We start from the raw sequence: 72,089 nt of genomic DNA on the forward strand, positions 1-72,089 counted from the left end.
GGTATGTCATTCTGGCTGCGCCTCTACACGGCTTCCAACAAGCTGTCTACGCAAGTATAAGTGAATAAAAGGAATGTGTTGTTCCGGATGAAATAATACTCGTCAGCACAGTGGTGGATTCTTAGATTTACTTCTGGAGGAGGAGGCAGATTGGACGCTACAATACACATAAAATATCACTTTATTATAAAACTACGATAAATCGAAAAGTCATCATACTTTTATAAACTTATAACTCAAATGTGGCATTTTGTAATATAACAATGCCATCTTTTCACGCCCAGAATTAAACGAAATGCAAAGCTGATGTAGGCTTTCAAAGCACCTGAAGATGAGCCCCCAGGGCTCGAAGTGCATTGTGCATTTTAATACACTACTGGCCATTAAAATTGCTACAGAAGATGACGTGCTACAGACGCGAAATTTAACTGACAGGAAGAAGATGCTGTGATATGCAAATGATTAGCTTTTCAGACCATTCACAAGGAACGCCGCATTCATACGGAACGCCGTGATAGATCCCAACGGCCTCGTATCACTAGCAGTCGAGATGACAGGCATCTTATCCACATGGCTGTAACGGATCGTGCAGCCACGTCTCGAGCCCTGAGTCAACTGATGGGGACGTCTGCAAGACAACAACCATCTGCACGAACAGTTCGACGACGTTTGCAGCAGAATCGACTATCAGCTCGGAGACCATGGCTGCGGTTATCCTTGACGCTGCATCACTGACAGGAGCGCCTGCGATGGTGTACTCAACGACGAACCTGGGTACACGAATGGAAAAACGTCATTTTTTAGGATGAATCCAGGTTCTGTTTACAGCACATGATGGTCCCATCCGTGTTTGGCGACATCGCGGTGAACGCACATTGGAAGCGTGTATTCGTCATCGCCATACTGGCGTATCAAATGGCTCTGAGCACTGTGGGACTTAATATCTATTGTCATCAGTCCCCTAGAACTTAGAACTACTTAAACCTAAATAACCTAAGGACATCAAAAACATCCATGCCCGAGGCAGGATTCGAACCTGCGACCGTAACGTTCACGCTGTTCCAGACTGAAGCGCCTAGAACCGCACGGCCACAGCGGCCGGCTACTGGCGTATCACCATGCGTGATGGTACGGGGTGCCATTGGTTACACGTCTCGGTCACCTCTTATTTGCATTAACGGCACTTTGAACAGTGGACGTTACATTTCAGATGTGTTACGACCCGTGGCTCTACCCTTCATTCGATCCCTGCGAAACCCTGCATTTCAGCAGGATAATGCAGGACCACATGTTGCAGGTCCTGTACGGGCCTTTCTGGATACAGAAAATGTTCGACTGCTGTCCTGGCCAGCACATTCTCCAGATGCCTCACCCACTGAAAACGTCTGGTCAGTGGTGGCCGAGCAGCAGGCTCATCACAATACGCCAGCCGCTACTCTTGATGAACTGTGGCAGTGTGTTGAAGCTGCATGGGCAGCTGTACCTGTACACGCCATCCAAGCTCTGTTTGACTCAATGCCCAGATGTATCAAGGCCGTTATTAAGGCCAGAGGTGGTTGTTCTGGGTACTGACATCTCAGGATCTATGCGCCCAAATTGCGTGAATATGTGATCACATGTCAGTTGTAATATAATATATTTGTTGAATGAATACCCGTTTGTCATCTGCATTTCTTCTTGGTGTAGCAATTTTAATGGCCAGTAGAGTAAAATCACTATTTGTGACGGACGGTGGTTTTTCTTTATTATTACGGAACTACTTTCTTATATGAAACGGTGCCCTTTTCTTAACATCGTCAGAAAGTTCCTGGGAAGAGGACTGCATTGATACAGCACTCGTAAATTCTACAGTGAAACTGATACAAGAGATTGGGAAATGCAATGAGTGTGGAAGGCACGGTTTGTACCGCAACCAAGTCGCGCCTCAATTGCCACATTAAGAACGTCTAATACCGGTCGGACTTATGTCTTCGCCATCATATACAGGAGTTTCCATGCTTTTTTGTTAGAACAGTCGGTAAACAGTAGCGGATGTTATATCACTGTAGTCCTCTTTTTTAAGATGTCTCGAAGCGACGTTTTACTATCGCAGATAACTATCGTTGTTAGAACATGTCTGTGAATCACAGAGTCACGAGCCATTACTATATAGAAAATATATTCATCTCTTTGCGTATTGCAAAAGATACAATGGCTACAATGATGCCATCGTCATTCTACCACATGGTATATAAATCATCATTGGCCATTTGGTAGCCACTGCCGGATCATGACTATTTTCTGCTGTACGCATGGACATTGGTCCCACATGTTTTAATGCCATTTACCATCCTTCCACTAGATTGTCGTCTCGGACTCAGTATCTCTTGAAATCCAGCAAAGAACTTCCTTGAGCTATCGAATAACAAGCCACCGTCCCTCTGGGTGCATGTCCACAATCATTTCAGCCGTGATTACATGCTGTTCGCTGTTGTTATTTTTCTTACCCCTTCAATAATTACCAGCATGGATCTTTGAGTTTCTCGCTGATCCGACGTTTGATTTTCAGTATCTTTCTCACTAAACGTCCATATCTCTTTGTTAGAAGACAAAACTGGCAACACTCACTGTGAATTCTTTATTACAGAAACACCAGACTATTAGTTTTAAAATCTCTGTTTAAATTACCGAAATTCCTACACATTGTTTGAACTTACATGTTTATTCTTTTCCCGTTTGTCGAATCGCATTCTTCAACACAATGTACACAGCAGTTTACTTATAATTTATCTTTTCAGTTAGAGTTAATACTGGATTTGGGAATGTACCATAAAGCAGTCACTGTTTATCCTTACTAACTTAAGTCACTATTGCTTTTTTGAAACACAAACGGAGCGTAAATTTTCCTCCTACAATGATTTATATATACAACAACATTTGTTCGTTTTTCCCCACACTGATGACAGAGACCGACGAAAACTATTCAAGAAATTGCTGAACGAGAGTTTTTTAATCGGTCTCTTTTTGTGGATGAACCATTCTTAGGAAAATTCGGATAAATTTCCATCCGACATATGCGGCCGCATTTGTGTAGAGAGTTTTGCAATGTTTATGTAAACGACTTCCTTTGTGGGTAAACAGTAATTCCTTAATATTCATCACATAAAATTTACTACGGCAGCTGTCAACGTCACAGTCAAAGTAATCTGGTCGTTTCACATTAAGTACACTCCTGGAAATGGAAAAAAGAACACATTGACACCGGTGTGTCAGACCCACCATACTTGCTCCGGACACTGCGAGAGGGCTGTACAAGCAATGATCACACGCACGGCACAGCGGACACACCAGGAACCGCGGTGTTGGCCGTCGAATGGCGCTAGCTGCGCAGCATTTGTGCACCGCCGCCGTCAGTGTCAGCCAGTTTGCCGTGGCATACGGAGCTCCATCGGAGTCTTTAACACTGGTAGCATGCCGCGACAGCGTGGACGTGGGGCGTGAGGTCTCCACAGTACATCGATGTTGTCGCCAGTGGTCGGCGGAAGGTTCACGTGCCCGTCGACCTGGGACCGGACCGCAGCGACGCACGGATGCACAGACCGTAGGATCCTACGCAGTGCCGTAGGGGACCGCACCGCCACTTCCCAGCAAATTAGGGACACTGTTGCTCCTGGGGTATCGGCGAGGACCATTCGCAACCGTCTCCATGAAGCTGGGCTACGGTCCCGCACACCGTTAGGCCGTCTTCCGCTCACGCCCCAACATCGTGCAGCCCGCCTCCAGTGGTGTCGCGACAGGCGTGAATGGAGGGACGAATGGAGACGTGTCGTCTTCAGCGATGAGAGTCGCTTCTGCCTTGGTGCCAATGATGGTCGTATGCGTGTTTGGCGCCGTGCAGGTGAGCGCCACAATCAGGACTGCATACGACCGAGGCACACAGGGCCAACACCCGGCATCATGGTGTGGGGAGCGATCTCCTACACTGGCCGTACACCACTGGTGATCGTCGAGGGGACACTGAATAGTGCTCGGTACATCCAAACCGTCATCGAACCCATCGTTCTACCATTCCTAGACCGGCAAGGGAACTTGCTGTTCCAACAGGACAATGCACGTCCGCATGTATCCCGTGCCACCCAACGTGCTCTAGAAGGTGTAAGTCAACTACCCTGACCAGCAAGATCTCCGGATCTGTCCCCCATTGAGCATGTTTGGGACTGGATGAAGCGTCGTCTCACGCGGTCTGCACGTCCAGCACGAACGCTTGTCCAACTGAGGCGCCAGGTGGAAATGGCATGGCAAGCCGTTCCACAGGACTACATCCAGCATCTCTACGATCGTCTCCATGGGAGAATAGCAGCCTGCATTGCTGCGAAAGGTGGATATACACTGTACTAGTGCCGACATTGTGCATGCTCTGTTGCCTGTGTCTATGTGCCTGTGGTTCTGTCAGTGTGATCATGTGATGTATCTGACCCCAGGAATGTGTCAATAAAGTTTCCCCTTCCTGGGACAATGAATTCACGGTGTTCTTATTTCAATTTCCAGGAGTGTAATTCTGCACATGCAGTCATGGACTGTGCTGCTGATCCCGGTGGAGGTTCGAGTCCTCCCTCGGGCATGGGTGTGTGTGTTTGTCCTGATGATAATTTAGGTTAAGTAGTTTGTAAGCTTAGGGACTGATGACCTTAGCAGATAAGTCCCATAATATTTCACACACATTTAAACATTTCTTTTAATTCCGCACAAGTCGTCATAAGTATCTGACTCTTGTGACTGAGTTCAGTGACTATTCTCTAGTCGCTAGTCAAACGAGATCACATCTTTTCATCTCCTTACTCAAATTACATTGCACTTATTTATGGTGACGATTAAATGCCTTCTTCGCAGCAAGAGCTGGACACCTAAATTCCGTAACAGTATTCCAACACCGTGACCTATTCGTATACAGTTAAATCGCCCGTGAGAAGGTTCAAAGAGCTATAAAGTCTGCCTGCTAAATTATTCGTACACAGCATAAAAGGTAATGGTCCTATGACATTTCCTTTAGATGGATGTGATGCTACTTTCGCTACTGGCGATGTCTCGACGTTAAGAAATTAAGATGTAAGAAATGCGAAGGCCATTTAACAACTGATGTTCATTCAGCGTACAGTGGACAAATGCTTGTTGGCAATTACTACGACAAAGAAGAAACATGGAAATGGATCAGGGATGAAAGTAGAGCGGACGTTGTGGTTATGAAAGCAATGAAAATGAAAGGAATGTGGACACAACATTTATCCAGGCTAGTGGATGATAGAAGGACCAACGAAGTTAAGACCAAGACGACGACTGACGACCCAATAAATGTCGTGCAGACGAAATGCAGTAGCAACATGAATACATAAAAATTTTATAGGACGCCAGCAGTGAATGTCAAACGGTTGAGCATAGTTATATAATAACATACATCCATCTGTAGTTTCTGTGTTTCATTGACAGGCTTATCTCACAACAATTCGGACTCTGAAACTTTCAAATCAGTCCTACTGGACTAAGGTTCTTTGTATATACATAAATACATGTTGGTCTTTCCTGTTGTCTCTGGAAATCTGCATCATGCAACCAGTGCATATATTCTAAATAAACGTTTGTGCTACACAAAGAATTCACGGTATTTTGCATGTCAATTTCGGCTTCACATATGTGCTTTACATTCGATGTTTTGATTTCCGTTGCACTAAAAATTCCAAACATATGTACGTACATTTTATTTGATGGCACATTTTAACGTACGATGTCTTAAGGTTACTATTAATTGTACTCGTCTGTACGAGCTGCTATTGTCTGATTTTATTTCCATAGTCTCCACGGCATGTAAAGTAGGGGACTATTATAGTTTCTGCAGTGAAATGTGGTTCTTCAAGTTCCCGTAACAGCTTCTCGACAGATGTATGGCGAATATTTCAGTTATCTGCCAGTTAAGATGTTTCGTCATTTCTGGTACACCCCACCAATCCGAATCAAACAAGTCTGTGTCAGTGCTAGCCACTTTTCTTTGTGTCCCTGGTTAGTCCGCTCTGATTTGAGCCCACAGACCTCAGTAGGACTTGAGCATGGATCATACAAGTGTTTGCATAAATCTCTTTTGTAGACAGGCTAAAGGTTCCCAATATCCTACCATTGAATTTTAGGTTACCAATTGCTTTAATGCGGCTGAGGCTATGTGATCCACTTGATACCTGTGCACGTTGTTATTCTCAAATATTTTTATGCTGTGATCAATTCTAGTTGTCACTCATTAATCCTACAGTCAAAATAATGTCACTCATTTACGTCTTGTGAAGTGTGGGGCTTTGCAGTTCTCTACATTAAGAGTTAATTGTTAGTATTTACGTCCCGTTGATATTACGTCGAGATCAACGTTGACATAACTGTGATTTTTCCAACTTCTATTGCCTGTCTGAAATTTTGTACGTCTCTGTTTCAGTGAAATTTCTAAATAGCCTTCCAATGTAATATTTCAGCAGAATATCCATTGTAATATCGGTTTCGTTGCTCATTTATTTTGGAATAAGCAGTGAATCGTTTAGAGCTTCAATTACTCTGTGGTAAGTGAAATTGCTTTAGTTTCCGACTTGTAAACGGTTTCCCAATGGGATATGGGATTGCAGCGGCCAGCTAAAGGCTCGGTAACTCCAGTACTGAATGGACGATCGCTGTTACAAGCAAAATTATGACCTTAGCAGCCACTGGCTACTGTTGAAAACCTACCCAAAACAAGTGGTTTATATTGTGTTCTTTCTCATAGCCGCACATCGGTAAGGGCTACGTGAAATCAGTTAAACATCTAACGGTGTCAGAAGGTAGTTTTCCATGTTACTCCATAACAGCAGGATGCTAGCGTGAAAAACTTTCGCACCCGCTTGTAGTAAATTAGAGACAGTAAGAGAAATACATCCTGCTTTAGAGGAATGCTAGCAATTAGAGGAAAGCTGTGGGGTCTACTGAGAGGCAGTGGCGCTAGACCCGTCACTTTTGCTGCACTGAATGTAGTAATCACTTTGACACCAGGTATCAGTGCTGAAACATCGTTTTCTGTTCACATCATTCACTGTGCATTGAATAAATCCATCTCTGAAGAGAAAGAAAGTTACATTACCCTACGTCCTTCCAACTTTTACCGACCATAATATTCTTCATTATCTACAGTATCCTCTTGCACACTATAAAATCATAATGAATCGTGATCGCACAATTCCCTTCGCATACTATTTCATTTTATTATAGTAAGTATATAAAGCATCTCATTAGGTGGGTTTTTAATTTATGGAACCCAATTCGATCCGTCAGGCCCGACTACAAGAAATATCCGCAAATATAACCAACAAACACTTAAGCACACATCACATTGTTGTCATTTGCTTGTTCTTTCTGTTTCTGCTCGTAGGAAATGACATTGATGTATTTCTCTATTTTTCAGTTCTAAAATTTTAATTTGCCTCTTGAGTCTCCGTTTACTAGTTACACACAATATAATTGCTTATTTAAAAGGATGTATTGCCATAAATCGTTTGCAAGATACATTGATTTTTCAGTGTTGCATGCACTGTAGTAAGAGGAGCAGACCTAATTCATGAAGCACTCGCAATTTGAGAATGTGATGAAACAAACGTGCAACTCGGTTGCTAAATAAAACAATGTGGCTGGTTACCTGAAACAGAGATCTGCGTGAAGTAAAGCATTATTATGTCACATCCCGTAACCTCTTCACGTGTGCTTAAGCCGACAAATTTTTATAGGTTATCGTAGTAAAATTTACGTCTGTCGCTAATACGATCATCATGTTTTAGGTTATGTATTTATTACAAAAAAGAGTCCTACCGATCACTTATTTTCGTGAATAAAATTTTTGCTTGCCGTCCCAACTGGATGATAGGAAGCGAGTGTGCTGGAGAACGTTAGAATGGTTTGCAAGCTGAACGACAGAGAATGGAAAGAGAGAGTTACACGTGAACGAAGTTACACACCATCCTTACGCGAAAACCTCCAAAAGCAATCAATAGAATGAAAATGGTGATTGTTCTTTTCTCCTGTTTCCACAGTTATTATAAAATCGTTGTAGACAGACATTCTCCAAAAATGGCTCTAAGCACTATGGGACTTAACTTCTAAGGTCATCAGTCCCCTAGAACTTAGAACTACTTAAACCTAACTAACCTAAGGACATCACACACATCCATGCCCGAGGCAGGATTCGAACCTGCGACCGTAGCGGTCACGCGGTTCCAGACTGTAGCGCCTTTAACCGCTTGGCCACACCGGCCGGCAGACACTCTCCCTTTCATACTGATGTCAGTGTTCGCTTTTGCATACCAAGTCAGTCCGTTGGTCCCTAGTTTTACTGCCGTAAGAGGTAAGCAAATATACGCTGCATTTCCTAAGTTTTGGCAGTATACAGTCTGCTCCACAAGAAATAGTACGCCATAATTTTAAGTGTAACGTCTGCAGCGACATCTCTGGTAGTGGTCTCGAATGTTTAACCACTGCGCTTTTGCAAAATGTATACATAAACAGATTGAGAGCTGAATGTTTTGTTTTGTCTGTTGTGTTCCTTGCAAATCAAAATAAATGGCTCTGAGCACTATGGGACTTAACTTCTGATGTCATCAGTCCCCTAGAACTTAGAACTACTTAAATCTAACTAAACTAAGGACGTCACACACATCCACGCCCGAGGCAGGATTCGAACCTGCGACCGTAGCAGTCGCCCGGTTCCAGACTGTAGCGACTAGAACCGCTCGGTCACCCCGGCCGGTTCCTTGTAAATCATCTTATCATCTTTTGGAGCCTGGTCTCCTCTTTGAAAAGCCTGTGTACGAAGCGTCAAAGGTTGTTTCAAGGGACTGTCAAACACCCGGTAAAGGCGCACGTTTGGGGATGTTTGTCTAAACGCGGTTTTGGCTGTTTGCACTTATTTACAGCCAATTTAAAAGCTGAAAAAATGCACAGTATTTTCAAAAATTCCTTCTGAGGTCCATTAAGAAGCTATTTGGTTCGAAAGAGGCAGACTGGGTGCTTCAAGAGGATAATGATCCGAAATATTGCAATCGTCTCTGTACAGTGTGGAAACAAAACAATGGCGTGTCGACGATGGACTGGCCTGCAATGTCTCTGGATGCAAATCCGACAGCAAAAGTTTGGTGGTATATTAAGATAAAGCTTAAAGGAAAGTTGTTATATAAAATCAGGACGATATGAAGATCGTTACCGAGAGCACATGCAGAAAACCTCGTGAAAAGGATGCCAAAATGGTGCCAAGCTATAATCGAAATGGCTGCGATTGGATTAACTATTAGGTAAGTTTGCAATTAGTAATAACATTTATTTTCATGTAAACATATGGTTATAATATTTTCTTTTATTTCATACAGATAACGGCGTACATTTTCTTGTGTAACTGACTGTACATTACACAGGGTGAGTCACTAACTATTGCCACCAATAATAACGCCGAAAGTATGATAGGAGCTGAAAAGTTTGTGGGACAAAAGTTGCATGGGACAACGGGGGCCATAATATGACGTTGGTTTTTTGTTGCTAGAGATATGAAGGTCCACTTTGTTAAAATGGGATGCTGTATTTTGGTACTTATTTTCTGATAGCGGCTATCGAGACGAATCCAGTGAAGTGTAACTGTAAGTGATGACCATTGGTATCAAAGCAGTGCTGCAATCTTCTTATCATGGATTGAGTGGTATTCCTTATCAATTTATCTGGAACCGCGCTACTGCTACGGTCTCAGGTTCGAATCCTGCCTCGGGCATCCATGTGTGTGATGTCCTTAGGTTACTTATGTTTAAGAAGTTCTAAGTTCTATTGGACTGATGACCTCAGATGTTAAGTGCCATAATGCTCAGAGCCATTTGAACCATTTGGACTTTATCACTTTGGCACTTATCGAAGCACAAGCTCTGACAATTCTCTCTCGCATATCTTCAGATGTAGTTGGAACGTCTTTATAAACAATGTATTTTACGAATCACCACACGAAAAGAAACAGAGGACTCAAGTACGGCGAACGAGCCGGCCACGACACATCTCCTCTGCATGCAATAATACGATTTGGGAATTGTCTCTGCAAACTCATTTCTGGCCATCAGCGAAAAACGTGCCGGACACTCATCGTGTTGATACCACATTCCGTTCTTTGTTACTAATGGTATTTCTTCCAATAACAGACCTAATGTTTCTTGCAGGAATGTGGTGTACTTTCTACCATTAAGATTTCCTTCGATGAAATAGGAACCTATAATACTGTCCTTCAGAATCCCACACCATACTTTCACCGAGCACTGTTTCTGGTGTAACTTGCCGCAGCCAACATGGGTATTCAGTTGTCCAGTAATGGATGTTATGCAAATTAACATTTCAACGGTTCGTTAATGTAGCCTCGTCAGTAAATAACATCAAATTAATAAATGTGCCATCCCTTTGAATCTGAAGTTGAGCCCATCGGCAGAATTCAATGCGAGGAACACAATCCGTACGAGTTAATTCTTGGTGGAGACTGATATGGTAAGGACGATATTTATCCGATGCAGTACACAAACAACACTACTCTGGCTCATGCCAGATTCCCATGCGATTTGACGCCAACTAACACAAGGAACTCGAACCACACTGGCAAGAGTACTAACTTCCGTTTCCTCGTTAGTAACTTTCCTTTGCCGGATATGTTTCCTATGCTTAAAGATCCAGTTGTTCTCAATTTATGATAGACATATTTAAATGTACGACGTGCAGGGTGAGTATGTTGAGGATATCTTTCAGCGTATAAGTCTCTTGCTCTCACTCCGTAAATGAGAAGCTTATCCACTTCTTCTTCGTAGGAATACATCATTCTCATTAGCTTGATTCGACGATACTAGTCTTACCGTTCCTGTTAGTGTTGTATTGTCAAATGGTGTTTACATGTCAATGGCACGTTAGATGGATACGCCATATTAGGCGAATATTTACTTTTTGCGCGGCATACGAGAGAGAATTGTCAGAGCATGTGCTTTGATAAGTGCGGAAGTTATAAGGAATATCACTCAATCCATGATAAGAACATTGTAGCACTGCGTTGGTACCTTTTTGACCTTCGTTGACCTTCAAAGACCTTACTGTTACACATCACTGGATTCGTCTCGACATTCGCTATCAGAAATTAAATACCAAACTATAGCGTCCCATTTAACAAGACAAAGTTGACCTTCATATCTCTGGAGTGACCCCACCTAGTAACAAAAAACCGACGTCATATTATGGTCCCGTTGTCCCATGCAACTTTTGTCCCACAAACATTTCAGCTGCTATCGTACTTTCGGAGCTATTCTAGGTGGCAATAGTTAGTGACTCATCCTGCATTTCTCTTTTATTACTGTAACACACATTTGGTTCAAATTTTAACAAAGTCTGTAGTTCCCGAAATACTGGAAGTATTACCTTCTCATGTCCTGAAATAATACATGAAAATTTTCTTCCAAAGTCACCATCCAGAGACAACACAAAAACGGAACACGTCACTGAAGCTCCGCGTGAGGGTTATTTTACGATGTGACTCTTTTACACAGATTTTTGTTATTGCTCAGTCACGTCTATACTCCACAGTCCATCGTACGATGTGTAGTTAACGTCTCAGGGCTACGTGTTTTAGCCTGGGAACGGTTCACTATCGGAACACTTTAATTCTGGTAACTACGGCACATTATTCTCTATGGGAAATAATTTTATGAAGAGAATATTCGGTTTATATTCGAAGATATATCTTCTGAAAATACCTGACAAACTTTGCGTATGACGTGACATTTTGAAAGACACTTTGGTAACCTCTTGTACTAAGGAGTTTGGTACCCAAGTTCAAAAATGGTTCAGATGGCTCTGAGCACAATGGGACTTAACTTCTAAGGTCATCAGTCCCCGAGAACTTAGAACTACTTAAACCTAACTAACCTAAGGACATCACACACATCCATGCCCGAGGCAGGATTCGAACCTGCGACCGTAGCGGTCACACGGTTCCAGACTGTAGCTCCTTTAACGGCTTGGCCACACCGACCGGCTGGTACCCAAGTGTCTTGATTTAACATTCTTCAGTATGTTTCCTTTCTGTTGACGCATTATGGTTGTTATTATCTAGAGGCATAATGAACGGTTTTAATATATCAGCAAAATTAATTTCGAACTTCCTCTGCGTAACCGTTTATCAAATTATATGTTGATTTGAGGGTGAATTAGGTTCCATACGCTCAGTGGATTTCTGAATTAGTAAGTAATGTAGCACTCACCTGATGGTCTGTAGTATGTAATTAATTTCTTAAAATTACACCCTTGTTTTTAATTTCAATTACGTCGCTTAATTTATTTATTTTTTGTCCCGTCTGTGAAGTGCCAAGTCTGTTCGAGTCGCCTCATTACTGCCATTACACTCCGGCAGAATTTCAATCGCATTTCTTTCCGTATTCTGAAATCACCGTCGCTTTACCACTATGTTAATAAAATTACTTTCAAACGTATTTTCGTTCCTCTGGTTCCACGGATACGACAGTGTGTTCATACCCACCAGTGTCATTAAGAATATGGATTGCGTACAAACAATTCTGTCTTCTACGTCAGCAAAGGGATCGTGACGCAACAGTTGTCCAAATATGTGACTTACTTTCCTTAAAAACATAACATTAAGGAAAAGTATTACTAAGGGGACAACATAGGCAGATATTCATTACGTGTATATTACTACGGAAAGTGATGCAAAATAATGATTCTATTTTCCCTGTTTACAGAACTTGATAATAGGATCATCTCTTTGCCAAACATGTTGAGTTTCTAAATTAAATAAATGACACATTTGGACAATTAGAACCTCATTATCTGCTACTCATATCGTGGTACAGTTACACGGCTTCGCAACAGGTAATTCTGTCTTTTGTGAAATTTTATGTCTACTATTCCTCGTATTTCCAAAGTAATGCGTCGAGTCACCGACCCCTCGTACACAAAGGTTTCTTCCAAGACTTCTTCTGTCGTTCTGCTTATCCAGGTTCGTTCTTTTGTATCATATGACGCCATGTAGTTTTAACATCGCTCTCTTTTACGTCAGCAACGCCTTGTTCATCTCGTAAACCTTGCAATCTTTCTTACTAATGTTATGGCGGATCAGATTTGAAACTATGGAACAAAAGATGAAAGCTATAGAACCTTCTTGTGTCTGTTTTTCTAATCCACTTTCCAGGCGCCAGCTATAAGATAAGAAAAATCCTTATTTTGAAGCTAACAAAACAAAATTCTGAAATTTATTATTTCCCTGTGCCATCTACTATTTTATGCGGAGAAGATTTACTCCTGTTTCTGTTTCACCGGATAACTTCGGCATCGGTTGTGTTTAACTTTTATATCTATGCCCTATTCCGTAGAACAGTGGAGTGTTATAATACTACGTATAACCGTCTCAGTTAAAATGTAAATAAATCGAATAACTGCCGGCCGGAGTGGCCGAGCGGTTCTAGGCGCTACAGTCTGGAACCACGCGACCGCTACGGTTGCAGGTTCGAATCCTGCCCCAGGCATGGATGTGTGTGATGTCCTTAGGTTAGTTAGGTTTAAGTAGTTCTAAGTTCTAGGGGACTGATGACCTCAGAAGTTAAGTCCTATAGTGCTCAGAGCCATTTGAACCGTTTTTGAACCGAATAACTCTCGCATTTGTTGTGCTTAACTTTTACCTGACTGCCGTATGCGTTAGCACAACGAGTTATAATACTATGTATAAGCTTCTCAGCTGGAATATGAATGCTCTCCACAACGTTAACAGCCTTCATTCTTCTTGGCACATCCACTTTAGCTTTAAGCTTTTTCAGATTTTTTCACCGCAACTATTTTGCTTTCGTTTGTAAAAAGCATGTTGCTTACCTAAAATTTCACATTTTAACACTTGTTCGTCTAGCAGTTGGTCGGCGCTTTTCTTCATTTTTTTTCACTTAAAAACTTTCATCAGCTTGATACTGGGCTGACAGAATGACATTTCTGAAATTTCTTCTTTCTTGTTGTGTTAGTAATATTATATTTGAAGATCATTGTTAGCGTGACATTGAGTTTTTTTGTTTTCTAGGAACTTTTGAAAAGTACTTTCTCCCCTTTAGTTCTGTTACCTGGGAGTACCAGTTACTTAATGGTCACTTTTGCCACTTTTTCCGCTGCAATTTGTTTACAAGTTCCTAAATTTAACACACATTGCTCCCCTTTTGAAGAGGATGTTGAATGAGAATGTTAAAGAGATTCTTTAGCCTTTTATTGTTTCTTTGTGACCGATTTCAGTTTTTCCATTATCAGGTTATTTAGTTGTTAAAAATGCAGAATGTGTCACAAGAAAAAAGAACGTTTTTAAAATATTACAAACAAGAAAATAAAATGTGTATAAGATTTTTTTTCCTCGTATTTACAGTATTTGAAAACTCTTTTCATATTGTTATGGTACACTGTATAATTTAAGAAACTAAATTGTTTGATGATAGTGTAAAATGGTCAGTGGTAATGGTCAAGTAACGACGTGTGACTGGAATGCCAAAATCATCATTTTATCTCAGTTGTTCCTTTAGACACTATATATAAATTTATAAAGTTGATTCCATTATTTCATAATATACACTCCTGGAAATGGAAAAAAGAACACATTGACACCGGTGTGTCAGACCCACCATACTTGCTCCGGACACTGCGAGAGGGCTGTACAAGCAATGATCACACGCACGGCACTGCGGACACACCAGGAACCGCGATGTTGGCCGTCGAATGGCGCTAGCTGCGCAGCATTTGTGCACCGCCGCCGTCAGTGTCAGCCAGTTTGCCGTGGCATACGGAGCTCCATCGGAGTCTTTAACACTGGTAGCATGCCGCGACAGCGTGGACGTGAACCGTATGTGCAGTTGACGGACTTTGAGCGAGGGCGTATAGTGGGCATGCGGGAGGCCGGGTGGACGTACCGCCGAATTGCTCAACACGTGGGGCGTGAGGTCTCCACAGTACATCGATGTTGTCGCCAGTGGTCGGCGGAAGGTGCACGTGCCCGTCGACCTGGGACCGGACCGCAGCGACGCACGGATGCACGCCAAGACCGTAGGATCCTACGCAGTGCCGTAGGGGACCGCACCGCCACTTTCCAGCAAATTAGGGACACTGTTGCTCCTGGGGTATCGGAGAGGACCATTCGCAACCGTCTCCATGAAGCTGGGCTACGGTCCCGCAAACCGTTAGGCCGTCTTCCGCTCACGCCCCAACATCGTGCAGCCCGCCTCCAGTGGTGTCGCGACAGGCGTGAATGGAAGGACGAATGGAGACGTGTCGTCTTCAGCGATGAGAGTCGCTTCTGCCTTGGTGCCAATGATGGTCGTATGCGTGTTTGGCGCCGTGCAGGTGAGCGCCACAATCAGGACTGCATACGACCGAGGCACACAGCGCCAACACCCGGCATCATGGTGTGGGGAGCGATCTCCTACACTGGCCGTACACCACTGGTGATCGTCGAGGGGACACTGAATAGTGCACGGTACATCCAAACCGTCATCGAACCCATCGTTCTACCATTCCTAGACCGGCAAGGGAACTTGCTGTTCCAACAGGACAATGCACGTCCGCATGTATCCCGTGCCACCCAACGTGCTCTAGAAGGTGTAAGTCAACTACCCTGGTCAGCAAGATCTCCGGATCTGTCCCCCATTGAGCATGTTTGGGACTGGATGAAGCGTCGTCTCACGCGGTCTGCACGTCCAGCACGAACGCTGGTCCAACTGAGGCGCCAGGTGGAAATGGCATGGCAAGCCGTTCCACAGGACTACATCCAGCATCTCTACGATCGTCTCTATGGGAGAATAGCAGCCTGCATTGCTGCGAAAGGTGGATATACACTGTACTAGTGCCGACATTGTGCATGCTCTGTTGCCTGTGTCTATGTGCCTGTGGTTCTGTCAGTGTGATCATGTGATGTATCTGACCCCAGGAATGTGTCAATAAAGTTTCCCCTTCCTGGGACAATGAATTCACGGTGTTCTTATTTCAATTTCCAGGAGTGTATTTCCGATGCTTCTTCATTATCTGCTTCTGGATTGCGTGTTCATAGATAGTTTTTATCATCGCGGAAATACCCGATTGATCATTACTAACTCGATGTTGTTCCTTTTCTGTTAACTGTAGACTAACCAATCTTGAGAGAACTGAGGCACACAACTCATGAATTATGTCCAGGGGAATGCTATCTTCTTTGTCTGCACGTAATTCAGTATAGAATGAGGTGACACCGTGGTTAGGACACTGGACATAGACTCAAGTGGGAAAAGGTTCAGTTGAAATGCCATATAATTTAGGGTTTCCGTGATTTCCCTGATATTGGGAAATTGGAAGGTTGTTTCTTCGAGAAGTAAACTGACGGTTTTCTTAACTAAACATAGTACCGTCCAAACTTGTTCTCGGTCCCTGATAAACTCGTCGTACACAGAACATTAAACTGCAGTCGCTCTTCTTCCATTTCATAGTGCCGTCAGAAATTGTAAGAGAAACTAAGTCTCTGCTCTAAAGCTGACCATAGGTACTCGATCATATCGAAGCTGGATCACTGACCATCCCAGTGGTGGGACTGAATCTCTGTTGTCTTATTCACAGAATCATGCCTAATCAAAATTACTATAGTGAATTAGGCTGTAGTTATTTTGATGTCATCTTCCTTTTATTGCAACAATAATTTCGTCTTGGATCAGTTGGAATGCGCATATCTCCATTTAACTGTAGAACAGCAACGAGACCACTTTGAGACCACGAAACTGCCGATTCCTGTGTTAAACGGTAGGATATAAGCGTTAAACACTTTTCTGATAATTCTCTTGCGCTATAACATTCATGCAAATATGCAGTCACCCAATACTAGTAAGCAAGCAATGTAGAACAGTATTGGTCTCGAAGAAAACCGGGAGTGTTCCATGATACGAAAGATAAGTCACAGCTTACTAACAGAATTTGATTAATGCCGTTCGAGAGGCTAAAATATTGTAATTTCACGACGAGAATCGGAATCTTGCAGAACAAAACTAAAACTAAATAAAATCTTCTTGGTTTTCGAGACGCGTCATTTCAAATAAACACCGGACCTTTTGACAGCTGTCTCCGCCATCTTCATAAGGAGTATTCGCGATGAATTCTTCCTCGAGACACTGTGTCTAAATTTATCAAGGTAATGGCATTATTCTACCATGCGTTTGTTACCGTTCGTCCTTATTTGCTTCCCAAATGTGTGTTTATAGACAGCTCTCATCGTTAGTACTCCTAATGACAATAGCGGGGACCGCCGTCGAAAGCTCGAGTGTTTTACTTTAAGTGAAGCAGCTTGCAGACTAAGATGATTTTGTTCACGCGTGCCACCGCAAAAGATTCTGATGACATAACATTAAGAGTAACTGGTTAATTGTGAAAGAAGTAACAAGGTGGATTCCAATATTTTACACCTCTACTGTGGAAACATGGAACTCTTACTGGTAATCAGAGAACTATTTAAGTAACACCTTGTATCAGTATTTTGACAGTTACGTTAGTAGTTTATTGGTTCAGGCAAAAAATTAGTGAGAAAATTTCCGGGAAGAGAATTGACAGATCACACTGTACTTACGTGAGCCAAATATTTGTCATGATATTTATTGTGTTGAGTTTGGCTATTATCTTCACTTGTAATTCCATTCTTTACAATTTTAAATGTCTTTTTTTGTCAAGGGAATCATGGCACTCAATACCTTCCTACATATGATCAGTAATTTGTCTGATCTGAAAGTGAAGATTTGTTCGAAACCGGCAGCGTTCAGAAACAAAATATTCTTTAAACGTCACAAATTTAGTGGTTGTCGTTGTTTCACTGATATCTAGCAGACAATTCCCTTTCTCGTCGTTGTCCAACTCAGGAATTTCTCTGATGTAAAGAGTTTGATCTTGACAAGACATCAAGCTTTAATCATTCTTTTCATGCTTGTAACGGGTTGTTAACAAGGCGTTGGCAGTTTTAGGGACTCTTCTCATTCCTGGAGGCTCTCAGTCGTCAGAGTCTGCTCTGTGAAAGAAGGAAACTGAGGGTGGCATTTGGTTGCAAAGGTCTCTCTGGAAGGCACGCATTCTCATATAGAACACAAATTTGAAGCGCATTGTTATTATTGTTGTTATTATTTGTGAATAAGTGCATTAGTACTACAAAAAGTAGTGAGAGGTGAGTATTTGCTTTCCTTTGTGCCCACATTTGACTCATTCTCTTCTTGTGGGCTTCCTTTCTCTCTTCAGACCATGTTTTCCCGAACATCATCTTTGGTTTTTCCTCTTGGTCGTCTTGGCGTTTGTGAATTGTTGATCCGCAAATCTTGTGGTACTGCTGTAATTCCTACCAATTTGAGATCAGATTTAATCCCGCCAATCCGTTTCAATGTGTCAGTTTTGGTTGTATTCCTGTTATCAAACAATTCTACTATTTATTCTATAAGTATGTCTGAGTTTAGTCTTCTAATGTGTCAATACGATCTTAACCCGAGTTTTCAAATGTCATTATGGATATGTGTCTGTTGTTTGATTTCCTGTTTACGTCTGAGGTAGTATTGTGCGCCTAGTTTTTGTTTACGGTTTTCGTTCTTTTTAACACGTTTTTATTAGGTCCTCTCGTGTCTGTTTGTCTGTTCGGTACGAAGTTTGCAGTTGGTTTTAAACTAACTTCTCCATGAGGTAGACACTTGAAACTTTCAACATAGTTCACAACTGAATGAAAATACAATATTAAGTCGCTTATATGTGTTGGTGCCAACGGCCTTGCCGCAGTAGTAGCACCGGTTCCCGTCAGATCACCGAACTTAAGTGCTGTCGGGCTGGGCTAGCACTTGGATGGATGACCATACGGTCTGTCGAGCACTGTTGGCACGCGGTGAGAAGTCAGCTCTTGTGAGACAAACTGACGAGTTACTTGATTGACAAGTAGTGGCTCCGGTTTCGTAAACTGACATACGGCCCGGAGAGCGGTGTGCTGACCATATGCCTCTATGTATTGGCATCCGGTGACGCCTGTGGTCTGGGGATGACAGGGCGGCCGGTCGGTACCGCTGGGTCCACCAGGGCCTGTGGAGGGAGTTTACGTTTTTACTTGTGTGGGTGTGGTGGAGGGCACTTTACTCATCACTGTCGTTTCCCGATGAGCTGGGGACTTTAAACGTTCAACATGGCTCAGAACTGGATGAGATGCAATGCTAGTTCGTTTTCTCGTCTGCTGTGTGACGAAAAACACTTTGTGAACCACTGCGACTTCCCCCGTTTTCTGTTGATAAGCCTCCGTGCTAGCTCCATCCTCCCCAGTTTTTATCTTCACGGTCTTTTCGTGCGACGTACGTAGGCGGAAACAATATACCAGCCGACTCATTTGAAAAAAAGTGAATTAAATCTGAAGTGTACCACATATCTCTGTTGCAATCACATCGAAATGTTCGATGTAGATTGGAAAAGATCCTCACAGAAGACTAAGAAACAGGAAATAGTTATTTAAAATAAAAGCATTTTAAAATAAAACATCTTTTTAAAACGGACTTCAAAGTATAAAATAATCACTCCTATCCCCACAGAGATTACTAGCTCCATTGGGATAGTCCCGAAAATTTGTGCTTCTGAATTTTTAATAGTTATGACAATACTTGTAAAATTTAAAACAAAAAAATTGGAGCGCATGCAGTAGATCACTGATGCATGAAAACTTCACTCAAGTCACTAATAATTTAATTGCACTGCAAATGATATGAACTGTTGTGTTATTTTTCTTAAGGACTTACTAATACCTACTGCATCCGTTCCATATATTTCATTTCAAAATTTACAAGTAGTTTCACAGCGATCAAAAATTCACAAAACACAGTTTTTAGCACTATCTGTGTGGGGTTAGAAATCTGTATACGGCTAGTAGAAATTATTTTATACTATTTAGCCCATTTTAAGAACGTGTTATTTTAAAACTTTTTAATTTAAATAATTATTTTTACAAGGAGGACGTAGCCAAACGGGGAGAGGGGTCAGGGGGTCCAGACCCTCCCCCCCCCCCCCCCCCCGCTCTGTCACCTAGATGAAATTACACACGACGTAGTTGCTGTGTAGTGAAACTGAAAGATATTTTGATTTTCAATCATACGGTGAAACACTGATACGCACTATCGATAGTCATTAGGTCATCGATAGAATTAACTTATCATCTTTGGGTTCATGATTTATTCTGAATAGGAACGACCTGTTGTGAATCCTGCCTGATATTCTCCAATTGTAGACTGGAAATCAATAATGGGCCAAGTACCACAAAAGTGATTCCGAGTTATTCAGTTTTCTTCTATTTTGACATCGACTGTATACATCCTGTTGAGATTGGACTGCCTGCTCACATTCCTCATTCTACCGAGAGTACCTTTTTATTTTCTGCAGAGGGACTGGTATCTGCGATGTTTCTATTAATTTGCTTTTGAATCGTTACCAGTTGATTATCTGCTTTTTCTCTAACTCTTCCGTGAAATACGATTTGATCGTGCTAGTGTCAAATTTGGAGATTCGTGTCTTCTTTTTTTGTGAACTTACGAGGTCTTAAGCTTTCTTTCAGGTAATGATGATGATGATGATGAGCGTTTGGCGTCATTGGCCGGGAGGCCCCTCGCGGGGCAGGTCCGGCCGCCTTGGCGCAGGTCTTATTACATTCGGCGCCACATTGGGCGACCTGCACGCCGGATGGGGATGAAATGATGATGAACACAACACAACACCCAGTCCCTGAGTGGAGAAAATCTCCGACCCAGCCGGGAATCGAACCCGGGCCCGGAGGACGGCAATCCGTCACGCTGACCACTCAGCTACTGGGGCGGACTTTTCAGGTAATGATTTGAGTCTAATTTGGGCCCTTTCTGACTTCGATGTTCACAATTTCTCTGTGGCTTCAGGAAGAGATTGCTACACGGTTAATTTGGAATTCACCCATGATTCAGTTCGGGCATCTCCATGTCATTTGTTTTGATAGTTCATTTCTCGAATGTGCTGACATGATTTTAAGGTTGAACATCCTGCAGAGTTCCTTTTCCTTTAGTCCATTTATGTGCTTCAAACTTTCCATTTGTTTTCCTTTACTTCCTTTTTCTGTCTAGCCGTGCACTGAACTCAACTAGTAGAATTTGGACATGGTTTTGTGGAATTTAAGTACTATTTCTTCTAGTGTTTCCCATGATCTGTCTACCTTCTCGCGGTTGGTTTTATTTTCGACATTGACTGTCATATGTACACTGATTAGACTGTATGTTTTATTTGCACACTTTGGTGTCTCATTAGTCCGTTGTTTACAGGCTACATGTTTCGTACTGTGCAGTCCTAAAAGCATCGACTACACGCCGACCGGTGCAGCGCCGCGAGGCAGCATCAAAAGGCGCTGACCCGCGCGCCAATGGAAAGAGCGGGCAGCGGCAGCGCCACACCTCTGGGAAGACAGAGTTCAGCGCACTTGTCAACGGTGACTTAACCAGCCGCCCATCGCTGGTCGGCCCAGTTCGGTCGCAGACATTGAGAGCATCAGTAATGAAGAACAGGAAGACGATACTTAGCCTGCGTTCTGCGAGCAGTAACAGAGTGTAAAAGCAATTGCATGTGCGAGGCACAGGAAGTACATCAAGCCACCTCATAACGAGAAGATAAGTTATATTTCTTTTCTTTTTTAAAATAAAGTGTCCTATTAATCTGACGATGTTATGTACAGATCATTTTGGATTCCTGCCACCGGCCATCGCATTGTCTCCTTCCTTGTTCGCATTGGTGCTGACTCCTACAGTAGCCGACACAATACTTATAGAGGTGAGTATGTCTGTCTTAACTGAAACGCGATTCCTGAAACTAGTGCGTTTTCCAGTTTACGTCTGTCTGTTTTACTTCTGAAAATTCTATTGTTCTCAAAATCCAATGCATTTTCGTCAGCCACTGTTGTTACTTGGAGTGTCAGTATTTCTATTTTTGTCGGTTTAGGCTTTGATCTAGTTCACCCAGGTTTCCTGTTCGTAAGAGAGTATTTATATTTAGGCGCTGTCTACACTGCGGCGATATGATACGTGGCCGGCCAGAGTGGCCGAGAGGTTCTAGGCGCTACAGTTTGGAACCGCGCGACCGCTACGGTCGCAGGTTCGAATCCTGCCTCGGGCATGGATGTCTGTGATGTCCTTAGGTTAGTTAGGTTTAAGTAGTTCTACGTTCTAGGGGACTGATGACCTCAGATGTTAAGTCCCATAGTGCTCAGAGACATTTGAACCATTTGATATGATACGCGATATGATAAGCGATGCGACTCACTATACGACGCAGAAGCAGCCCGCAACAGTGGAGTGCATAGAAACGTAGCTGGAGAGACTCAGCTGGTTCACATTGGGACCACAGCGATACGACACCGACACGTCTCCCTGTCGCATCACCCACGGCAGCTACGATTGCAGGTCACACTATGCACCGTGTGGCGTACTATTAACGGCGACAGAAATTTCAGTTTATCCAATGTGCCAAAAAGGAAAACTGATTTATGTAGACGAATTAAAGCTACATCTGCCTCTGTAGCTAGTTTCGCACTATAGGTTCTACTTCTTGTGTAAAAATGTAAAAACGCCACTGTGTTGGGTCCGACACGTGTTCTCCGAAACGCAGTATTTAGCATTCGATCTTGAGGATACTACTCTGAGAAATAAGTTTATTTTTTCAGACCTTATAGTCTGATACCACAGCTTGATAATGAAATCGTTTTCGTTTCGCTATTGCCGATGTTTATTGTGATACTTCGAAGTAAAGTAACACTTGCTCATATTTTGAAAGGTTTGCCGTGAATAATAAAGTTGCTGGCTAGTCTACGTTTGGTGCATTTTAGGGACTATGTTGCAGTATATGAAATGCAGGTAACATATCGAAATAGTTTTAAACGGTGAAAGGAGACCGATACCTCTCTCCTTTCTCGAGAAAATACTGGTGATATATTGTAGATTCTCCGTAACAAGGTTGGAAGCTACGAGCCACAGACGGCCGATTTGGTCGAGCGGTTCTAGGCGCTACAATCTGGAACCGCGCGGCCGCTACGGTCGCAGGTTCGAATCCCGCCTCGGGCATGGATGTGTCTCCTAGTGCTCAGAGCCATTTGAACCATTTTTTACGAGCCACACGCGACGCCTTTCCGCCTGCTGTGACCTCCTATGCAGAGTGTGGAGCTGCGCTGTCTTTCCCTTTTCGTATGCTGATGACACATGCCGAAGCTGAATAAAAATGAACTATAGTGAAAAGACACTGGAAGGCGTCAGCTGATGATGCTGACTGGATGATTTTACAGTCTATGAGCCACGGCTTCAGAAAACTTTGTGACAGGTGTAACAGAGATCTGAAAGCTAAATAGCTGCTACTTGTAAATGACCAACAGGACGAAGTTTAGAATTGCATGTCACAGATTTTCTTGTGATGGTGGGCTTCTTCCATTTCCACAGATATATTGTCTACCCCTTCGCAGAATTCGCCAAGCATTGCTACACCATCGATAGTGACTGATTTCACTGTTTCTTCTGGATATCTCTCAAGCTGAATCATAAACTGCTATGCTTATCTAAACAGTTCTGAAATACAGTCATAAATTTATCAGTTTGTAACCATTATTTATATATGTACCACCCTACAAAAATGAAAATTTTCATGATGGTACTTTTAAAGTCATTCACACAGTTTAGCCAGCTTACCTAATTTTAATGAGTAACTCCTCAGCAGCACAAACAGCAAGTCAACAGCTTCTGTCCTCGTTCGTCAGGGTACCTGATAGTAGTTGCTCCAAAAAAAGGAAACTTTTGAGGACTCATACTGTAGGATCTGCAGTGTCATCTGCAGAACGAGGTCACATGCAAAAGTTGGTACCTCACAATGACACCACAACTAAAGACAGTCGCTGCCAAAAGCAGTAACAAATCAGAGACATTGGCGTAGACACGCCCCCGAGTGTTTCCTTGCGTTGCTACAACCGGAAAGATGTCACAGCACGGGTCCGTTCAGCCCAGTCTGTATGTAATCACTGACCACGCGTAACCATCGCTTACGACAACGCTATCGTCGTAGCACAAAGTTGGCTGCGTGCGAACAAAACAGTTATTCTGAAGTCATCTCCAGTTTAAGACTATTGTAATGGAGAGGGGGGGGGGGTGAAGTTTAAAGCGACTAAACTGCATGGTCATCGGTCCCGCTATTGTAATCTGATGCGACAGTATTATTCTGTAATGAACAAAGCGCTAATGTTATTATAAGTGTTAGTGGCAGCGTTAAATACGTGCCATATAAACTACTAATAACGTGAATGTCTGTTGTAATATCTGCCCGATCTCCTCCTGAAGTACTCATTAGTTGCTACAATACATCACAGGATTCGTGGATTTTTTGTGTTGAAACAAACTAAGTTTGCTATTCGTAGCATTACAAGGGTACACCAGACAGTTTCGTTTTTCAGCTTTTTGAGCTTTACATATTGATAGACCACAATAACGCCCTTTTCATAAGAGCTTATAAAGGGACTTGAAAGTGAAACAAACGTGTGATTCGCGCTGCTTTGTTGCTCGTCGCGTGGCAAGTGGCATCGCGTATCGTATCGTACATGTATACGGAATCAGCTCAGTGAGAACAGATAAACGCACAGATAAACGTCGCGTCGCGCCACCTTTACTGCAGTGTGTCATATCTTATATCGTATCGCCTCAGTGCGAACCACCAGTGTTCTGAAAGCCGTTTTGGTTTTTAGGTGAAGTTGACCAGAGGTCTCTGACTCCCTCTATTTGTGTGTTAGTTCAGATGCCTTAGAATCCGATAGTCTGGCTGTGCTGTTCTCGACAACAGTTGATTGGTCACCACTTGGAGTTAAATTTTGTTTCCTGACTAAGGGCATGTGATTACCACAAGTTTTGGACAAAATCCAGTATTTACGACTGGAGTGTTAGATCCAGAACAAAATTTTGCATCCGTACCTCTGGTGATCAGATGCAGACCACTTTGGCGCTCGGTGCAAGTGAGTTCATGTTGGTTCTTCCGTCCGCTCTGCCAGTCCTTTTTGCTCTCAAGAGCGTTGACCTTCACATCCACTGACCCGTATGCTTCATTCATAAATGTCCTGCATATTACAGGAACTTTCCCTCTCATCCATTGGGACGCACCGTGTCGGGGTTAAGGCTCTCCACGAAGAGGAGGCTCTCCACACAACACACGTGAACGCACCCGTCATAGTCCGAACCTTAATGTTTAATGTGCCCTAATGCAAGATAGTGTAACAGACGTATTTTTGTTCGCAGAGAAAATCAGAAAGGGAGAGATTCAACCGTAGAATACCTTCCAGCATAATGTGAATACTCACGCTGAAGTCTGAACGTGCGGGATTTGGTGAACGGCACATTTTCTGCGAGACTCCCCGTGGCACGTCCTTAGACTTCTTTTTTCGGGGTTACGTCGAGGATCGCTCGTACACAACACCAGTTAATAACATTGCCTCCCCGATCACTAATCAGTGAAACAATCAGAACTGTTGATGGTGCAATGCTGACCCGTAAATGGGCAGAGCCGAACATTACTTTCATGTCCACCGAGTGACGAGTGGGGACACACTGGAATTCTGGCAAAACAGAAATAAATTTAGAGATCTGCTACGCGTTTAACTAAAACTAACGACTATTTATCTCAGATAGTTTCTACGTTATGATTCTTTTGAATGATAGCGGTATTTTATGGACATCAAAACGCATGACGGACGAAGCAAGTAGGAAATAAATAGCAGACTGGAACAGGCCTAGAGGGCGTTCTTCGCCAAAATAAGCGCTCAAGAATCAAACCAACGCCTTAATTTGCGAAATAAATTTCTGAAAATGTACTTGTATGTAGCAGCACTGTATAAAAACGTATGTATAAGAAATTATTGGAAAAAAAGAACTAGCCCTGTTGTACTTTGTTAAACTGAGACACAACAGATACAATATTAATTGCATTCGCTGTTTTTTATATATTCATGTTATTTACAATTTTATAATATTCACATTACATTTTTCCCAGTATCTTCATTATTACAGCACAGACAGATCAGGTATTTACATTACATATAAGTTTTTTTTAAATGTTTGCATTATTTACATTTTTGTCAAATCCACATTGCATATTTAAGTATTTACATTTTTATACTGAAAACAATTCAGGCATTTACATTATATGCTATCATCAGTTTCGTTCAAATATTTACATTATTTACAATAAAACAGAATCAAGTGCTTTCATTGTATACAATCACCTATTCGATGAGGTACTGTCTACAGCCTAGTGTATTTACTTTATCGCAAAGTATATGGCATTTGTCATCTTGAGCAGATAAAGAGATTTTAGGTTGTTTTACAACTGCGACAGAATGGCAAACTGTTCAGTAGATTGCCGGCCGGTGTGGCCGTGCGGTTCTAGGCGCTTCAGTCTGGAACCGCGTGACCGCTACGGTCGCAGGTTCGAATCCTGCCTCGGGCGTGGATGTGTGTGATGTCCATAGGTTAGTTAGGCTTAAGTAGTTCTAAGTTCTAGGGGACTGATGACCACAGATGTTAAGTTCCATAGTGCTCAGAGCCATTTCAGCCATTTTGTTCAGTAGATTTTACTTTCGAGTTCTGGACGCATTGCATATAATTATCAATAGTAAGCCTATTTGCAGATGATTGTGTTACGCCTTTTGCTATGGGCATTACGCCACGGTCTAGGTCACAACAGGATACATTTTTGTGCACAGGCTCTAAAAATCGTCAGAGAGGCTCACCATTTGGTTCATGTTTCATCAAAACAACCACTGTTTTGTTCACCAGCCGAATATCTTATTTGTTGAACGCTGGGAATTGCCAAGTATCTAACCAATTGTGACCATCACTCATACCGCCGAAAACCACATTATTCATGAGTTTGAAGAAATTTCTCTCAAACTCATTAGGTGTTTTTGTGTAGTAGTCTCACTGTATGATTTCATCCAGGGAAATCGCCTAAGCGATAGGATTTGATGAATCTTTTTCAAAGCCGATTTATTTTTCAAATTTTGTTTCAGATTTTGGTAATGATCGATATAGTTTTCCTTGTCCTACAGTGTTGAAAATGATTCTTTGGTTTCTTACTATCAGATGTTAGGTGCCATTTTTCCCAGACATAGGTGTAAATCTAACGTAAATCTGGAATATTTTTGGGGTATTGAGGACCTGCTTCCGGAAGTATCATGTGTTCAAATCGTGTGGTATGTCCTCTACATCCAAATTTTTGGCCCTCTGTGAAGGAAGTTATTCAAAATTAGATACAGAAACGTGTTGCAACATAGACCAGTTCTCCAAGCTGTTCACTTCGAGATAAATGAGGTAATATTGGTCGACTTTTTCATCACACTCGGCCATGAATATGATGTTGGGAACAGCATGTCTGCAAGAACAATAAGCAATTCCACCTTAAATATAAATCGGAGTAGTTTCCAAGAAGGAATTCGACTGTGCCCTTTCAAAGGAACCATCCTGGCATTTTGCCTGGAGTGATTTAGGAAAATCACAGGAAACCTAATTCTGGATGGCTGGACTTGAATCTGAACCGTCGTCCTCCCGAAGACGAGTCCAGTGTGCTAAGCACACCGCAAACTCCCTTGGTACCTTAATGGGAGGGCCTGCGTGCCCACATGGTACCATTCTACTCATCGGCGTCGGAGCCAACGTCGTTCAGCATCGCATCAGTAACCTTCCTATCATCCGTGTACTGCTTCCCGTGGAGTGCATTCTTTATTGGGCCAAACAGATGGAAGTCAGTAGGTGCAAGATCCGGACTGAAGCGTGGATGAGGAAGGCCAATCCAAAGAAACTTTGTGATCTCCCCTCGGGTGCGCTTGCTTGTGTGAGGCCTTTCAATGCCATGGAGAAGAAGTTCGTTTGCATTTCTGTAGTGAAGAACGGGCTGATGTCGTTTCTTCAGTTTCCTGAGGGTAGCACAATACACTTCAGAGTTGATCGTCGCACCATGAGAAAGGATATCAAACAGAATAAACTATTCAGAGTCTCAAAAGACTGTCGCCGTGACTGATGGTGCGGCTTTGATCATTTTCTTTGGAGGAGAGACGGTATATCGCTACTCCATGGATTGCCGTTTCGTTGCCGGTTCGAAGTGATGAAACCACCTTCTTTGACGATGTTCAACAAAAACTTGTCACACCTAGCCTCATGCCGTGAAAGCAATTCCGCACAGATGGTCCTTCGTTGCTCTTTATGGTCTTCCGTTAGGCGGCGAGGAACGCAGTGTGGACACACCTTTAAGTACCTCAACTGGTGGAAAAGTGGGTCAGCACTACCACAGAGACGTCCAGTTGGGCAACGAGGTGTTTGACTGAGATCCGTCGATCACCTCGAATGAGTGTGTCCGCACGTTCCAACATAGGAGGAATCACAGCCGACCGGCACGCGAGAGATCGGACAGGTTTGCTGCGACGATGGCAGGCGTCTCGCCCAAGGAGTCACGATGGCTTTGTTCACTGCTGCAATCGCCTAGGAATATCTGTGATGCTCTGCTTTTCCGCCTAAAGAAACTCGGTGACAGCTCCCTGCTTGGAACACACCTCCGTTATAGATGCGATTCTGAAGGCTACGTTTAGCGCCGCTACCTATCGGAACTTCATGAAACTAAAGGGATTGAAAAGGAAATATTCCACGGGGGTCTTACAACAACTTCCAAATTTTTCAACCGAAGCTGGCCATCAAAAAAAGGTGTTGCATCGCCCATCGTACATGCTTCTGGCGTAATATTAAAACGGTTGCAGTGTAAAAGATATCCACTATTTCCATTATATTTTCGATGGAAGTATAATAATGAGAGATGTCATGACGTCACAAATTTGAAGTAAAGGTCCATCATGTTAGCTGCCCCAAACATTAGCTTCTGATGAGAGATGTTTGATCAAAAATGTCAGCTAGTGTCATTTACAGGTGCACCAATCATTTTTATTATAGTCTAAAGTGTAAGGAATCACATTTCATTCGTAAATGAACTCATTCTGGCTATATTTTCTTTTGTACACACGACTTTTGGTTGCGCTATTTACTTTTATTGTAGTGGTTGTATTTCTACTTTAGCTTTCCTGACAACCCGACTTGAAAAGTTCTGTGGGTGAACGTTGAGAGAAGTAAAGATTGGAAACCGACCAAACATACTAAATATACTCTCAGCATTTTTCACAATAAGCCACAGACGGAACATCAGTTTCCTCAGTCCGTTCAAATGGTTCAAATGGCTCTGAGCACCATGGGACTTAACATCTGAGGTCACCAGTCCCCTAGAACTTAGAACTATCGGTACCTAAACCTAACGACATCACACACATCCATGCCTGAGGCAGGTTCGAACCTGCGACCGTAGTGATCGCAAGGTTTCTGACTGAAGCGCCTAGAACCTCTCGACCACCCCGGCCGGCTTCCTCAGTCCGTATTAAGGTAAATACTGGATTACGAAATTGGCCCTCTGATATCAGATACATTACTTATTGTTTATTCGAAACGTATAACAAAATGACAATTACATTAAAGAGGCGGAACGTGTAGCGTAAGTGTTTCAAATACACATTGTGACCAGAAAAGTCTGAAAATGCTGTTCATACTGGTGTATTATTTTCGAAAGCTCTGTAAGATTTTCTGTTTACAAGAATCGTTGCATGCACATGATAGACGCAAAGAATAAGAAGCAACAGCAAACTGCAGTCTGGTAATGTTTTGGGATTCTAACATCGCAGATCCGAATTCAGGGTAGTATAAAACTTAAGTCTGGGGCACCGTCTCCCGTATTATTACCCAGTGGCATTAATGTATAAATGCCTACACATACCTACTTCTGACGTAATATTAAGATGATTTCAAGGTCAAAGATACACATACCTATTACCGGCGTAATACTAAAATGACGCCAAGTTTAAAGATATGCACTATTTACACACAATTTAGTACACATGTATACCTCTGGCGTAATATTACCTAGCTACAACACATATCCAGAGGAGAGGATTTTTCCAATGGAGATGTTCGAACAATCTCGTGAATGTACATGTGTTGATTGTCTTGGAGACAGGAAAACACAGATCAACTGAATCTCACTTCCTTGCCTCCCAATTTGGAGTTAAATAATTTTTTTCCATTCTTTGAATGCGGGCGTGCAGTAGCTCAAGTCTTCGAAGTGAGGGTGTCGTCAGCACCCGCTGAGGCCTTGTCACAGGTAAGTTGCGGTGTTATCTACTGCAGAATTATATGCTAAGCCACTATTTTTCATCTCCAATGGTTTTAACTCATGATTCCTTAAAATGATAGCGTGATTTTATGGACACCCTGTATATCAAAATGCAGGCGGGACGAAGCAAGGGGGGCATAAAAAGCATATTACAATAGGCATAGAGGGCAGTCTTCACAAGAAAAGTGCGCTAGTATCAAACACGGCCATAATTCGAGAAAAACGTACATGTGGGTTATGAATTTAATTTAATTAAGCATAAGGTCACTTTCCAATGTGAATATGTGAGTAGTGAATCAACTGGTCTGGAAGATCGCCTACCTTCAATCGACAACTATAAAAGTCTATTAACAGTTGAAACGACTACAGAGGCCAACTGCCAAAGAAAAAAAGTAGTTCAAATGGTTCTAAGCACTATGGGACTTAACTTCTGAGGTCATCAGTCCCCTAGACTTAGAACTATTTAAGCCTAACTAACCTAAGGACATCACACACATCCATGCCCGAGGCAGGATTCGAACCTGCGACCGTAGCATCAGCGCGATTCCGGACTGAAGCGCCTAGAACCGCTCGGCCACAGCGGCCGGCTGACACTCAGAGCTTGTACTCCATCTCTAATGATCTCGATGTCGGCGGGACGTTAAACTCATCTCAACTTCCCACTAAGGTGGTGTAAGGCCGTCGCATTGAGCGGAGATTATGTTGAAAAATAGGACTTGGTAGCCAAAAGGATGGAGAATAATATTGTGTATTGGAATCCTGAATAAATGCAACCTTCTTTCTTTCAGAAGGAAAAGTTTTGCGTCACTTATTGAACGCCTTTCGTATGTGCATTCAATGTTGTATAATTAGTACCACGCGTTATGCTTAGCCATTATGTGTTACGTGAGAGGCGTTAGGCGCTAGTTGTTAGCCATTAGGCATTAGAGATGTGTGTGTGTGTGTGTGTGTGTTCGTATGAGGCTGAGAGAGAGAGAGATAATGATGACTTTGCGTGAGAGACGCCACAGGAGTGTATTAGTATTCATGCCGTAACAAATACAGAGTGATCACATGTTTCTAAGGAGTACGGTATTAAATACAGAGATACCGTTGTACATACGTAATGCTTACTGTTGAACACTGATTCGTTTTAGTATTACGCCAGAGATGCTTTTATATACACAATCATCTTTGACTTTCACAAATATAACTTGACACAATTTTTACACATAATAATAAAAATTATTATTGTAACAATCATAATAACAATATTACAGCCGGCCAGAGTGGCCGAGTGGTTCTAGGCGCTATAGTCTGGAACCGCGCGACCACTACGGTAGCAGGTTCGAATCCTGCCTCGTGCATGGAAAAAGACTGATAAAAAGGTGTTAGCATGTGGACGTAATGTGCTGTTCCAGTCTCTTCTGTACCTAAGGTCCATCACCGTTCCCTTTGGATCCCTACGTAATTCGGTGCTCTCCGATACACACGATCGAACAGTGGAGGAGTGGTACTCAAGCATCAACTTTAGGTTACAATATCTCCGGATGTAATTAACATTTTACAATGCAACAAACGGCAATGATTACGTATTTGTTTATATGTTCAGATGTGCTAACAAAACTAACGGGGTTCCATTTAAAAAAACGTAGGTTTGTGTTAAAAAACATACTTCCATGCATTTTTTATGGTTTGTATTAATCAATTATACTAGCCCCTCTCCTCACGTTCGGTCTGTGGAATCGATTCGTCAGTATTTGATGTGGTTTACGAAATATATCCAGCGGTAATGTTAGGTGACTCACCCTGTATAATTATCCATAAGAATGTAAACATAGAAACCATTACACACCTAATACACAACCAGCTGGTTGGGGTAATCAGTGGCAAACCATCTGCACTACGAATTTGCAACCAGTTTAAAGAGTAGAATTTATTATGACTGCTCTGAGATAAAAAGTGTATGCTGCTGCATTCTTGGGTATAATTGTAACAGTTCACACATTTTAAATTACATAATATGAGATAAATGAGATGGTAGCAAAACTGGTTTATTTAATTCGAAAAGACATCTGGTCTTTCCACTTGACTCGCATAATCTTCACCGTCTGATTCCATGCTTTTCGTTTGGCTTTTGTTTGGCCTAAGGTAATATGAGAGTGAAGGTACAACTTTCACTGTCATAGATAATGTATGTATGTATTTTATTGTAGGTGCGCAACGAAAAAAATTACTGACAGCTCGAATGTAACTACGTTTACGACAATGCAGGTTATAAATTAGCGGCTGTGCAGCCGAGTGTCGTGTGAAGATGATTAAGGTTCTCCTCTACATTCACCGAAACACACTTAAGTGCAGTAAGCGGTACCTCACACAACGAGCTTATCGATGGTAATTATGTTCCTTCATTTAGTTGCGTTCCACTAATACTTTATTAAGGTAGAGAAAAAGGGAAGGTAAAGGAAAGTTCATTGGAACGGAAGAATGAGTGTATGGTAAAATGTATTTCTACCATGTCCCATTCACGACGAGTTCTCAGCACCTACGATTAAAAAGCAGATGAAAAGTTTCCTCACATTTCATACGAAAAAAATATTTTCATTAACACTTACTAGTCTTATCTTGTATGTTTCCTGCTTTGTTTCAGGTCTGTTGATCATTTTGTTTGAGATATTTCAGTCGCCTGACACCAGGTGTGTTTTGTTTTCTGACACCAGATGTATTTTACTTCACCGAAGGTGATCATGTGAAGTGCCAGACGGACTAGACTTGGCTTCTGCAGGGGTGGGGCTCACGTCATGTGCGACCATTCTAATTTAGGCTTTCTGTAGGCTCTCCAAACCGACTAAGACGAATTTTGGGATGGTTCCCTAAAGAGGGCGATATATATCCTTCCTTTTATCAAGCCATCCTAGCATTTTCTCTCTCTTTAATGACCTTGTTATCGGCTGGTATTTGAACGCTAATATTACTTACTTATGTCTGTTCTTTCTCTTCGCTTCTTCTTCCTGTTTCGTTTCTCATAACAAGTTTTTTGTTGTTGTAAACAGATATCTTCTTCGTCTATCAGTACTGATGTGCTAAATTTTTCAGCAGCTTTGACTATGTGCATACCGCTATTAGTACTTCTGTTTCAGCTTCTCTTTTATACCTATCACTGCCCTGCTAATCAGTGAACTCGATTTTCTCTAACTACAGGTTAATATATTATTTCTTAACAGTAAGGCCATATACAAAAAATGCAATACAGTCTCATTTGTAAGCGACATTTCATATAAACTCCGTCCGCACAGGCCTTGGAAGGCCCAACGGTATCGACCGGCCGCCGTGTCATCCTCAGCCCACAGGCGTCACTGGATGCGGATATAGAAGGGGCATGTGGTCAACACACTGCTGTCCCGGCCGTATGACAGTTTATGCGACCGGAGCCGCTACTTCTCAGTCAAACAGCTCCTCAGTTTGCTTCACAAGGGCTGAGTCACCCCACTGTCCAACAGCACTCGGCGGACCGGATGGTCACCCATCCAAGTGCTAGCCCCGGCCGACAGCGCTTAACTTCGGTGATCTGACGGGAACCGGTGTTACCACTGAGGCAAGGCCGTTGGCGACATTTCATACAATATAGCTAATTTGTTTTAAAAAAATAGATCACTGTATTCTTTACCACCAATAATGTCACCAATACATACTGCGAAACCTCCAGTTGACAAATCTCTGAAATGTGGGGTATATAAAATGCAATATAATATATGTCAGAGTTTTTATATAGGACAGACAGGGAAGACAGTGTTAAGGCCCGCTTTCATGAGCACTTGTTCAGCAAAGACAGTGAGAATTCACATAAGTCAACTTTTACGGAACATCTCAAAATCTAGAAACACACACATCCCATACGTAACATGGAAATTTTGCATGTAGTCGAAAACCTTTTAGAGGAATTTGAAATATATGAACATCCCCACCTAAATTCAGAAGGTTTGTTGAATGATAAACTGCATTAAAGAACAGACACTATTTTGATTGGATAGCATCTCTCATAAAATGTGAAAATTAGTGCAACCCTTTTGTATGTTAGAACTGTGTGACGTGATTTTTAAAAATGTATTATACATAACTTCCTTATACAACTCAGTCATACTTTTTATACGCTTTTATAGCTTTTATATTTGTTCCTTGCTGTTGGCACAACAGATCGACATGGACAGGATGCCTATAATTAAAGCTTTTATTTCAAAACGCTGCAGATACACAACCACTGCTCAGAATGACGTCAAATTTGAACTTAATTTTATAGGCGCAGGGGAAAACATCATTGAACAAAAAAAACTAAAAAATTAACAAAGATTTCGCCAATAGATGCTGCTGTATGCGTCTTAATGTAAATGGGGTCGGATACAAATGACAGATGAATAGCAATACGACAGCTGTTGTTTGAGTTGTTCATTACACAGTCCATACTATTCAATGTGTATGACTGCACAAGTTCTGCATTCAACAGCTGAGCCATCGTTAGTTAGGTAAGCCCATCCATCACGGCAAAGTTGTACCATACCAGATGGGAGAAAGCGGCGTAAAAAGCCAAATGACATCGGTTTTTGATTGTCCTGGGCCAAAAAACCACAAAAAAAAACAAGAGTAACCGATTTCTGATTGTCGTAAGCCTGGCAGAAGACACGTTTACCATTTTCTGCCTCAAGTTGGAACCGACAAACAGCATGTTCAACAACAGACCGGAGTGACTCGGGGGTCATGTGCACCGCGCACCTTCAATTCAGCTACTTTCGTAATTGGAGCACTGAACACAACTTCTTTCAGATAACTCCAGAGCCAGAAGTCACACGGACTAAGTTTTCGCATTCTGGACGATCATGCAATAGGAAAATGACGGCAGATAATTCTAGCTTTTCCGAAATGGTCAAATGATGTTTTTTCCCGTGGCATTTCCTCCTGTGTCAATAACATGCTGTTCAAATTCCAAGTCATTCTGAACAGTGGTTCTTTGTCTTCAGTGTTTTGAACCTGGAACTTTAATGATGGACATCCTGTACATAGATGTGACTTAGTTACTGTGAATTATCAATCTATCAATGTTTATTTACAATAATCACACACAATATGTACGTTTTTGGGAATATCATGGTTCTATGAAGAAGATATTGATATCAGCTAAACCAGTACTAAGTAAGTTTCTTCTTGCACTTTAAACAATTGTAATGCCAAGTTGTGAAGATTTATAATATCCCCAATTTTGTAGGTTTCTAAAGACGACAAATTAATCTCTCGAAACCGGTAAACCGAAATAAAAATATATTTGCAACTGACGACTAAATTTTATCCTGAAATATATTCAACAGTTGCTGAAAAATGGCAGCTATGGATAAAATAATAATATAAAGCTTAAAATCTGTTGGTGCTACTCATTAAGTGGAATGTCTAAGTACTATTATCCTTAAAACAGCGTCATATTAACCTACACTTGAGTATTTTAGGATTGTCTAGACAATAATCCTTAAGAAATAGGAAACAAATATCGCAAAACTTAATTCTGAAGTTTAGATTCCACTGCTGCTATCGGCTTTTGGAGGTTATGTGGTTCCTAAGAAGTCTATATTCACTCATCGTTAATGTAGAACGCATTATGAAAATCTGCTGAATGGTCATGATACAGTTCCGCATTAAGCCAGCAGAGGGACGCCGGTTCAGGATATAGTGCGACCTTTACAGTTTTAATTTCCACGGTTCCCGGTTATCACTGGAGGAAAGGACAGAGTCGACTTTTTGAGCATTGCTTATCCAACTTATATGTAGATGGGTTTCTGCTTCGCCTTAAACAACGTCAGTATCTGCTTGAGTTCAAATTCTAATAAAAATCTGTTTTAACAACAAACAAATCTTAATTTTTATATGTTCTCCGTGTTAAGTCACGAGAGATTTTTTTTTTAATTCTTCCCATGTCGATGACGTAAGTGCTTGAATCAAGAAAGTCACTTTCCTAATTGGAGCAGTATTAGAAAAGTTTAGAAAAATAAATTACGTACTACTGATGGTCTTCTGTACAAAATAGCACTGAAATTATTCCACTGTGTCTCGCTAAAAGTGCAAGAAGAAAGATGGATTGTAGATACCATCAAATTAAGTGAACATCTAGCATTTTGGAAACACTACGCCACTTGAAGACACAAAAATTGTTCAAATTACGTGTTGTTTGTGAGTAAAATCACTTTGATGTAAGCGTAGGAAACTTCAGCGCGCAGCGGTTGCGGTTGTTTTATTTTCCATCCCTCATTTGTCGCTGGAGAAACCACAGATGGCGTGATGGGCGTATCAGATGCAGATGGCTTCCCGTCTAAATCAATGTAGCGCTCGCTATTATCTTTTCTTCAGACAGTCGCCAGGTTTACATTGTTCCTTTCTACATAACATCTGTTAATGAAATAAGTATTTTTAAGCTAAGTTATGTGATCATAGAATCATTCCCTTGTGCAAAGGCCTAGCTTGGTGTTAATGACTGTAAATTCTTCGTGTTAGTTAATTTTCGCACTGAATCTCATTCCTCCATTACCATAAAATGTGTTCATTGTGGCTACAGCAGATTAGTGTAGTTTAAATTAATTTTGATCACACTTTTGCATTCCATAAAGATAAGAATCAGTGTTTATCTCCAAAGAGTGTTTCAATTTTGAATACAACATTAATTATGAACAGGAAGATTTTCTAAAAAAGTATTTAGATATTTAGGACAGTGACATCGTTCGAATGTTTGTATCAGAAGTTCTTCATAGTTTTCTGCTATACCTAGGCACCTTCGGAAATTCAGTTGAAAACACTTCAGAAACTGCGCAACTGGGGACAACATCAGTGGTAGAGACTAGAGCTATAGCAAAATATTTATTTACTTTGATTAAATAATGTACTAAGTACCCAAAACGTGGCAGACTGCAGAGTGAATTTGTAACATGATTCGCGTGGATTAGGTGCAGAAATATACGCGTATACCTATATTCGTATTTGGTGTCGATGAGAACAAAGTATGTTACAAATGGATAGGGCAACGAGTTGTTAAGTGTGATGTATATCAACTTTCCTCATCTGTTCAGGTGAATGCTGCTTTAGTTATCGATTGTAGGCAACGATACGCATTAAACATACAGATTAACATGAAGTGCGCAATGAAGTAATTACGTTAATTAACGCGCAGTTACCGCGCACAGCAACTTCCACACAGAGGTTACAAACATCAGTGACAGTGTAATGACGATTTACGTAAGGCATCACATTTACAGCAAAGAGTTGGACTGGCAGAGGGGTGATTTTAGAGGTGAACACACACGAACTATCGTAGCTCCATTGACAGTCGGTTTGCTGTTTAGCAAGACGATTTCTTATTAAGGATTCTTCTTAACGTTTAATCCTAGGCATGCCATTTTCGATATCGCTGTGACTTAATTGTGACTCGAGAGTGTAGAAAGGCGTGACAGTATGACACCTCAATTTGTTGCTCGTTGTCTCTTTCTTTCGTAACATTTTCAGCTTAATGTTACATGGCTTCAGGATATCTTTAATGGAAGTGAATTTGTAGTAAGCAAGCACACATAATTACATTTTGTGTAACGTTTCGTAATCAGAATGTCGAACCAAGTGGTCTTACTTAAGTTCAACAGTGTTGTTCTGATTGCTTATCAAAATAAAATAAATGTAAGTGTTCCTTAACAGAACACAGGCTGAACAACAATCAGTTGACTATGGTTTGTTACTGCTCTGGAGGAATTAGTCCCTATGTTGAAAATGTTTGCCTGTGATCGGCCACACGTAGGTGAAATAAACAAGGAGACCTCGGTACCTTTTAACGACGCTCGGTCCTCGGAATACCGGTGGTTATGGCAAATGTATGGAAGAATGCCAGTTTGATGGGTGGTACAGGCGTCTCTTCAACGAAGAACAGTAGCGATATTCGAAACTGAATAGGACTGTCAGAAAACGTCGTGATGCCAATGAAATAAAAATGAGATCATACTTCAATCATTTCTTTCAAAAAATAGTTTTAGCAATCACATTTCTAATTGAGATGTGCTAACTACACGAGCGTGGATGAATGCGAATCCAGTAACTTGATCACCGTCGTGACCATACATATTGGCGTGGCTGTACGACGCAGACCATCGAGGATTGGTCTGCTGTACAATTTTTCACCTAGTTTTCAACTGTTGGTCGAATTTCTCACACAACTAGGTAGTACACCACGACGACGTCTCTTATAAAAATGACTGACGAACTGGAAAAAGCTATGGACGAACAACAGGTAACTATTCTATGCTTTTTGGATTCCAGCAAAGCTTTCGACTCTGTAGACCCTGACATTCTACTAGCTAAACACACAAGTCAACATTTTTCTTCAATTGCTGTACATTGGTTTCACTCATACTTTACATCTCACCAGCTGTGTGTAATGATTGGAACAAAAAGGTCACAATAGAGGAATGTAGTATCAGGGCTCCTACAAGGATTGGTATTGGGCCAATACTCTACTCCTCATATGGTAATGATGTGTCAGTTATTCTCTGCACCTCCAAATATCACCTATACGCTGACAACATTCAGTTATATCTATGTGCAAGTCCAACAAATTTGTACACAGCCATCTAGCATGTAAATGCCGATTTCCTTACCCTGTCAGTGTGGGTGCAGAGCACAGGTTTGAAACTTCTTATTTTTGGGTTATCAATCCTCTGACTGGTTTTGTGTGGTCTGCTACGAATTCCTCTCCTGTGCCAAAGTTTGCATCTCAGAGTAGCACTTGCAACTTACGTCCTCAATTATTTTCTCGATGTATTCCAGTCTCTGTCTTTCTCTACAATTTTTAATCTTCCTCTACAGTTTTTGTCCTCTACAGGTCCCTCTCGTACCACAGGAGTTATTCCCTGATGTCTTAACAGTGCTTCAGTCATTCTGTACCTTCTTCTTGTCTGTGTTTCCCATATATACACTATGTGATCAAAAGTATCCGGACACCTGGCTGAAAATGACTTAAAAGTTCGTGGCGCCCTCCATTGGCAATGTTGGAATTCAGTATGGTGTTGGCACACCCTTAGCCTTGATGATAGCTTGCACTCCCGCAGGCATACGTTTAATCAGGTGCTGGAAGGTTTCTTGGGGAATGGCAGCCCATTTTGCACGGATTGCTGCACTGAGGAAAGGTATCGATGTAGGTCGGTGAGGCCTGGCACTAAGTCAGCGTCCCAAAATATCCCAAAGGTGCTCTATAGGAGTCAGCTCAGGACTCTGTTCCGGCTAGTCCATTACAGGGATGTTATTGTTGTGTAACCACTCCGCCACGGGCCGTGCATTATGAACAGGTGCTCGATCGTGTTGAAAGATGCAATCGCCATCCCCGAATTGCTCTTCAACAGTGGGAAGGAAGAAGATGCTTAAAACACCAATGTAGGCCAGTGCTGTGATAGTGCCACGCAGAAGAACGAGGGGTGAAAGCCCCCTTCATGAAAAACGTGACCACACCATAACACCACCGCCTCCGAATTTTACTGTTGGCTCTACACACACTAGCAGGTGACGTTCACCGGGCATTCGTCATACCCACACCCTGCCATTGTATAGCCAATTTGTGTACCGTGATTCGTCACTCCATACAACGTTTTTCCACTGTTCAATCATCCAATTTTTACGCTCCTTACACCAAGCGAGACGTCGTTTGGCATTTATCGATGTGATGTGTGGTTTATGAGCAGCAGATCGACCATGAAATCCAAGTTTTCTTACCTCCCACCTAACTGTCATAGTACTTGCAGTGGATCCTGATGCGGTTTGGAATTCCTGTGTGATGGTCTGGATAGATGTCTGCCTATTACAGATTACGACCCTCTTCGACGGTTGGCAGTCTTTGTCAGTCAACAGACAGGGTCGGCCTGTACGCTTTTGTGCTGTACGGGTCCCTTCACATTTCCACTTCACTATCACATCGAAAACAGTGGACCTAGGGATGTTTAGGAGTGTGGAAATCTCGCGCACATACGTATGACACAACTGACTCCCAATCACCAGACCACATTCGAAGTCCGTGAGTTTGCGGAGCGCCCCATTCTGCTTCTCACGATGTCTTATGACTACTGTGGTCGCTGATACGGAGTACCTAGCAGTAGGTGGCAGCAAGAAACACCTAACATGAAAAACGTATGTTTTTGGGGGTGTCCAAATACTTTTGATCACATAGTGTATCTGTCTTCATCGATTCTGTGGAGAACCTCCACTTTATCATTCGACTTACTTTTCAACATCCTTCTGCAGTACCACACCTAAAATTTTTCAATTTTCTGCTGTTCCGGTTTTCCCACAGTCCATGTTCACTACCATTCAGTGCTGTGTTCCAAATGCATATTTTCAGAATTTTTTCACTCATATTAAAACACTGCCTATTGATCTATTCATTATAGCTATATCTATGGTCTCAGCGAACTTGGAGCATATCACTTCTTTTCTTGGTACTTCGATAACCCACTTGTTTGTGCATTGATTCTTCCTGACTACTCTCTTAAATTTCAGCCTACTCTTCTTTATTACTAAATTGGTATCTGGCCCTATGTCTGCTCCTGGGTACGTCTTACAATCGAATATCTGATTTAGGAATCTCTGCCCGACCTTGATGTAATTTAACTAGAATCTTCCCGTATCTCCCGACCTTTTTCAAGTACACCTCTCCTCTCGTAATTATTGAACAGAGTATTCGCTATTACGAACCGAAATTTATTGCAGAAATCAGTTAGTCCTTCTCCTCTCTCTTTACTACTACCAAGGCCTTACTTTCCGGTAACTCTTTCTTCTGCCCCTTCTTTTGCAACCACATTCCCGTCCCCCAAGACACTTATACCTTCTCTATATTCCGTCCTCTGTATGCAACGTCGGCATGTACACATGAACTATTGTTGTTGCGTCGATTTGCTATCGATTAAAAAGACAGTGAAACCCATCTATAACGCAATCAGTCTTATACCTCACACAAGACTTATTACTGCTCATTTCTGAGAATCTCTTCCACCATTAATCCCCAACGACACAGAAATTACCTTTTCTTGTTCTGCAACGAACCTGGGGATTATTTTGGACCATCACTTACGAGGTGTATTCAAGTTCTAATGCCTCCGATTTTTTTTCTAATTAACTACTCACCCGAAATCGATGAAACTGGCGTTACTTCTCGACGTAATCGCCCTGCAGACGTACACATTTTTCACAACGCTGACGCCATGATTCCATGGCAGCGGCGAAGGCTTCTTTAGGAGTCTGTTTTGACCACTGGAAAATCGCTGAGGCAATAGCAGCACGGCTGGTGAATGTGCGGCCACGGAGAGTGTCTTTCATTGTTGGAAAAAGCCAAAAGTCACTAGGAGCCAGGTCAAGTGAGTAGGGAGCATGAGGAATCACTTCAAAGTTGTTATCACGAAGAAACTGTTGCGTAACGTTAGCACGATGTGCGGGTGCGTTGTCTTGGTGAAACAGCACACGCGCAGCCCTTCCCGGACGTTTTTGTTGCAGTGCAGGAAGGAATTTGTTCTTCAAAACATTTTCGTAGGATGCACCTGTTACCGTAGTGCTCTTTGGAACGCAATGGGTAAGGATTACGCCCTCGCTGTCCCAGAACATGGACACCATCATTTTTTCAGCACTGGCGGTTACCCGAAATATTTGTGGTGGCGCTGAATCTGTGTGCTTCCATTGAGCTGACTGGCGCTTTGTTTCTGGATTGAAAAAATGGCATCCACGTCTCATCCATTGTCACAACCGACGAAAAGAAAGTCCCATTCATGCTGTCGTTGCGCGTCAACATTGCTTGGCAACATGCCACACGGGCAGCCATGTGGTCGTCCGTCAGCATTCGTGGCACCCACCTGGATGACACTTTTAGCATTTTCAGGTCGTCATGCAGGATTGTGTGCACAGAACCCACAGAAATGCCAACTCTGGAGGCGATCTGTTCAACAGTCATTCGGCGATCCCCCAAAACAATTCTCTCCACTTTCTCGATCATGTCGTCAGACCGCCTTGTGCGAGCCCGAGGTTGTTTCGGTTTGTTGTCACATGATGTTCTGCCTTCATTAAACTGTTGCACCCACGAATGCACTTTCGACACATCCATAACTCCATCACCACACATCTCCTTCAACTTTCGATGAATTTCAATTGGTTTCACGCCACGCAAATTCAGAAAACGAATGATTGCACGCTGTTCAAGTAAGGAAAACGTCGCCATTTTAAGTATTTAAAACAGTTCTCGTTCTCGCCGCTGGCGGTAAAATTCCATCTGCCGTACGGTGCTGCCATCTCTGGGACGTATTGACAATGAACGCGGTCTCATTTTAAAACAATGCGCATGTTTCTATAGTCTGTCTGTAAACTGAAGAGCGAGCAGCGCTTTTGGTGGGGGAAGTGGCCTTTCCCGGAAGAACGCTGCCACCGGACTACAGGGGCACCCAAAATCTGTTGCCCGTTACCTGTGTAGCGGTGTAGATCGGCGTGCAGTGATATACGTCGTTTCTGTTCGTGGGATTTTAGCTGCCAGTGTCAGTTAACTTTCTATACTTACTGATATACTTCGATATCCGGAAGTGATGGATAATCGTCTAGCATTGTAAGAAAATGTCCAGAATACGAAGAAGATATTTGCGGAGTAACAAGCGTTCGATCGTCTCTAATGTTAGTACAGCGTATGTTAAAGAGGCGACGCAAAAAGAACTGTCGGCTAATATTAGGCAAACGTCAGCCTCGCCCAATAGGACGCATAGAGAAGAAACGCGGAAATAAGCCGCATGGTTTACTGGAATCGCCACGAAGGAAATTAATAATTTTGTGAGGAAACCCATCCTTATAGACAGTTTCAAAATCACGTAAAACCTTTGATGCTGATGGAACACTAAATCTCTGTCTCGGTCACTGTTCACCCGATTCTAAGACATACTGCATAAGACATGTGCACAATAGCTATCGTAAACACTTCGAAACACATACCCCGATTCTGGACTTCCAAGCAGAAAGCTTGATATACGAGGTGCGCTTACATATTAACTTTTATTTTTTGGTAAGAACTTTATTTGTTAGTCTTCAGCAATGTTATACTCTTCAAAATATTTCACATTACATACTACACACTTATGCCAGTGCTTTTCCCAATTCCCGAAACACTTTAGGAACTGTTTCTTCGGGATAGTTTATAGGTCTTCTAACTGCATATTTTTAATCTCATCCATACTTGTTAAAACTGCTGCCCTTTAAGACCCACTTTAAAATGTTTATACCACTTGTATGCCCTTGGTTTACTCATAACAAGTTCACCAAAAGCAATATTCAATATTTCCAAAAATTTCATACATTTTATTCCATTCTTACAACAAAATTTGATACAGATTATCTGATCTATTTTTATACAAAACAAATAATCGTTGATGCTACCAAAACACATGTAATCTTTTTGACAACTGACAATAGAGTAAATAGCGAATATGCATAACATTGTACACATACTTTAGAGACATGTTCACGAAGACAGTGACAAAAAAGTAGTGCAAATCGGACTAACACATAAAATTATAAATTTCTGCTTAGTTTTTTAACACTCTTCATGTTGCAAGAATTGTTAAGTTTCAACACAGTCCTTCAATGAAAACTTCTACCTTTCAGTAGAAACACAAAGTAAGAACAAGCCATAAATTCTACAGATTTATTGAATTATGTGCGGTTCGTTTTACGAATAGCAGTGGAGGAACATGTATCATATTCACATGAACAGGCGTTCGGTTCTATGTTTGTAGTAGAATCCTCACTTCAGTTCTTATGTTAATATTATTTACTCTATTGTTGTATTTCGAAAGAAGCTATCGTCTTTTGTATTCCTTATGGCCTTAATGCATTTGTGTGAAAATAAACGCAGCCGAGACGTATCTGTGTACGGCGTCGCCACAGATTTAAATCGCGCGCCGCGGCAGGGCCGGTACTACGTTGTGAAACAGCTTGTAGAAGCGCCTTGTGACGTAGCTGGGTTGGCGGAGTGGGGACTCGCTTGCTCGCTCTTCAGTTTACAGACAGACTATATCTCTTTCCAGTCCGGAGAAAAAAATAGGAGGCCTTAGAACTTGAATGCACCTCGTATACTGAGCTGAATAGACATCTACAGTCTGTAAGAAGACGTCAGTGTCACTTCACTCACTACAGAAATATAAAAGAGTATTTCCCTGCAAGCTTAAAAAGAGCTCATAGATACACTAATACTCCCCATACTTGACTACTGCGATTTAATTCTCCAAGGACTATCGTACGACTGCTCACGCAAGCTGGAACTGACGATGAATGCTTCTGTACGATATATTTGTGGCGTACGCTTTTTCGATCATATCACAACATCCTACGAAAAATTATCACGGTTACGCGTCGATAAGCGTAGAGACTATCATACTCTCTATTTCCTCTATGTAAATCACTGCAGTCCCTCTTACTTGCATTCAAGTTTTATACTATTAGCCGAAATACTCGTTCTCAACAAAGTAAAATTCACTCTGTACCATCACATAAGACTGCTACGTTCTCTAAATCATTGTCTGCATCAGAAACTCGACTTTGTTACAATGTCCCTCAAAATATCAGAGAAATTAATTTCTTTCCAAACATCTAAAGGTAGCTCTGGTCCACCTTTCATCACAGTAGCCATCTCTCTCACATTCCGCACAGCTCACTCTCTTCAGTCCCCCTCCGCCACATCCTTTCCCTGCCCCTCGTAGGCGGAGTTCTCAATCTACATTCTGTTCTTTCCTAACAGTCACTGCCAGTTTCATTTCAATCTTCCCCACTTCCTTTAATGATTGCGTTTCCGCCAGTACTAAACGTAGAGTCAGATGTGCTTAGGTAATCTCTATTTTTCTAAGTACCTTCTACTGTTGTTATTATTACTATTATTGCTATTAGTGTTTATCATTATTATTATTATTATTGTCGTTAGTATTATTATTATTATTGGTGGTAGTAGTAGTAGTAGTAGTAGTAGTAGTAGTAGGAGCAGCAGTAATAGTATTTTGAATTATTTGCAACATCTTCGGTATGTATTGTTCCTGGTCAGCTGTGACAGAGTACCTCAGGGCCCTAATGTGGTCAGGCTAAATAATCAATAAGTAAACAAATAAAATTTAAGACACTGGAGACGCGTTTTGGAGGACAGAGGTTCAAATCACCATCCGACCATCCAGATTTAGGTTTTTCGTGATTTCTGTAAATCACTCAAATCAAATGGCAAGATGGTTACTTTGGAGAGGACACTTCTGACCTCTTTCCCTGTCCTTCGTCATTCCGTGCTTGTACTCCTTCTCTGACGGCCTAGTCGTCGATAGGATGATAAGCTCCAACCTTCCTTCCTTTCTTTATCGTTCATTAATTACTAATATCCAAATAAATTTATCTACTGAGTAGGCCTGTCTACCTGCTATTGCTGACCGTGGGGATGACTATTTGATGATATTGACTGCAGTTTCGCCGATCTCAGGTGTTGACTGTCAATAAAGATACTTTCATCCACGATGGTAGTACCATCATCGTGCTACTGAGTCATCCTAGGCAATGTTTTGCGAAGAAGTAGGTAAATTCTAATTCTTTCACTGAATCAAACAATAATTCGATGGGAATTTAAACAAGCATTATGATCACCTTTAGTGCCTATAATTACGTGTAGATTCCCGCAGATGATGGCATTTCCTCTGGAAACAAATTACGATTTGTATGGATGAATACGTGCAGAATCACAGCTATAACACTTGGTAAGGGGTCGAGGGCGTTGTACCAATAACATCTGGCGATGTATTACCATTTCTTTCCCAAACACAAAAAAATTGCTATCAACCATCGCGATATCTTATTTGTCTCCAGAAGTTGGAGGTAACAAGACGCAGATCTCTAGTCTTTCTTCGTCCCTTCATTATAGTTATATCGAGTGTTACCTGTTTGTCTCCCACGTGCAATTATATTTAAAGATTCTAGGCTTAAGCTTCACTCACACCTTCGATAAATTACGCTTTTGTCCGAAAATTGTAGTTAAAATCAGGGATATGTGCAGCTTACAATTGTTAGTATTTATTTCGAACATATATGGGTTCAATAAATAATAGTAAGGAAAACAGAGATTTTCTTCGTAAATGTGGGATTTCAAGGTACCTCTTCCCGTGTAGGTACAATAAAACATCGGCCTGAGCTATGAAGTACTCCCATGAATTTCTGAGAGTTATCTCCCAAGGGAATAGAAGGTACTGTGGTCGCTTCCAGTTATTTCTCCGTTAACTTGATGCTAGAATGTGAACAAACAAAACTGGAGGCACGGAGAGAACGGAGAAATGGTTATTTGCCCACTTGCGCAGATAAAAGCTTGAATGTAGGATAAATTATCAGATGTTCATTCCATCACAGTAGTACAGTGTTATTAACCTATCAACTTAAACTGGGTAGACTCTGGGACATTATCAGCTAGGATGATTTTCTTTGCGTATATGCACTAAAGTTTAAACTACTCCGCAGTATTACAGTGAAAGCTGGCAACAGGTTACAGGGAGCAGAAATCTAAAACATATACCACTATGACTCCCATGATGAGTAGACTTGTCATGGCACGTTCCGCATCTTTAGACTTAGAGCAAGAACGATCCAAGCATATCACAAGAACATTCGTGACAAAAGAGCAAAAAATACGTTGGGAAATGAGAATGGATAGCAATAGTGAATATCCATTATCTGCACCTAACGAGATGGCAATGTGGCAAGACAGTGGACCTACATCATAGGTTCCCTACCTTCTCCAGGCCCCTGCATCCTTTTCGAAGAAAAGGTTACTCGAACCCCCCATCCCTTTTTTTTCAGAGAAAGGGAATCAGACACAGTTTAAAAATAAATAACACAAAGTTTAGTAAGAAACAAAAAGTTTACCCTTACCAGTCACTGTTTATTTATATCCACAACGCGTTTCGAAGGTTTAAACCTCAATGATCAGATGAATTTACATTTGTTAGTATGACATATGTGTGTGTTGTGTTACAATTTTGGGATAACTTGTGGCATTGTCTAGTGGATAAACAAAAACACTATTTCAAAACATGGTTTTGGTTGCAAACTTTAACTACAATAAATATGTTGCCGACACCAGTAGAATCATACATATATAAAAATTTTGGCTGGGATTCAGAGAAAGAGTCGAAAGGATGGAGGCACACACACACACACACACACACACACACACAGAGAGAGAGAGAGAGAGAGAGAGAGAGACACTCACATACAGAGGATGAAAGGAGTGATTGGAGGAGAGCGAGATTTTACAAAGCAGGGGGTTCTTAAATTAAATCTGTTACATGTAATAATTGAGTAAAGGTTCGAGTTATACAGTGGTTAATGCTTCAACGATATGCAGATCGGTATACAATTTATGTTGTTAGTTGATGCACACATAGTTACTAAAAATTGTCATATGGTATGACCATTTCTCTGTATTTTGATTTTATAATTGAGTGTTGTCTTCTTTTATTAATTTTTATCTGTGTCCGCCTCCGTAGCATAGCGGTAGCGTTACTGACTACCACGCAGGGGGCCCGGGTTCGATTCCCGGCAGGGGACTGCTTGTTGTGTGTCCATCATTGACTCGCAAGTCGCCGATGTGGCGTCGACTAAAGAGGACTTGCACTACGGCGGCCAAGCTCCCCCAGATGGGGCCTCCCGGCCACCAATGCCATACGATCATTTCACTTTTTTTAAAATCTTTATGCTCAATGATCTCCTTTGGTTTTGTCTCATGACTATGTAGGAATTTTGGCGAAATATTTTTTAAACAATGTGTTAAAGTGTAGGTTTATACCATGCCGTTTTTTTTATTTTTGTCTGTATGACAAACGAAATTTTAGTTTCATTTTATGACTGTGTAGTCATTCGGATGAAGTAGTTGTCTAACCAATGTGTTAAAATTTAGATGCATACCATGTTTTTGGTAGATTTTTTTCATATGTATGAAGTTTTAGATGTTTTGCATCTACATATTCTACAATCGATTCATATTTTCCTTCACTCCTAAAAGTTGTATTCTTTTCTTATGGAGGTATGAATTAAACAACGCCTTCAGTCACAACTTTTTCGAGTTTTATAAACTACACGATGCATTTCGGACCCTGTGTGTCCATCATCAGGTGTAATTTGTCTCAATACACGTTTTATTTCTTCTCCTGAATGAGGTGAAATGCATATTCCTGTCACAAAAAGGTTTAATGTTAGGTTATGAATTTCGTAAGTCGAACACGGAAAACATGTGCAAAATAGTAGAAAACGAACAGTGTAAACTTACCACATCATCCAAGGAAAGCATTTTTAACGTTTTAGTACCGGGAAACATTCTTTTCTCCGTCGTTTTAGCACATGTCACTTCATTCAAGAGGTACATTTGCACACACATGTTTATAAACACTTCACAGATGTTTTTGTACATGGTGTTGCCAAAGATGTATTTATTCATAGTGCTAAAGTTATAACTATTAAACAATTAACATATGCAAGAAATAACTTTAGAATAGGTCTTTAAAATTTCTGAAATAACTGTGGCTTGCGAAATCTGTATGTTCATTTAACATAGATTCTGCTTTTTTGATTTTGTGGAGGTATATCTCCAGTTGATCTAACAGAATTAGGGTCTTACCATTGGCTTCGTTATGTAGTATTACCAAATTGTTTTCTAGACAGAAGTGGTAAAGGCTGCCAGTCTTGCTTGCAAGATGACACCAGAGCTGACCATTTGCAGCATAGTCGACAGGACCGATTGCGGACCTCTGATACAGAGCTGAGTGGAGAGTCTGAATCAGAGGCTCAGACGGTTCTGCGACCGTGTAGGCTGCAGATTCCTCGACTTGCGCCAAAGGGTGGTTGGGTTTCGAGTCCCGCTGAATAGGTCAGGTGTCTAATATAAGCGTGAGGTGGCTGCATGGGTAGCAGGGGCTGTGTGGCGTGTACTGGTCGGTTTTTTAGGTTAGACGTTAGAGGATCTCGGGAAAACAAAAGAAAGGCTACAGTCACAAAAGAAGCAGGCTGAACACAGAAAGAACGTAGATACGGCAACCGTTGGTATAACAATTGTAAATTGTCGTAGCTGTGTTGGGAAAGTACCAGAGCTCCAAGCGCTAATAGAAAGTACTGATGCTCAAATCGTTATAGGCACTGAAAGCTGGCTAAAGCCGGATATAAGCTCAGCCGAAACTTTTGCCAAGAACCTAACGGTGTTCCGAAAGGATAGGCTAAACACGGTTGGCGGTGGCGTGTTTGTTGCTGTTAGAAGTAGTTTAACTTGTCGCGAAATTGAGGTAGATACTTCCTGTGAGATAGTATAGGCAGAGGTCATTGTTGGCAACCGGAATAAAATAATAATTGGATCCTTTTACCGACCTTCCAATTCAGATGATACAGTTGCTGAAAGGTTCAAAGAAAACTTGAGTTTGATATCAAACACGTACCCGACTCGTACGATAATAGTTGTTGGCGACTTTTATTTACCCTCGCTATGTTGGCGGAAATACATGTATAATTCCTGAGGTACGCATGAAATATCATCCGAAATTGTGCTAAACGCATTCTCTGAATATTATTCAATTAGTTCATGAGCCCACGGGAATAGTAAACGGTTGTGAAAACACACTTGAACTCTTAGCAACAAATAATCCTGAGTTAATAACGAGCATAAAAATCTATTTAGGGATTAGTGAACACAGGGTTGTCGTAGCGAGATTGAATACCGTAATCCCCAAATCCTCGAAAAATATATATTCAAAAAAGGAGATAAAAATTCACTTGACGCCATCCTGAGAGACAATCTCCACTCATTCCAAATTAATAATATAAGTGTAGACCAGATGTGGCTTAAATTCAGAGATATAGTATCGGCAGCACTTGAGAGATTTATACCAAATAAATTAACAAACGACCTAGCTGATCCTACTTGGTGCACAAAACGGGTTAAAACAACGAAACAAACATGCCAAATTTAAACAGACGCAAAATCACCAGCATTGGCGATCTTCTACACAATCTCGAAACTTAGCGCGGACTTCAGTGAGAAATGCCTATAACAGTTTCCACAACGAAACGTTGTCTCGAAACCTGGCAGAAAATCCAAAGAGCTTCTGGTCGTATGTGAAGTATGTTAGCGGCAAGAAACAATCAATGCCTTCTCTGCGTGATAGCAATGGAGATACTATCGAAGACAGTGCTGCCGAAGCAGAGTTACTATACACAGTCTTCCGAAATGCCTTCACAAAAGAAGACGAAGTAAATACTCCAGAATTCGAATCAAAAACAGCTGCCAACGTGAGTAACGCAGAACTAAATATCCTCGGAGTAGTAAAGCAACTTAAATCACTTAATAAAAGCAAGTCCTCTGCTCAAGAGTGTATACCAATTAGCTTCCTTTCGGAGTATTCCGATGCATTAGCTCCATACTTAACAATCATATACAACCGTTCGCTCGACGAAAGATCCGAACCCAAAGACTGGAAGCCGGCCGCTTGTGGCCTAGCGGTTCTAGGCGCTTCAGTCTGGAACCGCGCGACCGCTACGGTCGCAGGTTCGAATCCTGCCTCGGGCATGGATGTGTGTGATGTCCTTAGGTTAGTTTGGTTTAAGTAGTTCTAAGTTCTAGGGGACTGATGACCTCAGAAGTTAAGTCCCATAGTGCTCAGAGCCATTTGAACCAAAGACTGGAAAGTTGCACAGGTCACACCATTATTCAAGAAAAGTAGTATGAGTAATCCACTAAATTACAGGCCCATATCGTTAACATCGATACGTAGCAGGAGTTTAGAACATATATTGTGTTCGAACATTATGAATTACCTCGAAGAAAACTGTCTATTGACACACAGTCAACATGGGTTTAGAAAATATCGTTCCTGTGAAACACAACTAGCTCTTTATTCACATGAAGTGTTGAGTGCTATTGACAAGGGATTTCAGAACGGTTCCGTATTTCTGGATTTCCGAAAGGCTTTTGACACTGTACCACACAAGCGGTTCGCAGTGAAATTGCGTGCTTATGGAATATCTTCTCAGTTATGTTACTGGATTTGTGATTTCTTGTCAGAGAGGTCACAGTTCGTAGTAATTGACGGAAAGTCATCGAGTAAAACATAAGTGATTTCTGGCGTTCGCCAAGGTAGTGTTATAGGCCCTTTGCTGTTCCTTATCTATATAAACGATTTGGGAGACAATCTGAGCAGCCGTCTTCGGTTGTTTGCAGATGACGCTGTCGTTTATCGACTAATAAATTCATCAGAAGAGCAAAACAAACTGCAAAACGATTTAGAAAAAATATCTGAGTGCTGCGAAAAATGGCAGTTGACCCTGAATAACGAAAAGTGTGAGGTCATCCACATGAGTGCTAAAAGGAACTTGTTAAACTTCGGTTACACGATAAATCAGCCTAATCTAAAAGCCGTCAATTCAACTAAATATCTAGGTATTATAGTTACGAACAACTTAAATTGGAAGGTACACACAGAAAATGTTGTGGGGAAGGCTAACCAAAGGCTGCGTTTTATTGGCAGGACACTTAGAAAATGTAACAGACCTACTAAGGAGACTGCCTACACTACGCTTGTTCGGCCTCTTTTAGAACACTGCTGCGCGGTGTGGGATCCTTACCAGATAGGACTGACGGAGTAAATCGAAAAAGTTCAAAGAAAGGCAGCACGTTTTGTATTATAGCGAAATATGGGAGAGAGTGTCACAGAAATGATACAGAATTTGGGCTGGAAATCGTTAAAGGAAAGGCGTTTATCGTTGCGACGGAATCTTCTCACGAAATTCCTGTCACCAACTTTCTCTTCCGAATGCGAAAATATTTTGTTGACACCGACCTACATACGGAGGAACGTTCACCACGATAAAATAAGGGAAATCAGAGCTCGTACGGAAAGAAATAGGTGCTCATTCTTTACGCGCGCTATACGAGTTTGGAATAATAGAGAATTGTGAAGGTGGTTCGATGAACCCTCTGTCAGGCACTTAAATTTGATTTGCAGAGTATCTATGTAGTTGTAGATGTAGACTGTTGATGAAATGTGTCGCTTCCAACATATGTTGTGCAATGACTGATTTTTCGAAATTCTTGAGCATGAAAGAATTTACATGTTCTTGAAAACGGGTCTTGAAGTTTCTGCCTGTTTTCCCTACATAGTGTTTGTGGTGAGGCCTCCCGTTGGCGCTATTTCTGACTTTCCGCCTGAATGGACAACCTGCAATTTTAGGCGATCTCTCTGCAGAGAACGCAGAGGAGCATCATTTTTAAATCTTTACTTCGTCTGGACAGTGACTGAGACGTAGCAGTACCCTTCCCCTGGACAGTGTGAGATTTGACTTCCTCAGGGACACACAGGCCGCACTTGCAGTGCAAACCTCTTCTGCAGTCGCTCAGGTAGCAGGTCATCTTCTCACAGTTCAATGTTGGTAAGTACAGGCAGCACCACAACACGAAATGTTAGTGCTGATGTGGGAGAAGGAGCATTTTTATTTTTAATTAATCTAGGACTCTCGTTTTTAAATGATGCTTTTGCAGTTGATAAGGTACATGACTTTTCGGCATGTATTTCTCTACACCTCACCAGAAGAGTGCAGTCACCATGACCGATGCGTAACTACATAGATATGTGAGTCCTTTTAATTTATCCGCTAGTTATTTATGAAATTAATTTCTTTCCAACCCATTTCCGTGAATTTTACCGCGCAGTTACTATCAGTTGTATTGATTTCACACATTTTGTGTTCCAGTTTCCACTCACTTCCACTGTGTGGGGGAATGAACTACACTCCTGGAAATTGAAATAAGAACACCGTGAATTCATTGTCCCAGGAAGGGGAAACTTTATTGACACATTCCTGGGGTCAGATACATCACATGATCACACTGACAGAACCACAGGCACATAGACACAGGCAACAGGGCATGCACAATGTCGGCACTAGTACAGTGTATATCCACCTTTCGCAGCAATGCAGGCTGCTATTCTCCCATGGAGACGATCGTAGAGATTCTGGATGTAGTCCTGTGGAACGGCTTGCCATGCCATTTCCACCTGGCGCCTCAGTTGGACCAGCGTTCGTGCTGGACGTGCAGACCGCGTGAGACGACGCTTCATCCAGTCCCAAACATGCTCAATGGGGGACAGATCCGGAGATCTTGCTGGCCAGGGTAGTTGACTTACACCTTCTAGAGCACGTTGGGTGGCACGGGATACATGCGGACGTGCATTGTCCTGTTGGAACAGCAAGTTCCCTTGCCGGTCTAGGAATGGTAGAACGATGGGTTCGATGACGGTTTGGATGTACCGTGCACTATTCAGTGTCCCCTCGACGATCACCAGTGGTGTACGGCCAGTGTAGGAGATCGCTCCCCACACCATGATGCCGGGTGTTGGCCCTGTGTGCCTCGGTCGTATGCAGTCCTGATTGTGGCGCTCATCTGCACGGCGCCAAACACGCATACGACCATCATTGGCACCAAGGCAGAAGCGACTCTCATCGCTGAAGGCGACCCGTCTCCATTCGTCCCTCCATTCACGCCTATCGCGACACCACTGGAGGCGGGCTGCACGATGTTGGGGCGTCAGCGGAAGACGGCCTAACGGTGTGCGGGACCGTAGCCCAGCTTCATGGAGACGGTTGCGAATGGTCCTCGCCGATACCCCAGGAGCAACAGTGTCCCTAATTTGCTGGGAAGTGGCGGTGCGGTCCCCTACGGCACTGCGTAGGATCCTACGGTCTTGGCGTGCATCCGTGCGTCGCTGCGGTCCGGTCCCAGGTCGACGGGCACGTGCACCTTCCACCGACCACTGGCGACAACATCGATGTACTGTGGAGACCTCACGCCCCACGTGTTGAGCAATTCGGCGGTACGTCCACCCGGCCTCCCGCATGCCCACTATACGCCCTCGCTCAAAGTCCGTCAACTGCACAAACGGTTCACGTCCACGCTGTCGCGGCATGCTACCAGTGTTAAAGACTGCGATGGAGCTCCGTATGCCACGGCAAACTGGCTGACACTGACGGCGGCGGTGCACAAATGCTGCGCAGCTAGCGCCATTCGACGGCCAACACCGCGGTTCCTGGTGTGTCCGCTGTGCCGTGCGTGTGATCGTTGCTTGTACAGCCCTCTCGCAGTGTCCGGAGCAAGTATGGTGGGTCTGACACACCGGTGTCAATGTGTTCTTTTTTCCATTTCCAGGAGTGTATTTCATTGGTTTGTCGTGTGCTATTTCATCTGAGGGATGTTTTATAATAAAATACGGTCTAAGTAACTGACCTTTCAATTCAGTATATTTAGATGAACCCCTTTCACCTCATCATCACTATTAATTTCAAAAGGACACTCCCACAACTGACCTGTCAGGGCCAACAACATTCAAATCCTTTCCACTGAATGCAGTTTGTCAAACACGTCTGATACAGAGGGGGCGATCTACATATCGAGAGGTTCATTTGATTCAAATCAAAGGCACTGATAGCCCAGTGGCACCATGTAGTGGAAGCAGGATAGGGTGCGAGTTGAGGGCCAAGTCTGAGGTAGCTGAAACTGACGTAAGAGCTAACTAACCCTGGCCTATTGCCACCGACAAGTAAACACCCAGGCCAATGGTTCTGCACTTACGATATCTCACACGCTCTGTCTGTAATAGCCTGCTGCATTTCTCTCCAGCGAGATCCATGCCAACTCAACTGCATTCGTATCGATGTCCTAATGGGGGAGGTGGGGTACGAAATCCCCCACCCCTGAAAAGGTCACGTAGTGCGGAAAATGGCCCGTTCGTACCGCGAATGCTGTCACAAAACAGGAGAGGGCACGAGATTCTGCGGCCGCGGATCTACCCCCGAAGTAAGCAACACCAATGCAGATGACACCTCTGGGGCGGCGGAAGATTGGGGAGGCTGGCATAAAAACTGCTCTGCAAAAGCGGGGCGAGGAAGTGGTGGCAGGAGAGGGCTACATCTACATCTACATCTACATACATACTCCGCAATCCACCATACGGTGCGTGGCGGAGGGTACCTCGTACCACAACTAGCATCTTCTCTCTCTGTTCCACTCCCAAACAGAACGAGGGAAAAATGACTGCCTATATGCCTCTGTACGAGCCCTAATCTCTCTTATCTTACCTTAGTGGTCTTTCCGCGAAAGTTGGCGGCAGTAAAATTGTACTGCAGTCATCCTCAAATTCTGGTTCTCTAGATTTCCTCAGTAGCGATTCACGAAAAGAACGCCTCCTTTCCTCTAGAGTCTCCCACCCGAGTTCCTGAAGCATTTCCGTAACACTCGCGTGATGATCAAACCTACCAGTAACAAATCTAGCAGCCCGCCTCTGAATTGCTTCTATGTCCTTCCTCAATCCTACTCAGGAATAGGTCGTATTAGTGTTTTATAAGCGGTCTCCTTTACAGATGAACCACATCTTCCCAAAATTCTACCAATGAACCGAAGACGACTATCCGCCTTCCCCACAACTGCCTCTGCAGCTCGTGGTCGTGCGGTAGCATTCTCGCTTCACGCGCCCGGGTTCCCGGGTTCGATTCCCGGCGGGGTCAGGGATTTTCTCTGCCTCGTGCTGACTGGGTGTTATGTGATGTCCTTAGGTTGGTTAGGTTTAAGTAGTTCTAAGTTCTAGGGGACTGATGACCATAGATGTTACGTCCCATAGTGCTTAGAGCCATTTGAACCACAACTGCCATTACATGCTTGTCCCACTTCATGTCACTCTGCAATGTTACGCCCAAATATTTAATCGACGTGACTGTGTCAAGCGCTACACTACTAATGGAGTATTCAAACATTACGGGGTTCTTTTTCCTATTCATCTGCATTAATTTACATTTATCTATATTTAGAGTTAGCTGCCATTCTTTACACCAATCACAAATCCTGTCCAAGTCATCTTGTATCCTCCTACAGTCATTCAACGACGACACCTTCCCGTACACCACAGCATCATCAGCAAACAGCCGTACATTGCTATCCACCCTATCCAAAAGATCATTTATGTAGATAGAAAACAACAGCGGACCTACCACACTTCCCTGGGGCACTCCAGATGATACCCTCACCTCCGATGAACACTCACCGTCGAGGACAACGTACTGCGTTCTATTACTTAAGTAGTCTTCGAGCCACTCACCTATTTGGGAACCAATCATTATATTCGAACTGAGAATATGTTCGAGAATCCTGCAACAAACTGATGTTAAGGATATTGGTCCGTAATTTGAGGATCCGTCCTTCTGCCCTTCTTATATACAGGAGTCACCTGCCCTTTTTTCCAGTCGCTTGGGACTTTACGTTGGGCAAAAGATTCGCGATAAATGCAGGCTAAGTAAGGAGCCAATGCAGTAGAGTACTCTCTGTAAAACCGAATTAGAATCTCATCAGGACCTGGCGATTTATTTATTTTCAACCAATTCAGTTGCTTCACAACCCCAGGGATGTCTGTCACTATGTCCTCCATTCGGGAATCTGTACGAGACTCAAACGGCGGTATGTTTGTACGATACTCCTCCGTGAAAGATTTCTCAAATGCTAAATTTAAAATTTCTGCTTTCGTTTTGCTGTTTTCCGTTGCCAGGCCAAACTGATCAGTGAGTGACTGGATAGAAGCTTTTGACCCGCTTACCGATTTTACGTAAGACCAGAATTTCCTTGGGTTTTCAGCAAGATATTTTGCTAAGGTATGACGGTGGTAGTGGCTGAATGCTTCGCGCATCGCTCTCTTTATAGCAACATGAATGTCTACTAACTTTTGCCTGTCATTATTCTCCCGATCTTTCTTGTACCGCGACTGCAACTGTCTTTGCTTCCTGAGCGTTCTCCGATTTGCGCTGTTAAACCACGGTGGGTCTTTTACAAGTCCATGAGCTCAGCAGCGGGCATTGCGAAAGCTGTCACAGCCAATACTCTATTCCGTGGGTGAAAACAGGATGGCGGAGGGCGCGGTGGGGGTCGCAGGACATTACTAATTGTCATACTCGTGAGCTTCCTACTGGGAAAATGCCGCGACTTACCCTGTAGTCCTGTTGGCACTGAGACGGCAGCACCACAGGTCCAACGAACGTGGATTAAATTGACTGGAATGGCGGGCCAGCTGCTCATGATCGACATCCACCACTATGAAATTCCTACCTTTGTGGGTCGCCACTATACCTGCCAGCAGCGCTAGCTGCCAACTGAAAGATTTGGTCAGTCGGTAGTCCCATGAGGAACGCATGGCGGAACATCGTTGTCCTAGAGGCGCAGTTGCTCCTGCTAGCATTTAAAAAGTTTCAGGCCCATAACATTATGCCAAAAATAAAAGCGTCACATGCGTAATAATATCCTACTTCGCCACTTTTGTATCTGCGCAGGACGCCAGAATGCCGCAAAACCATCACTGCGAGCACAAATGTAAGTATACTAGCCGAAGGTGCGGCGCTACACCCCGGAAGAGGGGATGAGACTCGACGTGTGATTCAGTATATGGGGTGGGCAAAGAGTCCAAAAAGCGTGTAGAGACAAGCAAGGAGATAAACACGAAACGTGAGAAGTGCGAACAACTAAATACTATCATGCAGAAACAGATCATGGCAGTAGACGAAGGCCTGGACAGAGGTAGTCGACATCGGCTTAAGAAGTGACGTTCCTTAGCATGTAGTCTTCGACAGGGGAACACTTGGCTCTGTGGGTCTCCCATAAAATGCTTCGCAGCGCACCGTCTATGACAGCGTGCCGCATTACTTTCCTGCAAGACCCACGCCGTCTCAGCAGCATCCATATCTATATACACCAGCGGGGAAACTATTACACTTTACAGGGAGGCTGAGCAGTAAAGTTCTCAGAACTGCCCGCTGCCATTAACTGATCATATTTGAAAACTGCAGGGCACATAGATACCAATTAAAGTGAATACTAAAATTAAATTTCTCGTATTACATATTTTCATTGAAGTTAAATGCTCTAAGAAAAGAAAATATCTTGTAGTGAACACATTGCAGATGCTGTTGTATATTAACTTCAAAACTTTCGGTCTTCTGTCTAATCGATATCACAAGTAAAATTCCTAAAGATATTGCCATTGATTCCTCAAAATCGATTGCAAACAAGTGAAAACAATAAACACAACTGAGTGGAAAAGGAGACTGCTCTCCATAACAAAATATTTAACAGCTGACGTCCTCCGATACCAGCGTATTGGAAGCAAAATCATGTCTGTTATATTGTATCTTCCGATAAAGTCGAGAAAGACCATTATCGGATATTCTGCATGTAAAAATTAAATAAGAGTGAATAAAGTTTGTTTGACGCATGTTCAAAAATGGTTCAAATGGCTCTGAGCACTATGGGACTTAACTTCTGTGGTCATCAGTCCCCTAGAACTTAGAACTACGTAAACCTAACTAACCTAAGGACATCACACACATCCATGCCCGAGGCAGGATTCGAACCTGCGACCGTAGCAGTCGCGCGGTTCCGGACTGAGCGCCTGAACCGCTAGACCACCGCGGCCGGCTGACGCATGTTACTATCCAAATTTGTAATCTGACAACTTTCCCATTTGAGCGTAAAATCTTTATACAATTTGGGAGGGACAGAATTACCTCAGACACCTGATGTCTAATACTGTGTTACGTTTGCTGTTGGCAAGAAATCGCTATACTTCTTAGGTATTTTCTTCTCGTCGAGACGCTGTAGCGGTGGTCCTATAAAGTTTGGTGAACCTTAGAAAATATCCAAGTCGAAAAATACTTGAGTTTATGCAAGATTTGACACGTCTGCAGGATTCGAAAATACAGACATCAAAAAAAGTTTTGCATCACCCCGGTTCCCAGAACTCCTGAAGACATATGTTGACTGTGGATATTGTATCACGGACACAGCCCCTTTGACTGTTCAGAGGTGTCGCTAAACCCGCTCAAACATGTAAACAACCATGCATGAGCAGTGCCTATTAGACGGAGCGGGTCCGACAGCCGATCAGTTCCAGTCATTCCACCAAGGAGGGAAAAACACGGATCGTGTTGTCTGTAGTTCAATCATGCCCAAAAGGGCAATACTGCGGTTCGGTCGCGTCCGCATTGTTACTTTGCGCCAGGAAGGGTTCTCAACAAGGGAAGTGTCCAGGCGTCTCGGAGTGAACGAAAAAACTGGCTCAAATGGCTCTGAGCACTATGGGACTTAACATCTCAGGTCGTCAGTCCCCTAGAACTTAGAACTACTTAAACCGAACTAACATAAGGACATCACACACATCCATGCCCGAGGCAAGATTCGAACCTGCGACCGTAGCAGTCCCGCGGTTCCGGACTGCAGCGCCTAGAACCGCATGGCCACCGCGGCCGGCGGAGTGAACGAAATCGATGTTGTTCGCTCATGGAGGAGATACAGAGAGAAAGGAACTGTCGATGATATGCGTCGCTCAGGCCGGTCAAGAGCTACTACTGCAGTGGATGACCGCTACCTACGGATTATGGCTCGGAGGAACCTTGACAGCAACGCCACCATGTTGAATGACGCTTTTTGTGCAGCAAAGGACGTCGTGTTGCGACTAAAATTGTGCGCAATAGACTGCATGACGCACAACTTCATTCCCGACGTCCATGGCGAGGTCCATCTTTGCAACCACGACAGCATGCAGCGCGGTACAGGTGGGCCCAACAAGATGACGAATGGCCTGCTCCGGATTGGTATCACGTTCTCTTCACCGGGCATGGATCTGAATGATGTCCTTAAGTTAGTTAGGTTAAAGTAGTTCTAAGTTCTAGAATACTGATGACCTCCGATGTTATAGTGCTCAGAGCCATTTGAACCATTTTTGGAGAGCCCTGCAGAATTCATGGTGTCAATTCCCTCCAGCACTACTTCAGACATTAGTCGAGTCCATGCCACGTCGTGTTGCGGCACTTCTGTGTGCTCACGGGGGTCATACACGATATTAGGCAGGTTTACCAGTTTCTTTGGCTCTTCAGTGTACATGGAAGGAAGAAACTGTCTAATGGTTTAACCGTCCTGATATCGTTGTTAAACTAAATTGCAAAAAACAAAACTAAACCGCACATTTTCATGGTACAGCACTGCACAACATTTTTTCCCTCACAGTCTGTTTTAACAGAGAACCTGTACATAGGTGTTTAAAACAATATGCGGTCCATGTCGTGCGGAAAAAGAGTATTTTTCAAAATTATTAAGCAAATTGAACAAAAACTTCTGAGATTTTTACTGACAGCGTTTGCCTATTATATGCAGCCTATATTCGTAAGTTAATATATTTAAAAAAAATGTAGTATATGGCCTTCCTAATTTCATAAGAGTATCATATGGCACTTTGAAGTACATCGGTAAAGTCGTTTTCGAGCTTTTGGCAACAACGTTTCCTGTTTAAATATATACCGGATCGGAGCGTGGAATGTCAGATCCCTGAATCGGGCAGGTAGGTTAGAAAATTTAAAAAGGGAAATGGATAGGTTAAAGTTAGATATAGTGGGCATTAGTGAAGTTCGGTGGCAGGAGGAACAAGACTTTTGGCCAGGCGAATACAGAGTTATAAATACAAAGTCAAATAGGGGTAATGCAGGAGTAGGTTTAACAATGAATAAAAAAATAGGAATGCGGGTAAGCTACTACCAACAGCATAGTGAACGCATTATTGTGGCCAAGATAGACACGAAGCCCACACCTACTACAGTAGTACAAGTTTATATGCCAACTAGCTCTGCAGATGACGAAGAAATTGAAGAAATGTATGACGAAATAAAAGAAATTATTCAGATAGTGAAGGGAGACGAAAATTTAATAGTCATGGGTGACTGGAATTCGGTAGTAGGAAATAGGAGAGAAGGAAACGTAGTAGGTGAATATGGATTGGGGCTAAGAAATGAAAGAGGAAGCCACCTGGTAGAATTTTGCGCAGAGCACAACTTAATCATAGCTAACACTTGGTTCAAGAATCATAAAAGAAGGTTGTATACATGGAAGAAGCCTGGAGATACTGTCAGATTTCAGATAGATTATATAATGGTAAGATAGAGATTTAGGAACCAGGTTTTAAATTGTAAGACATTTCCAGGGGCAGATGTGGACTCTGACCACAATCTATTGGTTATGAACTGTAAATTAAAACTGAAGAAACTGCAAAAAGGTGGGAATTTAAGGAGATGGGACCTGGATAAACTGACTAAACCAGAGGTTGTACAAAGTTTCAGGGAGAGCGTAAGGGAAAAAATGGCAGAAATGGGGGAAAGAAATACAGTAGAAGAAGAATGGGTAGCTTTGAGGGATGAAGTAGTGAAGGCAGCAGAGGATAAAGTAGGTAAAAAGACGAGGGCTGCTAGAAATCCTTGGGCAACAGAAGAAATATTGAACTTAATTGATGAAAGGAGAAAATATAAAAATGCAGTAAATGAAGCAGGCAAAAAGGAATACAAACATCTCAAAAATGAGATCGACAGGAAGTGCAAAATGGTTAAGCAGGGATGGCTAGAGGACAAATGTAAGGATGTAGAAGCTTGTCTCATCAGGGGTAAGATAGATACTGCCTACAGGAAAATTAGATAGACCTTTGGAGAAAAGAGAACCACTTGCATGAATATCAAGAGCTCAGATGGAAACCCAGTTCTAAGCAAAGAAGGGAAAGCAGAAAGGTGGAAAGAGTATACAGAGGGTATATACAACGGCGATGTACTTGAGGACAATATTATGAAAATGGAAGAGGATGTAGATGAAGATGAAATGGGAGATATGATACTGCGTGAAGAGTTTGACAGAGCACTGAAAGATCTGAGTCGAAACAAGGCCCCGGGAGTAGACAACATTCCATTAGAACTACTGACAGCCTTGGGAGAGCCAGTCCTGACAAAACTCTACCATCTGGTGAGCAAGATGTATGAGACAGGCGAAATACCCTCAGACTTCAAGAAGAATATAATAATTCCAGTCCCAAAGAAAGCTGGTGTTGACAGATGTGAAAATTACCGAACTATCAGTTTAATAAGTCACGGCTGCAAAATTCTAACGCGAATTCTTTACAGACGAATGGAAAAACTAGTAGAAGCCGGCCTCGGAGAAGATCAGTTTGGATTCCGTAGAAATATTGGAACACGTGAGGCAATACTCACCCTACGACTTATCTTAGAAGCTAGATTAAGGAAAGAGAAACCTACGTTTCTAGCATTTGTAGACTTAGAGAAAGCTTTTGACAATGTTGACTGGAATACTCTCTTTCAAATTCTGAAGGGCGCAGGGGTAACATACAGGGAGCGAAAGGCTATTTACAATTTGTATAGAAACCAGATGGCAGTTATAAGATTTGAGGAGCATGAAAGGGAAGCAGTGGTTGGGAAGGGAGTGATACAGGGTTGCAGCCTCTCCCCGATGTTATTCAATCTTTATATTGAGCAATCAGTAAAGGAAACAAAAGAAAAATTCGGAGTAGAGACTAAAAGCCATGGAGAAGAAATAAAAACTTTGAGGTTCGCCGATGACATTGTGCTTCTGTCAGAGACAGCAAAGGAGTTGGAAGAGCAGTTGAACGGAATGGATAGTGTCTTGAAAAGAGGATAGATAAATAGTGAAATGTGGTGCTACAGAAGAATGCTGAAGATTAGATGGGTAGATCACATAACTAATGAGGAGGTGTTGAATAGGATTGGGGAGAAGAGAAGTTTGTGGCACAACTTGACTAGAAGAAGGGATCGGTTGGTAGGACATGTTCTGAGGCATCTAGGGATCACCAATTTAGGATTGGAGGGCAGCGTGGAGGGTAAAAATCGTAGAGGGAGAGCAAGAGATGAATACACCAAGCAGATTCAGAAGGATGTAGGTTGCAGTAGGTACTGGGAGATGAAGAAGCTTGCACAGGATAGGGTAGCATGGAGAGCTGCATCAAACCTGTCTCAGGACTGAAGACCACAACAACAACAACATACAACTTATATTTAAAAATATGTAGGCTTTGTCTGTCTGAACAGTACAGTGTCGTGTAAAACTTTGAAGTACCTCCATCAATAACTTTTCGGGATTTTTGGTAACAACACTAAACAACTTCTTGTCTTTATATAGTAAAACAGGTATAGCGCATGTCCGTCCAAGTGTTTACTAGGGCATCGTGTATAAATTTGAAGTAAGTCAGTCAAGAATGTTTGGAGATTTTTGATAACAACCTTACCCATTCGTAAAAGTGTAATTATATACAGTACATATTAATAAAATGTGTAGTCAATGTCTGTCCGAATGTTTTTATCGTGTATCGTGAAAAATTTGAAGTAAATCGACAAAGACTTTTCGAGTTTTTGTACAACAACGTTATATTCCTTTATGCGTGTAAGTAACATGTATTCTATGTCTGTCTGATCTTTATTAGCGTACTGTGTTAAAATTTGATATACGTTGGTCAAGAACTTTCCGAGATTTTGGTAACAACCTTAAACTACGTCTTATTTTTATATAGTGATATAAATATAGCTATTTATATACCATATACATTAAAACTCTGTAGTCTATGTTCCTCTGAACGTTTATGAGAGTACAGATTAAAATTTGTGGTAAATCGGTCAAGAACTTTTCGAGGATTTTGCTAACGGCGTTTCCTACTTAACGATATACGTGTTTCTGTATCATATAGAATATGAAGAATGCAGCCTGTGTGAATCCAAATGTTTGTTAGAACATCATAGGAAAATTTAAAATAAATCGCTGAAGAACTTTTTTTTTTCCAACAAAGCTTATCTTTTACCTAGTAGATATATACTCATTTTCACAACAAAACCGAACACCTTGAACGACTAGAGGTTGAACGTTCGTATTCAAAGGACATGTACATTAGTATGTTCTGCAGAAATGATAAGATTTGAGAAATGTCGGCCCCCGGGATCCAGGTCAAAATCGATATCGCGGCGCAACACTATCTCCCGGTAAAATTTAACTGCGGCTGACGTCGCTGTAAATCTAAGGTAATGGATCAGTGTGACTTGAGCAGACATACGAGCAAACCGTACCGTCATATCAGGGCGTTTTAAAGAGGGCGCATTATTGGTGCATCCATCTGGGAAACTGCTGCTCATGCGGGACGAAGTATTCCGGCAGTGCAATGTGTGTGTGCAGAATGGTGCACGGAAGGCCGTAGAACACGATGACATGGGTTAGGTCCCACCACCCAGACCACCCCTCGAAAAGATCGACACCTCATCCGAATGGCCTTGCAGGACAGCTCTGCGTCCTCCTCGACTCTGGCGCAACAGTGGAACAGTTTAACGCACCGTACACCGTCAGGGGTGACACTCCATCGCCGTTTAACATGGTATGGGTTACATGCATGTCGTCCACTTCTCCGTCTACCTTTCACGAATGTGCAGAAATATGCTATACGGCAATGGAGTATGGAAAGCCGTCACTGGCTACAGGTATGGCATCAGATAGTATTTTCGGACGAATCCAGGTTCTGCTTGTTTGAAAATGATGGCCGTATTTCGGTTCGCTACAGACATGGGGAATAGCATCACAGTGACTGCATTCGCACAAGACATACAGCGCGAACTCAAGGCCTTAAGGCGAGGAGTGCTGTTGGATGCGTGTCCAGTGCACTGTGACCGGTGTGCCCTACGTGAATGACATCCTGCCACCCGTAGCTACATCCTTTCTGCACAACACCCCAGACGCCATTTTCGAACAAGACAATGCACGACCAATTGTTGCTGCACGAGCCGGCTGGAGTGGCCGAGCGGTTCTAGGCGCTACAGTCTGGAGCCGCGCGACCGCTACAGTCGCAGGTTCGAATCCTGCCTCGGGCGTGGACGTGTGTGATGTCCTTAGGTTAGTTAGGTTTAAGTAGTTCTAAGTTCTTGGGGACTGATGACCTCGGAAGTTAAGTCGCATAGTGCTCAGAGCCATTTGTTGCTGCACGAACACGTGCCTACTTGGTGTCACAGGATGTCAGCCTTTCGCCCTGGCCAGCCCGATCACCAGACTTGTCACCTACCGAAAATGTGTGGAATATGGTGAAACGACGGGTGCAGCGCTGTGACCCAGTGCCAGCCACCACAGATGAACTATGGTATCAGGTGCGTGGATAGCTACACCACAGAACGCCATTCGGACCTTATATACTTCGATGCCATCATGCATGGAAGACGTTATCAGGACCCATGACGGACAATGTACCTACTAGGCAACATGACACATGCTCAACCGAGGTGACTGAAATGCTAATCGTTTCTGCAGAACATACTAGTGTACATGTCCTGTGAATACGAACCTTCTCTCTAGTCGTTCAATGTATTCTGTTTTTTCTGAACAAGAGCGTATATTTATATACCACATACATTAAAAAATATGTAACTATGTACGTACGAAAGTTTATTGAAGTATGATATAAAAATTTGAAGTAAATCGCTCAGGAACATTTCGAGTTTTTCCCAACTTCGTTTCCTCTTTGTATATACAGGGTAGTCAAAACCAGTCTGAAAGCTTGTGAGCATATTGCAGGTAGGCTGTACACAGAAATAATTGTTAAGAAAAAAAGTCGACGCGTTGTGCCGCTTCCGAGTCAATTTGGATTGGGGTTTGTCAATCAGGCCGTTGACGCGCAAATTCAAGCGGCTCGCCACGCGCAATTAGTGTCACTTGTTCTCATAGCACAGATGATAGCCCACGAGACAGCTCACGCATCGGCTCGGGTTCGATCGCCACTACCGTTCCATGTCCAATTCCTGTTTCGCCCTCTTGTTCGGTTTTAGGAAACCAGACGAAGAACACGTCTGGCGATACGGTCTCCGGCGCACCACTTGAATTGGCGAGCGCAATGACCTGACTGGCTAGATTCAAAGCTAATCAACACGGAAATGTTACAACGTAAGGAATTTTGTTCCTAACATCATATTGTAAGTAGGCTGTTTATGTTTTCTTATTGGCAACCTTACGTAGCGCTCTGTATGAAAATCACTGGCTGTGCTGTGTGCAGTCTGTGGCCAGTTTGCATGGTTATCTGCCATTGTAGTGTTGGGCAGCTGGATGTGAACAGCGCGTAGCGTTGCGCAGTTGGAGGTGAGCCGCCAGCAGTGGTGGATGTGGGGAGAGAGATGGCGGAGTTTTGAAATTTGTAAGACTGGATGTCATGAACTGCTATATATATTATGACTATTAAGGTAAATACATTGTTTGTTCTCTATTAAAATCTTTCATTTGCTAACTTTCCCTATCAGTAGTTAGTGCCTTCCGTAGTTTGAATCTTTTATTTAGCTGGCAGTAGTGGCGCTCGCTGTATTGCAGTAGTTCGAGTAATGAAGATTTTTGTGAGGTAAGTGATTTGTGAAAGGTATAGGTTAATGTTAGTCAGGGCCATTCTTTTGTAGGGATTTTTGAAAGTCAGATTTCGTTGCGCTAAAAAATATTGTGTGTCAGTTTAAGCACAGTCTTGTACAATTTTTCTAAGGGGACGTTTCAATATCTCAGCGCAACCTACCCTGCTGCACCCTTACAAGCTTTTCAGACTGTTTCTGATGACTGGGTGTTGTGTGCTGTCCTTAGGTTAGTTGGGTTTAAGTAGTTCTAAGTTCTAGGGGACTGATGACCATAGATGTTAAGTCCCATAGTGCTCAGAGCCATTTGAACCATTTGAACTGTTTCTGATATACATTAAAAATATGTCCGTCAGAACGTTTGTGATGCTACCGTGTAAAAATTTAGAAGTAAATCGATCAAGAACTTTTGGCGAATTTTGGTAACAATGTTAAACTACGACTTGTCTTTATACACTAGTATAGACAGATGCGGATTTTAGTACTTCCGTATGGATTAATGGCCTGCTGCAAGTCTTTTTATTGGACGACACTTCGGTGACTTGAGTGCCCCTAACCTACCCCGGTTATCCAACTGGGGAAGCGGATTTACAGTTTAACGTGAAATCGGAACCACGTTTTGTTTCTGGCGACCCCTCACGTCGCTGAGAGGTTAAGGCTAGGATAAAACGAAAACTGAGAAATGCGTGCAGTGACGGAGATTCGATCTCGAGGCTTCTGGGTTTCCGGGCACGCGCTTCATCGCTAGACGAGCAAACCTGACATGCGTGCAGATTGTTTATCAACACGTTTTCGTGACTGAGTTGGCAAGTACCAAATTTGTAACATTTAAGGCCATATTTTTTTATTGCGTTGACCTAGAAGCTTAAATTATTTACGCCACCAAGGGATCGTAGGCATTGGTATTCGATTAAAATTTCTCCTTGATACGACTACCTATTCCTGAGAAAAAGGGGTCGTAAGGACGGATCGACAGATAGACGGACAACAAATGGCAAGAAATGTTTATATCATACAATGACAAATTACCAGTTTTCGGGTTTTTTCCTTTATTTGCAACGTGAAGCCTTCCTTCCTGTCATATCTCATGGCAACGGGAAGTACCCTATAGATTTTAATGAGTCAGTTTGCGGGTATCGAAACATGTAACGTAAATGGTCGCCTCTTTCGACTGCATTGACTTAAGCTTAAATTTTTTAAAACCGCCAGGAGACCGTAGACTTCAGATTGTGACATAAATTTCAAAATAATATCTCTACCTGCCGCTGAGAAAAACGGATCTTAACACTCAATCAGGCATGCGAGCACCAAATTGATCCTATAATGGTCCCGTTTTACCGACTGAGATACAGAACCTAAAAATAAACAAAACCCAGCGATTAACTATTTAGGGAAGATCAATAAAACTGCAATAGAAACGGTACCGACGGTGACTGTATGTTACAGCGACAAAGCGATAACTTAATTAGATATTTTCTGTCGGGATGCACGAGTTCGTGATGGCTGGGAAGATGGCAAAGTCGAGTAAAGAGTGGTGTCTCCCGCCACCGCAGTGTTAGTAATTTTCCCGACCGAAGAGGTATTGAGCAAAGAGAATTCGTCCCAGAGTTGTAATCACTAATATCATCTGTAAAGAAGTTGCGGACCGGCTGCTCAAATGAATTCGATTTTTGAGCACTGAGCTCGGTTTAAGTTGCATGAAAACCAGTCGTTCACATGCAAACGTCATTTGGCTACTTGTTGCCTAGAGTGCAAGTATCGTCATCTCCAGACTTAAATTAGGTCTAAAAATTTCCATGCTCCCACATATTAATTATTTAAACTGTTTTCATTAGAAATTATTCTCGGAATATACACTCCTGGAAATGGAAAAAAGAACACATTGACACCGGTGTGTCAGACCCACCATACTTGCTCCGGACACTGCGAGAGGGCTGTACAAGCAATGATCACACGCACGGCACAGCGGACACACCAGGAACCGCGGTGTTGGCCGTCGAATGGCGCTAGCTGCGCAGCATTTGTGCACCGCCGCCGTCAGTGTCAGCCAGTTTGCCGTGGCATACGGAGCTCCATCGCAGTCTTTAACACTGGTAGCATGCCGCGACAGCGTGGACGTGAACCGTATGTGCAGTTGACGGACTTTGAGCGAGGGCATATAGTGGGCATGCGGGAGGCCGGGTGGACGTACCGCCGAATTGCTCAACACGTGGGGCGTGAGGTCTCCACAGTACATCGATGTTGTCGCCAGTGGTCGGCGGAAGGTGCACGTGCCCATCGACCTGGGACCGGACCGCAGCGACGCACGGATGCACGCCAAGACCGTAGGATCCTACGCAGTGCCGTAGGGGACCGCACCGCCACTTCCCAGCAAATTAGGGACACTGTTGCTCCTGGGGTATCGGCGAGGACCATTCGCAACCGTCTCCATGAAGCTGGGCTACGGTCCCGCACACCGTTAGGCCGTCTTCCGCTCACGCCCCAACATCGTGCAGCCCGCCTCCAGTGGTGTCGCGACAGGCGTGAATGGAGGGACGAATGGAGATGTGTCGTCTTCAGCGATGAGAGTCGCTTCTGCCTTGGTGCCAATGATGGTCGTATGCGTGTTTGGCGCCGTGCAGGTGAGCGCCACAATCAGGACTGCATACGACCGAGGCACACAGGGCCAACACCCGGCATCATGGTGTGGGGAGCGATCTCCTACACTGGCCGTACACCACTGGTGATCGTCGAGGGGACACTGAATAGTGCACGGTACATCCAAACCGTCATCGAACCCATCGTTCTACCATTCCTAGACCGGCAAGGGAACTTCTGTTCCAACAGGACAATGCACGTCCGCATGTATCCCGTGCCACCCAGCGTGCTCTAGAAGGTGTAAGTCAACTACCCTGGCCAGCAAGATCTCCGAATCTGTCCCCCATTGAGCATGTTTGGGACTGGATTAAGCGTCGTCTCACGCGGTCTGCACGTCCAGCACGAACGCTGGTCCAACTGAGGCGCCAGGTGGAAATGGCATGGCAAGCCGTTCCACAGGACTACATCCAGCATCTCTACGATCGTCTCCATGGGAGAATAGCAGCCTGCATTGCTGCGAAAGGTGGATATACACTGTACTAGTGCCGACATTGTGCATGCTCTGTTGCCTGTGTCTATGTGCCTGTGGTTCTGTCAGTGTGATCATGTGATGTATCTGACCCCAGGAATGTGTCAATAAAGTTTCCCCTTCCTGGGACAATGAATTCACGGTGTTCTTATTTCAATTTCCAGGAGTGTACATAAGCAAACATAATCTGCGTAATGCACAAACTGGCTATTACACTTGCGACATTGTGGCTATTTCTCTGCTAGTGTTTGTACAAATATATGTACTCTTACCAGTTCGTGCCACATGCTGAAATTATCTGATACATTCTTCTTAATGCCTTCTGTATATTTAGCTTCTAGAACTTGATGCTGTTCCGTACGTCGCTCGTGAGTTGACCGGTCATCTAGAGATGATCTGTCCTATGTGTACTGCTCCTCTCTCTTTATGTGCCTGCTACTACAATCATTGCGTACTGTTTATTACAATTTCTCTACTTTCTATTCTAGCTTACTAAATAAAGAAGGCAATCATGAATACATTGCAGGAAGAGGTGCACCATGACCGGTCATCTAGAGATGATCTATCTTATGTGTACTGCTCCTCTCTCTTTATGTGCCTGCTACTACAATCATTGCGTACTGTTTATTACAGTTTCTCTACTTTCTATTCTAGCTTACTAAATAAAGAAGGCAATCATGAATACATTGCAGGAAGAGGCGCACCAGTGATGTTTTCTATATCCTGCATGCATTACGCATACAACACGGAATTAAGAATAGGTTTTGCAGCCAAATGGCCAATGAAGTGCATTTCATGTGGAAAATAACGTCCTCTCTTCGACAGGTACGATTCGATTCCGAATAGCCGGCCGGTGTGGCCGAGCAGTTCTAGGCGCTTCAGTCTGGAACCGCGCGACTGCTACGGTCGCAGGTTCGAATCAAAAATGGTTCAAATGGCTCTGAGAACTATGGGACTTAACATCTATGGTCATCAGTCCCCTAGAACTTAGAACTACTTAAACCTAACTAACCTAAGGACATCACACAACACCCAGTCATCACGAGGCAGAGAAAATCCCTGACCCCGCCAGGAATCGAACCCGGGAATCCGGGAGCGGGAAGAGAGAACGCTACCGCACGACCACGAGCAGCGGACCAGGTTCTAATTCTGCCCCGGGCATGGATGGGTGTGATGTCCTTAGATTAGTTAGGTTTAGGTAGTTCTAAGGTCTAGGGGACTGATGACCTTAGAAGTTAAGTCCCATAGTGCTCAGAGCCATTTGACCCATTTTGAATAGATTCCGAATATAAGTGTTTCCAGGAAACGAATCTGTCCCAGTTCCATAACAACAAGGAGAAATTGAATATTGTCTTATGTTGCTGATGTAATGCCTTAAAATACACAGAGTGTTTGAGTATCTTTCAGAGTTCTGTAAAAAGTGTATAATTGAAGGATAGACAAATTCAGAGAGACTTACGTAGCAAATTATTGGTTTCCAACTTTTTTTCAAGACAATTATCGACATGTATTTCAGGAGCTTTTGATATACAGAAATTCAACGTTATTACCCTGGAAGACAAGGGAATTCTGACAAACTTGACGAGTTCTAAAATGATAATGATTATCGAACCGTGACAAGAGTTTGCTCAAAGAACGTTTTATTAAATACCTGTAACAGTAAATTAAGGACATTTACCCAGCCGGATAGCCGTGGCTGTTCAAAGCTCCGCTTCCGAGATGGGAAGATGGGCCAGTCCCGCATCGAATGCGCCCGGCGGATTAACGACGAAGGTCGATGTGCCGGCCCGCCTGGATGTGGCATTTAGGCGGTTTCCCACATCGCACTAGGTGATTGCCGCGCGGATACCGAAGCCCCTTGTTAGTTACACTAGTTCGCTCACTTCCACGTGAATAACACTACACACGCGGGGTACACATATTCTGTCCCGGGTTGTAACAGACAGGAAGGGCATCTAGCCACCCCGTATATTAACTATACCACATTCGTTAATAACCATGCAGGCTCTGTGCCGATGTGCGTCAGAAGAACAAGATGAAGAAAAGATAAACTAAGAACGTTTCAGGTAAGTTCCTGATTGTTGCATAGAGGCACTGAGTCTGTAGGGATTTCAATGGCGTTTTCGCCATTTATAAAATATGAACAAAGTAGAAAAAGTATGGAAGTCAAACATTTATTTTAAAAGCGATTTTGTGGCAACTTATCTGAATACCAGCAATCTGAACCGCCTAAATACCATATCTAATAAATGACTGGAAATGACAAAAGTAACTCAGTCGTCGATACGCGATTGTAGACAAGGGGAACTATTCCTAGGAACTTGTTGGC

The 72,089-nt window shown here is 42.8% G+C and overlaps 1 pseudogene; it reads right to left on the minus strand.

Annotated features, from left to right (window-relative positions):
• Positions 1 to 33,785: 33,785 nt before the first annotated feature.
• LOC126185843 (5S ribosomal RNA) lies at positions 33,786 to 33,903 on the minus strand (annotated as a pseudogene).
• Positions 33,904 to 72,089: the final 38,186 nt, after the last annotated feature.

The sequence above is a fragment of the Schistocerca cancellata genome, chromosome 4, assembly GCF_023864275.1.
Source record: "Schistocerca cancellata isolate TAMUIC-IGC-003103 chromosome 4, iqSchCanc2.1, whole genome shotgun sequence".
In the NCBI taxonomy this organism is placed as follows: domain Eukaryota; kingdom Metazoa; phylum Arthropoda; class Insecta; order Orthoptera; family Acrididae; genus Schistocerca; species Schistocerca cancellata.